This window comes from Helicoverpa zea, chromosome 26, assembly GCF_022581195.2.
Source record: "Helicoverpa zea isolate HzStark_Cry1AcR chromosome 26, ilHelZeax1.1, whole genome shotgun sequence".
NCBI classification, from domain to species: Eukaryota; Metazoa; Arthropoda; class Insecta; order Lepidoptera; family Noctuidae; genus Helicoverpa; species Helicoverpa zea.
The window spans coordinates 9096122-9168210 of NC_061477.1; the positions used below are offsets into that span (position 1 = coordinate 9096122).

At 44.9% G+C, this 72089-nt stretch overlaps 1 protein-coding gene across 2 annotated transcripts; it reads left to right on the top strand.

Moving 5' to 3' along the window:
* The first annotated feature begins 14554 nt into the window (after positions 1 to 14554).
* Positions 14555 to 18655, top strand: LOC124643100 (uncharacterized protein K02A2.6-like). 2 transcript variants are annotated; one of them, XM_047181955.1, is made up of 2 exons: positions 14555 to 15580; positions 15666 to 18655. In XM_047181955.1, the coding sequence occupies exon 2, from the start codon at positions 15756 to 15758 to the stop codon at positions 18348 to 18350; it is 2595 nt and encodes an 864-aa protein (XP_047037911.1). In that variant the 5' UTR covers positions 14555 to 15580; positions 15666 to 15755; the 3' UTR covers positions 18351 to 18655. The 2 variants fall into 2 exon arrangements, with proteins under 2 accessions (XP_047037911.1, XP_047037910.1); XM_047181954.1 differs by having other exon boundaries at positions 14555 to 14895; positions 14998 to 18655.
* The last annotated feature ends 53434 nt before the right edge of the window (positions 18656 to 72089 follow it).

Here is a 72089-nt window from a genome sequence, read left to right on the forward strand (position 1 = left end):
CTACCCCCGTCATGGTTCACTCCGACCGGCCGGAGATGGGGGTCAGTATACTCTCCCTGGAGAACTCAGTATATATAGCCCACCGGGGTCGCTACTCCCCGTCATCAGCCTCAGATATCCTGCGGTGCTTATATCTCATTATTATTGTCGTTATTATCTCAAGAGCCTTTGTCCCAATTATGTTAGAGTCGACTTCCAGTCACGATGCAACTGAGTACCAGTGTTTTACAAGGAGCAACTGCCTATCTGAGCTCCACAACCCAGTTACCCGCTCAACCCAATACCCCTTGGTAAAACTGGTCAGACTTACTGGCATCTGACTACCCATAACGACTGCCAAGAATGTTAAATGACAGCCGGAACCTACAGTTTATACGTAGAAAGTACATACGAACTTAGAAAAGTTGCATTGGCAGGTACTTGCCAGACCTGGAATCAAAGACGTACGCTCATACTTGAGAGATTGGTTCTCTACCCACTAAACCACCACGACTTACACTAAGTCATCACGACTTTGTTATCTCAGTAACATTTAATGTTTTTTAACGTATTAATACGTGTAATATTTTTGCCACACACAACTTAAATGCGGACTAATTAGAATCACTACTTTTATTCCTATGGTCACGTCTTTTGCGGTTCAGTTCTCAGCGTTTTGTTTAGTCTGCTGTGCTTTTGCCGTTGAAGTACAAAAATTAAATATATGGAACGTTTCTAATGGCTATGCGTATTCCGTTGTTCTCAAGTCAACGGGCCCTTAAAATTCAATATCAGACGGTTCAGATCTTTGATTTTGCTGACCCCGTAGTCGCTGGCATAAGGGACTTTATCCGCGTACGAAGTCGCGGGCAGAAGCTAGTATATAATAAAAGGCGACTGTGAAGTGAAGGTGTGCGTTCGCGCAGCGGAATGTTGTTGAATTTAAAGATTTTAATTATGCAGATAATTAGTGTAAGACGTCCTATAATTGTGTATGGTAAATAAAAATTTGTGTATGCAGCCATTGTGGAGAAATTCACCAAAAACAGATTCCGCTGGGCGAACGTTGGCGAACGTTGTCCTGGCGGAACTTTTTTTAATCCATAGACTTTAGAAGAAAAGAGACGTGTCCGAAAATTAGTGTGTATTTGTGTATAATTGATTATGTATGAATGAAATCAGTGCATGCATAAATTTCGGAGAAATTCAAGTTTCCGCTACGCGAACGTTTGGCCATTAGCTAGTTTTCATATAAAGCGCTTACATAGAGAGCTGTAGATTTTTACATACGTTGTTTTGAATTTGTTTATATTTGTTTAAAAAACAGATTTAGAAAAAGTCGTAGGGTTTAAAAGATAAAAATATAAACGTAAAATACACTTATTAGGTCTTAGTTCTTAAAATATGCAGTTTGGGGTCTAGATTTTCACGTTTACACAAACCTTGTAAGTGTCTCCAACATGTTGCCAAGTATCAATGATGTTCCGTTAGTAATTAAAAAGTTATAGGATATTTTACCATGAACAAGTCACTGTTTACAAAGCAGTCGAATATCACGACGTTCTAAAGGAATTGCATGGTAAAATGTATGCCAATAATTAGTTTAATCATTCAACTATTCACTTGCAAAATTTCATGTCATTAAATTCAGTAATTAAAGAAAGACAATTATAATACTGACGGAGCATCGAAACCCTCCATAATCCGACCAAGTTCGGATAGCTACAAAAAAGCGGCCGTGCCATATGTCTAAGCAACGTTCTTAACTTGGTAGGTTAGTATATTTATTAATATGGTACAGTTGCGTACACAAGCGTTAGGAAAAAATAAAACAATTGCATTTCTTGAATGAAAAATATTTTTTTTTAATAATAATGCCACTACCTACGATAAAAATAAATATTAGTATTAGTATAATAAGTATTTTAGTTAAAATACGTAACGTTTATTAACGTTATTTTTAATCACGTAGTTAAGTAATTTATGTAAGTAATAATAATAAAAATATTTTTGTACACCGATATTTAAATAGAGAAGTACTTGTTCATTGAAGATTTATTTTTATCGTAGATAGTGGCATTATTATTAAAAAAATATTTTTCAATCAAGAAATACAATTGTTTTATTTTTTCCTAACGCTTGTGTACGCAACTGTACCATATTAATAAATACTAACCTACCAAGTTAAGAACGTTGCTTAGACATATGGCACGGCCGCTTTTTTGTAGCTATCCGAACTTGGTCGGATTATGTAGGGTTTCGATGCTCCGTCAGTATTATAATTGTCTTTCTTTAATTACTGAATTTAATGACATGAAATTTTGCAAGTGAATAGTTGAATGATTAAACTAATTATTGGCATACATTTTACCATGCAATTCCTTTAGAACGTCGTGATATTCGACTGCTTTGTAAACAGTGACTTGTTCATGGTAAAATATCCTATAACTTTTTAATTACTAACGGAACATCATTGATACTTGGCAACATGTTGGAGACACTTACAAGGTTTGTGTAAACGTGAAAATCTAGACCCCAAACTGCATATTTTAAGAACTAAGACCTAATAAGTGTATTTTACGTTTATATTTTTATCTTTTAAACCCTACGACTTTTTCTAAATCTGTTTTTTAAACAAATATAAACAAATTCAAAACAACGTATGTAAAAATCTACAGCTCTCTATGTAAGCGCTTTATATGAAAACGTTTCGCGTAGCGGAAACTTGAATTTCTCCGAAGTTTATGCATGCACTGATTTCATTCATACATAATCAATTATACACAAATACACACTAATTTTCGGACACATCTCTTTTCTTCTAAAGTCTATGGATTAAAAAAAGTTCCGCCAGGACAACGTTCGCCAACGTTCGCCCAGCGGAATCTGTTTTTGGTGAATTTCTCCACAATGGCTGCATACACAAATTTTTATTTACCATACACAATTATAGGACGTCTTACACTAATTATTTGCATAATTAAAATCTTTAAATTCAACAACATTCCGCTGCGCGAACGCACACGAAGTGAAGAAGCCGCGAGCGAAGGGAGCGCGAATTTTTTTAAACGGTTTCATTTAGCTCATCCTGTTTGTTTTATTCTTTCTTGGGTCAAATTTAAGTATCTTCCTGTTATCAGATTGATCTGAAATTTGGTACACACCTTGAATTCCGATGACAATACAATATAGTAATATCAATAACATTGTAAATCCAAGATGGCCGCCGGTACAAAATGGCGGACCCCCTCAATATGGGTATCAAATGAAAGGGCTAGTCAAGTAGAATACTGTCAGCAACCCCAGCGGGGCCCAACAAGGCCAAAGCCTGCCTGGGCTGGGGGATTGTTCGAAAGAGTTACCGTGGTCTTGGTATATAAAAGGCCTACGACGAAACACAACGGTTTTTTTAGTCAGTAATACTAATAATAATAAGCCCCGCAGGGCATCTGAGGCGGATGACGGGGAGTAGCGACCCCGCGGGGCTATATATCCGAGTGCTCCAGGGAGAGTATACTGTCCCCCATCTCCGGCTTGCCGGAGTGAAGCATGACGGGGGATAGGTCTCCCGCCTCTTGGCTTGCCTTCATCGGCCGGTCAGAGTGGAGTCGCTAGAGCAGGGTTAGCAGCCCACTCGGAGGGTAGGTGCCTCGTGGTAAGTGGCGAGTGGGCCGGTGATGCTGGACCCACAGGGAGCGCGTGATCTGCGTTTAAAGTCCGCCGAGGTATCCTCACCCTTCAGCCGCTCATGTACCTGTTGCCCTCTTGTTGCTATTCAGTGACTGATTCCCGAGGGCCCAGTAAGTGAGTTGGCGAGTCTCCACCTGCCATTTTTACGTGTGCAAACATTGTTATCGGCAGGTGCCATAGTTCCCATAGTGTTCCCATTCCTAGTCCACTAACATCCCATCACAATAGCCCAAGTAGTTTTCCTCCATAGTTAGCAATAGTTTAGCACAGATCCGGGGATTGTCCTTGGGTACATTTCTATAGTGTATACGGGGATAATCGTCGGTTTTGTGTCGCCATTTCATTAAAGTTGTCTCAAAAGGGCTTCAGCGTGTTGGCTTCGGCCCCACGTTCGCCTCCCAAAAATCCGGGACTCTATAGTCCCGAGGTCTGGCAGAGACATACAAAAATAATAATAATAATAAGCCCCGCAGGGCATCTGAGGCGGATGACGGGGAGTAGCGACCCCGCGGGGCTATATATCCGAGTGCTCCAGGGAGAGTATACTGTCCCCCATCTCCGGCTTGCCGGAGTGAAGCATGACGGGGGATAGGTCTCCCGCCTCTTGGCTTGCCTTCATCGGCCGGTCAGAGTGGAGTCGCTAGAGCAGGGTTAACAGCCCACTCGGAGGGTAGGTGCCTCGTGGTAAGTGGCGAGTGGGCCGGTGATGCTGGACCCACAGGGAGCGCGTGATCTGCGTTTAAAGTCCGCCGAGGTATCCTCACCCTTCAGCCGCTCATGTACCTGTTGCCCCCTTGTTGCGATTTAGCGATTGATTCCCGGGGGCCCAGTAAGTGAGTTGGCGAGTCTCCACCTGCCATTTTTACGTGTATTTACTACATTGTTATCGGCAGGTGCCATAGTTCCCGTAGTTTCCCCATTCCTAGTCCACTAGCATCCCATCACAATAGCCCAAGTAGTTTTCATCCATAGTTAGCAATAGTTTAGCACAGAACCGGGGATTGTCCTTGGGTACATTTCTATAGTGTATACAGGGATAATCGTCGGTTTTGTGTCACCATTTCATTAAAGTTGTCTCAAAAGGGCTTCAGCGTGTTGGCTTCGGCCCCACGTTCGCCTCCCAAAAATCCGGGACTCTATAGTCCCGAGGTCTGGTAGAGACATACAAGATAATAATAATAATAAATTCTTTATTGACATAATATGAGGTTACAAAAACATATGAAGCCTCTGAAACCCAAACTAGGAAATAACCTGTATGTCAGGAATCAGCGCCTTCTCCCATTGGTTACACTATAATTTATGTCAAACTAGCTAGGTTATACAGACTGTTTAAATATTATTATTTAATTTATTTTTTTGAAGCATGCAAATCTTAAAAATATGTTACAGTATACTAAAGTAAGTGAGTGTGTGAGTGAGTGAAAAATGAGATGTGTGCATGTGTGAAGTGAGTGTGTGAATGTAAGTGTGAGTATAAGTCTGTTATGTATGTATGTATGCTTTACTGCAGTACTCTTTCTGTTTCCTCATAGTTTAGCGTAAGAAGCCAGTTTTTAACCTTAGATTGACATTTGTGAAGTGAGAATGGGTAAAAATTTAAAGCTTTGTTTAATTTGTTATAAAGGTACACGGAAAGAAAACTCTTTTGACGTCTTGCTAATGCGGTACGACATCTTATTGGATCAATGACATTAGTTATTGTACGTTTGTTATGTAACTTATTTGGGTGATAATGGGTACAGATATGTTGTTTGGTAATGATATGATAAATAAAGAGCTGCCTTACGGTAAGAAATTGACACAGCTCATATAGCGTTCTGGTGGAGAATCTGTATGGTTTAAATGTCATGGTTTTAAGCAAGGATCGTTGAGCTCTCTCTAATTGAATGACGTGGGTTTTACATGCACCACCCCAGACCCCTATGCAGTAACCAATAACAGATTGAACCAGCGCATAATATACAGTGCGTAGAAGTTCAAAGTCAGCCACATGCCTAAGATTTTTAAAGACCCATATAAGTTTTCTGACACGTGACGAAATTATGTCAATATGGGGTTTCCAGGTAACTTTTTCGTCCAAGAGTACTCCAAGGTACTTAACCGTCTGAGTTTTACGAATAATTTGACATGAGCATTGGTGGTTTGCATTGAAATCGCATGTATGAATACGAATCTCTACGTTAGGTTGTTTTATCCGTGAATTGGTAAATTGAACTAATGAAGTTTTAGACACGTTTAGGGTTAGCAAGTTATTTATCAGCCACAAATGAGCCCTGTGAAGTCCCTTTTCTGCAATTTGTCGTACATCGTCCCACGAGTCTCCTTCAAAGACGAAAGCTGTGTCGTCGGCATATGTAAAAATTCTGGCTTTTTCAAGTGACATTTGACAAAGGTCATTTATATAAATAAGAAAGAGACTGGGACCAAGTATACTGCCCTGTGGGACTCCACAGGTAACGGCAGCATCTGTGCTAACATATTTATCTATTTTAACTTTTTGCTGGCGATCCGAGAGAAAATCAGTATAAATTTTAAGCACCATTCCCCTAATACCACACCTTTCCAACTTGTCCACAAGGATAGAGATCGAGACAGTGTCAAACGCTTTTGCGAGGTCAATAAAAACTCCGACGCACTTTTTTTTGCTATCGAGATTTGCACATACGTATTCCATCAAAGAGCTGACGGCTCCGTCCGTACTTTTTCCTGCTCTGAAACCGAACTGAGAGTTTGACAGAATATTATTATGCTCTAGAAAATTTATTAGTTGCGTGTTCAGGACTTTTTCTAGTACTTTAGAGAGTGCTGGAAGCACAGAAATTGGTCTATAGTTTGTCACACTGTCCCTTTCCCCACCCTTGTAGACAGGTGTAATAAGTGCTCTTTTAAATACTTTGGGAAAGACACCTTGCTCAACGCACAGTTTAACAATGATGGTAAAAAGTGGGACTATAATGTGTTTAGACATTTTGAGAAACTTATTTGAAATAGAGTCCCAGCCGACCGCACTATCGTTTTTTAAATTCATGATTAGTGACGCGATTTCACTCTCATCTGGTGGAAGCAAAGCCATCGAATTCATGTTATAATAATTATTGGAGCTATCTTCACTCGTCACAAAAGATTGTGTAAGATTATCCACAAGCAACTTTCCGACCCCTGCAAAATATTTATTGACTTCATCAACTGCATCATGGGGGTTATCCTGAGTGTTCAGCAAATTATCTGCAGAAGTTTTCTGTTTAGTATTACCCGTAATGGCCTTAATAGCCGACCAAGTCTCTTTATTGGTCCTAGCATTTTTTAAGACAGTTTTTTCATGACTTCTTTTTAACCTCCTCAACAACGCGTTACAAAAATTTCTATAACCTTTATAGGCTACTACGAGAATTTGATTATTAGAATCTTTCTTCAGATTTTTGTGTAGTTTGTCCCGATGGCGAATACAGCGTAGTAGACCGGGTGTTATCCATGGTTTTAATATTTTTTTACGCCCAGAAACTACGCTACACGTAGTGTTACATTTTATTGCAGCTGAAAGTTTGTTGATAAAGAGAGTAGCGGCCTGTTCAGCATCAGCCGAAGGGCAGATGAAAGAGAAATCTGTAGATTCAAGTTGCTTGAGAGTTGCCGCAAAATCAGTTTTAACAATTTGATTACTTTTCAGCTGCTTGCATTTATATGATAAACTAAGAAGGACTGCATCGTAAGAGAGTAAGAGTTTGGCACTCCCTCACCACTGCTGACCCATATATAGAATGAGGAATATTCGATTCTCATTAAATACTAAAAACTAGAAAATAAAAAATCGGTAAAAAAACTTTTAAGTTAAACGGTTTTATCTTATGTGCACTGAAAACAAGAAAATAAAAAAAAAACTGTTACTTACCTTAAACCTACGTAGGTGGTCCCGGTCATATTAGACTAAAATAAAAACGTGGGGCCCTCTGAAATCCTACCTGAAAGCATATCTTTATACTTTGGTAGATCGTGATCTCGGCGTTCGCTGGTGAAGCCGCTACGGCTGATTATTGATTGTCAAAATCTCCAGTTACGATTATAGTAAGTCGATGCAATCCACACCTATTATACCTCTAGAAGAAAGTATTACAGCAATAGTAAGGTAATAGGCCCCACGTTTTTATTTTAGTCTAATATGACCGGGACCACCTACGTAGGTTTAAGGTAAGTAACAGTTTTTTTTTATTTTCTAGTTTTCAGTGCACATAAGATAAAACCGTTTAACTTAAAAGTTTTTTTACCGATTTTTTTGAGTATTGGGATATTAAATTAAAAGTAGCTATATGTGAAAAAAAATGTAAGTGTAAAGTAAAGAAACCGCGAGCGAAGCGAGCGCGAAATTTTTTGAGTTTTGGGACATAAAAGTAGTGTATCTAACGCGCGCGGCATTGTATGACAATACATTAATTTAATTGAAATTTCTTGGTCCAGGAGCGTACCGCGGCGCCCCTGAGCTCGCGGCGCCAGGGTTATTCGAACACCCTGCACCATAGGTTAAGGCGGCCCTGATGCTATCCATACATTTGGATACAGTTCTTGTAAGCTGCGATCTTTGATGAAATTCAAAACAAAAATAGGAGTAAAATTCTGATCAAGGATTGGTTGCCTACTGCCTGGGCCCTTAGCTGGATCCAGTAATTTCAGTTCTGTCATTATTGTTTCCTCTTTGAAATGAAGGTCGGAAATAACTATATCATTAGACACTGTATCTGAAGGCGGCTCCCAGTGAGAGAGAGCAGGTGAAACTGGCTCGTAGACAGAAGCAAAAAAATCTGAAAACATATTGCAAATCGATTGAGGATCGTTGGATGTAACTTCATTATGTGGTTCGTATCGAGTGCTTCTCGTAGATAGATGCTCGCAGTGACCTGTAGTTGGCGTGTGACCACCATTCGCATTGTACATCTCCCTCCGCCATTCGCATTGTATCGAATACACACCGCTCCGCGTCAATATTTCTCTACATGTGATTCCTGAAGATTCTCGTGCAACAAGTGGACCTGCTGCTGGGAGACATTGAGGACTTATAGCTCAGTGTTGATTTCACGAGTTTTAACCAGTCCACCGGTGGATGAATCAAGATTAAACTCGCCGGTCGGCAGTCCATACCGCGACCTCGCACCCTGGAACGAGGCATCTTCTCATCTCCCTGATTCTAAGTGAGGTCCCTGGATTCACAAGGTACGTGGGCTTTATTGCTGCAAATAGTTGTAGTGGGTATTGGTGTCTCACGGAATCTCATCAGTAGGGATTTAATTGATATGCGATTTGGGTTCACCGCCATATTGTTTCCCCCGCATTCTATTTTCAATTTTTCGAATCACCACTCCCGCATTTCTTGTTTTCTGTCTTCATTAAACATTTTCAATTTTCGAGTTTTTTATTGTTTTTCTCCTGGTGAGGCTATTTACACGTATCACCAGATGTACCTATTAATTTATTTAAAAACTTAGTTTAAAACTGTAATGAGGTTTAAAGTTGATCCTTAAACAATAGGAAATTATTTTTTTTTTTTTTTTTTCTGCTTTTCCCCGTTCATGAGAACAACGGGACCTTAGTATTCTAATTTTCTCATTCATGCCAGTTCTCGCAGTTATGCCTCTCGCACTTTCAAGCCGCAGACTACGCATTCATTCGTCATCTTTTATTCTTTGCCGGGTGGGATTCCCGCTAATTTACTTACTACTCTTTATTTTGTTCAGGGATTAAAATTTTGGGTTTTGACTTTTATTTCAAATAAAGATTATGACACAATGTTATTTTGTTTTTAGCGGTTTTCTAATTTTACAATTTTTATCCTTATTTTATGTACTTCCAACAGTATTTTATGAAACTTTTTACAATAGCTTCTTAACTTCTATTTTATCTTACATAATTTTTACTCTTATTTCTAACTCATGACAGCAGTTTTTCATTTCACATCCTTATGTTCTTAGTATTACTAGTTATCTTAATTATATGACATTTGCACTTATTTTGTATTTTTATATTGCTTACAATTGGTTTTTCTCTGTACTTTTAGCTTGTGATAAAATAACAATAGTTTGGATACTTACTATCTATTTTTCTTATTTTAACATCTTCTTTCTTACAATCTAGGTACTACTTGGTTACATTAAGCCATTTTACACTTTGCTTATTACCTACCTTATTAACACATTTCATATATAATTTCTACGTGTGATGACATGACAACTTTTAAGGTAGAATTCCGTGGATAGCGGCTACGACAGCCGCGCGCGGCTTACGACAGCCGTCGGCCGCGCGCGACAATAGTCAACCTATGAAAATGTATGGCGCCGCTGCCGAGGTCCGCGACAGTCGCGCGCGGCCGACGAATTTCGTAAGCCGCGCGCGGCCGTATGCATCTCAACATGGTCTAGCGCTTAGTAACATCTATATAATTTTAGTAAAACCAGAATTGAATCGTTTTTTATTTAGTCGGCAAAACTTCCTTTTGTTTTCATTACAATACAAATGCTTTTGAATCAGTATTGGGTAGTATCCTTCATCATTTCTACTTTTTAAAAATAGGGTCGATTGGTAATCTATTTTCATAATACAGCCACAGCAATACGTCATCCTCTTCTTCTTCAAGGATATCAATTAGCACTTCGACTAGAGGGAACGGACGAACAAAATCTACTAATTTCAACACAATGCCGCGCGCGGCTTACGAATTTCGTCGGCCGCGCGCGACTGTCGCGAGCCTCGGCAGCGGCGCCATACATTTTCATAGGTTGACTATTGTCGCGCGCGGCCGACGACTGTCGTAAGCCGCGCGCGGCTGCGTAAGCCGCGACCCACGGAATTCTACCTTTACGTTACTTTTTCAAAATTAGGTAACAACCTCCTGTCGCAGCGACGAGGAGGTCGTTTTTGGGCGCTTTTATGCTTTACTAGGTGGGTGGGTACTTATTTTATTAGTATAATCTAGTTATATGATGGTATCCTTATTTCTTTCTTATTCTAGTTGCAATTTAAATTTTTCGGATATGTATTTTCTTTTAAGTTTTGTTACCTAATTATTCATATTTTTGTAGTGTTTGTGTGTTAATACCTTACGTACTTATGACTTTTCATACGTATCTATAATTGGATGCAACCCTAAGGTTATGGGTCATATATTCTTTTGTAGTTTGCTCACATGTTTTTACTTTTATGTTTACTTGCTCTGTTTATTTGTATTAATAATATATATATATAAACTCATTTTATATATATTTATTCACTTTTCTTTGACTGTTATTATTTTTTGAAGCTTTTTTTTTTTGTCTTTGTTGAGGTATGTGTTAGGTGTTTCTGTGCGTTTTTGATATGTGTGTATATATTCACTATATATTTTCATATCGTGTTTTAGTTGTTTTTTGTTTGTCCGGTTTCCATGTCTCTGTTTTTACCACTATTGCGTTCCAGTGTTTTTTGTACTCCCGGTTTGTGTAATTGTATGTGGTTTGTGTGTGTGATTGTGTTGGTAATGTGTGGTGAGTCAAACGTACATTGTTGTTGCACGAGCCAGGTAGTCCCATTTTTTGCGAACGGGGCAATCAGCACTGAAGGCATTGTGCTCAGTGTTCTGCAGCCTAGAGTGCGAGCAGTTGCAGCACCGCGGTTCGTTGCCTGCCATAAAATCTGCGCATTTCTCGCGCAGATGCGGGCTGCCGCAGTGACTGCACCTGTCCGCACCTTCCGTGCAAAATTTCCGGCCGTGCCCGAATGCCAAGCATTTCGTGCATTGGATGAGCGGAGACTGGTCCTCCACTCTGACCCTTTGCAGGTCCAGATAGAGAGCTCCAGCCTCCGTCATCCTCCGCCATACCACGGGACCAACCTGGATAATGACGTGCGCGGTTTTAGGGTTTCTTGTCCGTTTTTTAAATTTAATCGTTGTTTCCCTGTCTTCTTGAGAGAGATCTCTGAATATCTCCTCATTCTGGATATGAAGCGCCCTGGTTATGTCCTCGTCGTCGCTGGGCAGGAAGACGTCCTTTAGAATGACGAGCGGATTCTTATTTTTCATATTTGATACAATCAAACCTTCACCCTGACTCTCAATTCTTTGTTTCACCTTGTTTAACTCTTCTCTTGTGTCGCACCCTAAGATGACGGTTTGGTTTTTTGCTTTACGTACCTTGTTTATTTTTAGGCCAGTACCCCGGGCATCGACCGCCTTCTTCACTCGCTCGAGTACCTCGTCGGCAGTCTCCTGATTGCCTTCGAGAGTGACCGCCATCGAGTGAAGTGCCGGCCGGTACCCGGTTTTGGCTGCTGCGACGCTCGCGTACGACCTAGGCTCGGATGGCTGCTTATGCTTGGTGTTGTAACATCACTAATTAGTAATACTAATTAGTACGTCACTAATATAATAACTTCCGCTATGATCTGTCATCTGTCTTTTTCCATATCTTTGGTATGGGTCGACTATGTAACTGTGTGAATGTGTGTTGTGAAATAAAACTCAAGTAACCCAAGATCAAGGACTTTCATTTATATTACATGGTGTCAGAAGTCAAGAAGAACTCAAGTCAAAAAAGTCGAAGTCTGGAAGACAGTCGGTCGCGAAAATGGACCAGTCGAGTTCCGAGCCATGCGGCGTGGGCGACCATAATGGCGTCCAAGGCCTTAACAGCAAAATAAAATCACTGCAAATTTCGTCAGATTCCACAAATAATAATGCGGAGGCGTGGAAACGCTGGTGGCAGCAGTTGGAGCTGTATCTGTTGGCCACGGGTTTGGATAAGGCACCCGAAAAGCGTAAGATAGCTATCTTGTTACATCTCATAGGTGAAAAGGGCTTAAATATATTCAATACTTTCAACCTCACCATTGAGAAGACCACGCTTGCCGAAGTCAAGTCCAAATTTCAAAATTTTTTTGAGCCCAGAAGGAACATAACCATGTGCCGTCACATGTTCTTCACCAGAAAGCAACAGAAATCCGAGTCGATCGAAGGATTCCTAGCAGATCTGGAGAACAAAAGCCAAGATTGTGAATTTGGAACACTCAGGGAATCGCTCATCAGGGATATTTTCATTGCAAATCTGCATATGGATTTAGCGCATGTACGTCAGAGACTACTCCAGGAACCTGATCTGACATATCAGAAGATGCGAGAACTGGCAACAACACTGATCGTCGCACAGCAGGATGCTGAAAAAATTGTCAGTAGTTCCAACGTTGAAAAGTCAGAAAATGTCATGCATCTACGTCGGAGGAGCCGTAGTCGAGGGGATCGTCGACAGCGAGCTTCACCAGTCGGTGGTCAGTGGATACGAAACGGGACACTATGAAAAAAAGACTTAGAAAAATTTCACCAAAATCTATCGCCTAATCAAGCCTTCGGGACCCGGTGGGATGTGGGAGTAGAAGGGTGGGGAAACACCATGGTGCACCTCAAGGTCATTCAAGGTCAGTGACCTTGACCTCAAGGTCAATTTTTAATGTAAAATCCCCGATTCTAGTTAGGTCACTGACCTTGTCCTTATGGTCCTTGACCTTGAGGTCAAGGTCAATGACTTGAGGTCAAGGTCCATTTTTATGTATAATCCGCGATTCTAGTAAGGTAACTGACCTTGTCCTCGTGGTCCTTGACCTTGAGGTCAAGGTCAAAATTTTTAAGTAAAATCCGCGATTCTATTAAGGTCACTGACCTTGTCTTCATAGTCCTTGATCTTGAGGTCAAGATCAATGACCTTGAAGTCAAGGTCAAAATTTTTTAAGTAACATCCGCGATTCTAATTATGTCACTGACCTTGTCCTCATAGTCATTGACCTTGAGACAAGGTTGAAATTCCGAAAAGCAAGATCCGTGATTTCCTTGAATAGACAAGGAAGCGTGTGTGTGTGTGTGTGTGTGTGTGTGTCTTCCCCTGTGAAAGCCATACATACGTAAGCGTAGTCGAGTGTTAAAAAAATTGTATATGTCAAAAAAGGGACATGCAATCCAAAGGTTTTCTGTGACGGCTCCGGCGCTGCGGTGCTCCGGCGGTCCCACGCGAGCTTGTCGTCGCAGATGGTTACTACGCTTACCGCCGCAGCTTTGGCTTGCTGGCCGGCTCCGCCGGCCAGCCTCAGCTGCGGCGACAAGCGTAATAACCACCTGCTCCTCAGCTCGCGGGCCGCCTCGCCCCTACGCGCCTACGCGCTTTTGAATTGCTCTCTAGGGTTGGGACAAACTAGACCACGTGGGGTCGGATTTGCAGCGATTCGTTTCTATTTATCCCTTCTAACCTAACCTATCCGAGTCGGGGTGCCCCATGCTCCGAGCTCGCTTCGTTCGCTCTTGTATCCTAAATTTGGGTCAATATTAATGGTTAGTGACCTTGAGGTGACGGTCGTGATTCTGGAGGTCAAGGTCGAATGACCTTGAAAGTCATAGTCAAGCCTACATTGGGAGTTTCTGGAATTCCATTGCATGACACTATCGACTCCCTAACTTGAAGTGCAAAAACACAAACGGTTGGTCGGAGACAAAAATCACCCAGATGCTTTTCGCCATCGTTTTTACGACAAACGGTTGGTCGGAGACAAAAATAACCCAGATGCTTTTCGCCTTATTTTTAGGTGTTCTATACGATAGAATCAAGAAAACAACGATTTGAGCGAAATAAAAAAAAAATGTTTTTTATTTTCTAAGTCCTGGTGCCTTTATAATGGAATCCCTTCGACATCGTTTAGACGACAAACGGTTGGTCGGAGACAAAAATCACCCAGATGCTTTTCGCCTTATTTTTTGGTGTTCTATACGATAGAATCGAGAAAATAAACAAAATACAAAAAAATAATTTTTTGCAAAAATTTTCTAAGTCTTTTTTCCTCAGTGTCCCGTTACGTACACTCCAACCAAATATTGCTTCAAAAATAAAAATATCAGTCATTTAGAGTCGTTTAATTCAAGTCATAGTCATAATAATAATCAAGATTATTTTGTTGGAATTTTGAATAGTCATAGCTCCAGTCAAAGTCATAAGTCTAATTGTCATTTAAAGTCATATAACAGTCACTATAAACATGTCAAGTCAGCAAGCACACATTCACTGCACCACTTGTCTCCACCACCACAATTTACACACATACATAGTCAGTCACAGTCAGGGAATGATTCCGGTGATGACATTGGTGTCATTCCTGAGAGATCTCACCGAGACTCATATTGTCAGTCTGAGAAATTAATTTTCAAGTCATATTTCAATGATGATAATGGTGATAATGTCATGTCTGAGAGGTCTGAAAAGTACCTCGGTGATGAAAGCAGTCACCAGTCTGAGAAATTAATTTTCAAGTCATATTTCAATGATGATAATGGTGATAGTGTCATGTCTGAGAGGTCTGAAAAGTACCTCGGTGATGAAAGCAGTCACCAGTCAGAGAAATCAATTCTCAAGTCATATTGTCATAATTCAAATAAAAGTTGTGATAGTCAAAGTGGGTATCTTAATGATGAGTACAGACACATGTCTGAGGAATCACCTCACACAATCACAACAGTCACATCACCATATCACAGTCAACAAGTCACATCATCATTTAGTCAGGTCAATACAGTCGAGTCAAAACATAAACATAACATTAACAATAGTAAACAGTCTTGGAACATAAATGTTAAAGTAGGTCATTCACAATTTAATTGTATCATTGATTCAGGAGCTGATCTTAACATAATGTCAAAACAAACTTTTGATTCTTTAAAACGTCAACAAAGTCAAATGTCACTTGTCAAATGTCACATAAATGTCACAGGATTTTGTGGCAAGTCAATACCCATTATGGGAAAAGTCAATATTAAATGCAATTTAATATTAAATAATAACACTGTCAGTGAAAATATAGTGTTCATAGTCGCAAATTTAGTATGTCCCAATGTCCTAGGTCTTCCTACTTGTGAAAGGTTAGGAATAATTAAAAGAGTTTTTTCAGTATCTAAACAAAATTTTTGTCAACAAATTCTAACACAATATAATGATGTTTTTCAGGGTCTTGGCTGTCTACCTCCTGTCTGTCACCTGAAACTCAAACCTGATGCAGTACCATGCGTGGATCCTCCCAGGAGAGTACCATTTGCGATGCTTGGAAAGCTACGCGAGGAGTTGGATCGCATGGAGAGCATGCAAGTCATTGAAAAAGTCACTAAGCCTACAGAATGGGTGAATAGCATAGTAATTACGGTCAAAAGTTCAGGTCAGTTACGAATTTGTTTAGATCCTAGAAATTTGAATAAGAATATCATAAGGGAAATTTATCCAATAAAGTCAATTGATGAGATAAGATCTCAATTAGTAGGAGCTGTTTGTTTTTCTCATTTAGATGCATTTTCAGGTTTTTGGATGTTAAGATTAGATGAATATAGTTCTAATTTATGTACCTTTCAAACACCATTTGGCAGATATAAATATTTAAGATTACCTTTTGGCATAAATGCATCATCAGAAATATTTCAAAGAGTTATGATGAATTTGTTTGGTGATTTAGAAGGAGTCTTGATATTCATCGATGACATTCTAGTCTATGGTCCAAGTGAGTCTATACATAATGAGAGATTACATAAAGTAATGCAAAGAGCTCGTCAAGTTAATTTAAAATTTAACAAGTCCAAATGTAAATTTCTAGTTTCTGAAGTCTGTTTTTTAGGTTATGTCTTTAGTAAAGATGGTGCAAGGGTTGACCAAGAAAAAGTAAAAGCAATTGTCAATATGCCTACACCACAAAATGTCAAAGAATTGCAAAGAATATTAGGTATGATCAATTATTTAGGTCCCTTTATTAGCAATTTGTCAGAAAAAACTCAAATTTTAAGAAATCTTTTGAAAAAAGATGCAGTCTGGTCTTGGGATGAAAATCATAATAAATGTCTTAAGAGTTTAATAGATGAAATTACAAAGTCACCGGTTTTAGCTCACTATAACCCCAATATTCCATTAGTCTTGTCAGTAGATTCGTCTAAGTCAGCATTGGGAGCAGTCATTTTACAAAATAATAAACCCATTGCTTATAGTTCAAAAACATTAACCACAACTCAGTCTAGGTATGCTCAAATTGAGAAAGAATTGCTTGCAATTCAATTTGGTTGTGAAAAATTTCATCAGTATGTATATGGTCATAGAGTCACAGTTCATACAGATCATAAACCATTAGTCTACTTATTTGATAAACCATTACATGATGTACCAGCTAGGTTACAGCGAATGATGTTAACTTTACAAAAGTATGACTTGAAAGTCATACATGTCCCAGGTAAACAAATGTTTATATCTGATACCTTGTCTAGAGCTGCCTTAAAAGATTATTATACACCAGAAAATGAGGCAGAAATAACTTGTCATGTCAATTTAATGTATTCAAATTTAGCAGTCACTAAAGATTACAGCACAAAATTGTCACAACATACCAATAAAGATGAAAGTTTGCAATTGTTAAAGAAATATTATTATGAAGGTTGGCCAAAAAGTAAAAGTAAAGTCAGTCAATTAGTCAAACCATATTGGAATATACAAGCTGAAATTCATGTCGTAAAAGATTTGTTGTTCAAAGGTTCAAAATTGATAGTACCACAGTCTATGTATAAGGAAATGTTGGATAAAATTCATGAAGGTCACCAAGGTATAAACAAATGTCTTAAATTAGCGAGAGATTCTTTATATTGGCCAAACATGTCGGTTGATATCAAAAATTTAGTAGAACAATGTCTTATATGTGCAAAATTCAAACCTTGTAACCAAAAAGAACCATTACAAAATTTTGAGATTAATAAGTATCCATGGCAACAAGTTGGTATTGATTTAATGTATATTGATAACCTTTCTTATTTAATTGTTACAGATTATTACTCTAAATACATAGAGATAGCTTTGTTAAATAAAAATAGTACAGCCAAAAATGTAATTACACATTTAAAGTCTATTTTTGCCCGTCATGGTATACCTTTGTCATTAGTGTCTGACGGTGGACCTCCTTTCCAATCTTTAGAATTCAAGAATTTTTTACATGAATGGGACATAGAACATATTATTACTAGCCCATATCATGCACAGTCAAATGGTCAAGCAGAAAGTTCAGTCAAAATTGTAAAAAATATGTTGAAAAAATGTAAAGAAAATTCGTCTGATCCTTATATAGCCTTATTACAATATAGAAATACACCTAAAAATAATTTACCATCCCCAGCACAACTGTTAATGTCTAGGAATTTAAGAGATAATGTTCCAAAGTCATATAAAAAATTAAAACCAAAGGTTGTAAAATTTAAAGATTACAAAGAATGTGTAAACAAGAATAATGTCAATAAGTCAAAATATTATAATAGAAATTCTAAGCCTTTGTCATTGTTGTATCCTAATGATCATGTCTACTTTAAAAGAAAACCAAATTATAATTGGGAACATGCCATTGTCAAGCAAAGGCTGGCAAATAATAGGTCATATGTCATTGAGGATGTCAATGGAGTTAGGTATAGGAGAAATAGAATTCACTTAAGGCATAAGTACTCTCCTATGCTATCCAACTCGTCGTCGTCGTTGTCATCGTCGCAGGGGAGAGAGGATGGTGACAGTCAGAAGGCTGGACCTCAAGAACTCTCATCTCAATCCTCAAGTAGTCAAATTGTCACACGTTCAGGTCGATTTGTAAAGCCTTCTCGTAGGCTAATAGAAGAAATAGATTAAGTATATAATTGTAATCTAAATTAAGTCATAATTAAGTAAAAACCTTTGTCTATCATAACTATGTATAATAAAGTCAATTTTTGTCAAGTCAGTCCATAGTCTTAAGTCTATTGTTTGTCAAGGGTTAATTTAAACTTAACAGGGGGGATGTTGTAACATCACTAATTAGTAATACTAATTAGTACGTCACTAATATAATAACTTCCGCTATGATCTGTCATCTGTCTTTTTCCATATCTTTGGTATGGGTCGACTATGTAACTGTGTGAATGTGTGTTGTGAAATAAAACTCAAGTAACCCAAGATCAAGGACTTTCATTTATATTACAGTCTTGCTTTGCGACTTCAGACAGCGTTGCTTTGGTTGAAGCGACATCATCGGCAATACCGTCGAGTTTCTCGTCGAGGGTAATCTGAGTGCGGCTCACCACCATGACGCCTTGCGTCGTCTGGTTGATGGCCGCCTTAGCCTCGTCGATTTTATCGACGATGTTGTCGATGATGTCGGATCCGCCGTCGTCTCGAAGAGCTGTCTGTTGGTCGAAGCACAGCACCATCTTCTCTTCGAGCTTATTCAGCCGCATTTGCAGCTCTGTCTCGACATCCTCCAGCCTTTCAATGATGCGAACGTCTTTATCTCGCAGTCCGGCTGTACTAGGCGCCCGCGTCCTGGTTGCCGCTGTTTCCAAACTTGTTACCCGCTTGCTCAGCTCAAACAGGACGCGGAGGCCCCTGTCAGACTGTACCTCCAGGAAGGTCTTGATATCTTTCCTCATTTGAGGATATTCTTTGACCTTTGAGGGAATGTCCTCAAAGGTTTTCATGACTTCCTGGAGGAGTGTGTTCGTGCTTTTTGTTGCGTAATCCTCTGTTTGCGTCTGGTATACCGCCATATTATCCAGTGATCTCCGTTTCCGGTCTGGTCTCCGGATGAAGGTTTTGGCGGCATCCTGTGCTGGTACTGACGCAGTGGTAGTTGCAGAGGGGCTGGGGGTAGCTGGTTTTGTGGCGGCGCCGGAGGTCGTCGGTGTGCGGTACATAGTGTTGCGTGTGTAATGTGTATTTGTTGTTATGCGGATTGTGTGTGTATGTATAGTGTATGTGTGCGGTAGGCCTAGCGAGTGAGACGGGGAACGTTGTCAATATGGTTGGTCTGACCCTGTATAGAGGGGTCAGAGTCAATATGTGTATATATGTAAAAATATAAAGTCAGTGTAATGTTAATGAATGTAGATTTCTACTTTATCTACAATTTTTAGGACTTTTCTTAGGTCTTAGCTCGGTTCTAAGGTTTAAAAACAAGATAATAACAACAGTAAAATAAAAATAATAAGAAAATTTTTACGGGGGGGGGGGGTCAAATATATGGGGGGGGGGTTCCTCTTATAGGACTTCTGCCAAAGGCAGGATTTGAGGTCGAAATCGAGCTATCTCCCTTAGTTTCCGAGATATCGGATTTTGTAAGATGGTACGACGATTGACGTTCGAAAAGTGCTGATTTTCAGCCTACTTTGAATAAATGACTTTTGATTTTGATTTTGTTATTTCAGGGTGTGCGGGGGAAGGGGTCCAAACCAGGGGGGATGGACGTTTTGTGGTGTCGAGAAACTGACTGACTGTCCAGAAACTAAAATAGGCTTTAGTAGAAATTTTGAAAAATTTTGGCGAAAAACTAAAATTTAGTGTTTTTTAATAGAAAAACTTTAATTTCGACGTCCAAACCTACCCAAAATCGTGCATAATGCAGTCAGGAAGACAGGACGGAGTGGTAAGTATTTAATAAAATTTTTACAATGAAAAAATCTAGTCAGAATTTTGAGAATTAATTAATTTTGTGTTTTTTACAGGTCGAGAAGGGTGGGGGTGTCAAAAAATCGAGTCACACCGCTTCGATGTCGCGTTTGAGGGTTGGTGCGTGCTTACAAGCCTGTTGTTGCTATTATACGCAAAAAACCGCATCAAAATCGGTCTCCTTTGGAAAAAGTTATCAGGAGTACTTACTGGGTTAGGTTAGGTTAGGTTAGGTTTTTTTTTTTTTTTTTTTTTTTTTTTTAATATTGCACCCGCCATCTTGGGTACTGCCGTGTACCTCTGACGTTATCAGAGACTTTGTATGTCTTTTTATGTTTTTTATTTTCTTTGTTGTGGAGAGAGGCGCTCCGGATTAATCCGAAGCGTTTCTCTCCACGACAATTTTACAAATTTGTTCAGCATACAAAAGGAACTCATTTCTCAATTTTTTGTTTGCGATTAGCTCGTAGGCTCTACTGGCTGCCACGTCTGTTTCGAGTCTTTGAGCGAGGTCGAAGCGTTTTGCTTCGAACATCGGGCACTGGAACAGCAGATGCTGGATGGATTCCTCAACCGCAGGGTCGCAGACGCATGACGGGCTCTCCCGACACTTGAAGCGGTGCAGATATTGGGAGAACCCCCCATGGCCTGTAAAGATGTTTGTTAAGGTTCCCTGCGGTTGTATTTTTCGCACCAGACGATATGCCTCCCTCGCGTCCGGGAAGAACACTCTCGTGACGGAGGCCGTCTCGCCCGTTGTATACCTTCGGTTCCATTCGTCAAGAGAGTATCCACGAAGTTCACTCCTGACGAATGAGACCGGGCACCGGTCATAGTCAGGCTTCCTCCGGCTCGAGAGTGCTGCTTCTTTTGCTAGCTCGTCGGCGCGCTCGTTGCCATCGATGCCGGCGTGGGCCTTGATCCAGAACAAGGTCACAGCTTTGCCACGGGTCAAGGCCACGCTGAGGTTTCGGCGCGCCTCGATTGCGAGGGAGTGCATAGACCCGGGGTTGGTCACGGTCTGCAAGGCCGCCCGTGAGTCACTATAAATGCCGCAGCTCTCCGCTCCGCTGTTCAGGGCTTCGCTAGTGGCCCTGCATATGGCCAGAAGTTCAGCCTGGTAGACTGTGCAGTACGCCGGCAAGCTCAGTTTTCGGCTCCGCAGTTCGGTCTGGTTGTCCCATATGGACAACGCAGCACCGACTTTGCCCTGGAACTTGCTGCCGTCTGTGAAAATTCTGAGCGACTGCACGTTGTGTTGGTCTACCAGGCTTCGGTCATCAAGACACCTGAAGTTCAGGTCCATACGCAAGGCGGGGTGTGGTAGCTCTGCAAATTCAACCACCCGCTCGACCTCCCGGTCTCCTAGCACTAGCCGGGTTGACCCTTTGCGAGCCTCATATAGGCCTGCTGCTTCCTTGACGCGTAGGTCCAAAGGTAGTAACCCGGCGAGTAGTAGGGCCGAGTTTAGGGAGACGGTGCGGTAGGATTTGCAGATCTTCTGTGCGAAGCCCCGCTGGACGGTGTTTAGGAGCTTGCGGACACAAATTTTTTGAGCGGCGGGCGACCATGCGGCCGCAGCATAAAGAATGACGGGCTCCACTGTTGCCGTATAGATTGTGCGGATGACGTCGGGGTGCAGTCCCCAGCTTATTTTTGCAGCTCGTTGGAGTTGCTTCGCGATATTTAGGGCCTTCCTACAGACGTTGGCGACGTGGGTGTTAAAGATCAGCTTATCGTCTATAGTCAGGCCCAAGATCTTTATTTCGCGAGACATGCCAATGTCGACCCCGCCCATGCGCAGAAGTGGGGTGTCATGCTTTAGCTTGTTTGTCAGCAGCATTGCGCAAGTCTTGTGTGGCGCGAACTTGAGTTTGTTTCTGACACCCCACTCCCGAACGAATTCGAGGGCGGCATTAGCATGTCGCTGCACCTCCAGCGCAGAATCCCTGGCAAACAGCAGAACCACGTCATCTGCAAACGCCTGGCACACAACCCCGCGGTCGTGTAGGTTCTTGAGAAGGGGATCTAGGAGGACATTCCACAGTATCGGCCCGCTGATCGAGCCTTGGACGCAACCCTTTTGTGTGTTTCTAAAATGTTCGGCTCCGGCATACCTTAGTCGCACACATCTGTCGCCAAGGTAGCTATCAAGTAGCCGCCTAATGTTAACCGGACACTTTTCCTCCGCCAGTCTGACCTTTATGGCTGGCCACCAGGCGCTGTCGAAGGCGCCCTCTATATCTAGCGAGACGATGGTGACCAACTTTTTGTTTTTTATTTCAACCTTTATTTGGTTCACTAGATTATAGAGGGCGTCCTCGGTGCTCCTCTGGGGCATGAAGCCGTACTGGCGGGTACTCAGCCTCGGTACTAGGTGCCACTGGAGCCTCGTGACAGCCATCTTCTCCAGGACCTTTCCTAACACGGGCAGGAGCCCGATCGGCCTATACGATTTGGCGTTTGTGTAGTTGTCCTTGCCCGGCTTCCTCAGAACCACAACTGTGGCTTCTTTCCACTTCTTGGGGAAGTGTCCCAGACTGAGGCATTTGTTGGCCAGGGCAAGGAACGCCCCGGGGTCCTGGAGAATTGCCTGGCGACAGATGTCCGCGGTGAGACCGTCCGCGCCTGGCGCCTTTTTAGGGTTAAAGGAGGACACTGCTGTTATGAGCTCATGCGGAGTAAAAGGCGGGTCATGTTCTTCATCATGATCCGGGTCGTTTACCCGCATGGCTAAACGTCGGATGTCCTTTTGTTCTTCAGTGTCCTCTTCTTCCAGGTCCTGCGGATAAAAGGTCTCAGCCAGGTGCGATGCGGATTCTGCCGGAGTCAGATATACACCACTTCTAATTAGGGTTGCGTCTTCGTGCCGTGTTGCGGTACGCCCTATCACCCTGTAAATGCCCTCCCACATCCCCTCCCTATCCTGCTTTGTGCAGAACTCCGTCCAGCTCCTCGTTTGGGCTATCATGGCTTCTGTTTCATATTTATCTTTGTGTTGCAGGTACTCTTCGACGACGATCTGCCTTCGGACTGGAGCGGCGCAGCGGACTCTTCTCTTCCTGGTGGTGACCTCCTTCTTCAGGCTTTCGAGCTCCTGGGACCACCACGGCAAGGTAATTTTTTCCGAGTTTTTTCTTTTTCGGTATAGTTTCCTGACATGACTTTTCTATTAGTTCTAAATATTTATTTATGGTTATTTCTAAATTTTGACTATGGTTAGTGTACGGGTAAGGTACATTTAGAAATGATAAACTGATAGAAATGATAAAGTCTTATATTGTCTGTTCACTTACACTCAATTACACAATTAATAATGATAAAAAATGATAAAAATGATCGACCCGCGGCGAAAAGGGCCGGAAAAATGCCCAATAGAACCAACGAAATGCAACTACTACTCGATTAACTGTATTACACGTTTTTATGTATTTCGCTGCGCGTCGATGTCAGCATAAAACTAATACTACTATAATTGTACGGCTTTGCTCGTACATGCTCCCCTAGGAAGAAGAAGGTAAACATACAACGTAGAGCAAACATGATTGATAAAGTGATAACCTAATTGCTAATGTCTCTATGCACAGATCTAGACACACACACTTTGTTTATAGATTAGAAATGCTCGTATAGGAACCTAAAACAGGGGAGGTGGCTTTATCTAACACTCGCGCACTCGCCACCTTCGCCCTTTCACTAACACACTGATACACTACACTATCACCAACACTCGCAACATGCTGCGAGGCTGGCACATTGCTGCTGGTTGCGCCGCCCGGCGCAGGCGCCGCCGGCGCGGGGGCGCGGGCGCAGCGAGCGCGCCTACACGCGTACACTCCGAGGCCTGCTGCTACCACAATGATCACACCGTAGATCACAGTGTAATGATGAATGTCATGGTATGACATGCTTTCTTCGATCACTCCATTTTCTTTCATTGTTTTGATTCTATCCTGAATACTTTCCAGCTCCTGATCGCTTTCCTTGCTTGATTCGTTTAATACATCTTGAGGAATAGTTACATTTATAACGTGGTTTATGGATGCAATGACTGGTGAAAATACTTTTGCGCTGATACTCACATCGCTTGTTCTTTGTTGATGTGCAATCACCTCAAAATTATCAGATTTGATTATGCAGCCAAAGTCTACCGTAATAAGTCCGGAGTGCGTCAATTGATGTGCGTTAACTTGGTTTCCACATACTGTTCGTAGTTTACATTTTCCGCAGCAAAAATAAATATAATTATTGATTGTATTGCTTTCTACCCACAGATTTTTGCAGGGATCGATGCTGACTTCACACAACACTGAGGTCTTTGATTGACAAAAGTCTTTGTCTTTACTCAGTTTGTAGACAGGAGAATGTATAGAACACAGGTGTACATTTGTAAGAAGACACGAATCTAACATAGTTTCTGTGAGAATGATGTAAGCGTCTTTCTTTAAGTTCACTGCTATGATGTCTGAAATGGGTTTTACTGACATCATAGTGTTGTTGGATCTCTCCGCAGGAATGGGTATGAGCTTGAATATTTCGTAAGAATCCCTGCTTATTAAAGGTATTTGAACTTCAAAGATTGCGTAATTTTTTAACATTCTTGCTTTCACTTGTAGAAGTTTAAAAAGTTGTGCTAGGCCGGTATATATGTTGTCTATAGGTAGGATGACGTCATTCGACAAATGACTCGCTATAGTGCTAAGCTGATCCTGCAATTGCTCAGCTGTTATTAAATGTGGATTAAATCGGCCATGATAAATGTCTGTCATTGTGTCTACTAAGGCATTTTGTAAATCTTTCAAATGACGTAATAAATTGTTCGCAACTACAGCACCCATAGACACTTCAGTTGCTCTTAAAATATTTTGCGTTTCATTCTTCAAGGTTTCTACAGCATTTTCGATCTTGGAAAACTGCTGATGTATAATTTTATGTTGTTTATGCATAGTAGTTTCTGTCCTCTTTAGAAGACTAAATTCCGCTTCTATGACAGATGTTTGATTTTGCCAAAATGAGACGATATGCTTTTGATTATTACGTAGAAGAGTGATATCCCTTGCATATTGTTCCGCGAATCGAGCGTCTAATACTCCGAACAAGCCGTTTGCTATGTAACCGACACCGTCGATAAGGCCGCGCCTCCACCTGTTCGCTTGATTGTTAAAATGCTGACCGAGTAAAATATGATTATTGTATTCAAGTTCATGGTACCCGTGACGTAATTGTAATATTATTAGGTCACAGTTTGTTTGGTCTCTTATCGGTCTGCATGATTGTTCCAGTGATTGTATACTTTTATTAAGAGTCGTAATACCTTCCCAATAGGGATCTAAATCGTAGTATATGATTAATTTCCATTCGTCTCTGATGATTTGCATGTTTGATAGCTTGTCAAAGTAAATATGTTGATTATCTCTAAACTTAGTGACGTTCAGTGCACATTGGGAAGTTGTAATGATACTGAAAAATAACATAATTGCAGCAAATACCGACGCTATGTTGAAACGGGTATTTGTTTTCATTGTTCGAGGATTAGTGGTAGAATTTTCCGAGTCCGCAGTATGTTTTGGATTGATTTGCGGTGATTCATTGTTGATTGGAAGTAATGATAATTTTGTGACGGGACGCTTCAATGTTCCGTTCTTGGTTTTGACTGTTACCACGCGAACATGACCGTCAGAACCGGGATGTAGATCAATGACTCTTCCCATTAACCATTTCCCCGGTGGGAGATTGTCGTCATGGATCATGACGATATCATTTTCTTGGAGATTTCGTCTAGCTTGTCTCCATTTGCTTCTTTCTGTTAACTGCACTAAGTACTCGTTTCTCCATCTCTTCCAGAGGTCTTGTACGATTTTCTGTGTCAACTGCCACCGAGTTCTTAAATCGGTCTCGGTTTCATTCAGAGTAACCTTTGATCCGCCTGTTAAGAAATGTGCAGGTGTTAAAAAATCCACGTCGTCAGGATCTTCTGATATAGGACACAATGGTCTCGTATTAAGACACGCTTCTATTTGCGTTAACACCGTGTATAATTCTTCATATGTAAGAATCTGATCTCCAATCACCCTCTTAAAATGATATTTAAAACTTCGGACAGCTGCTTCCCATAAACCTCCTGCGGAAGGCCATGATGGCGCATTAAAACTCCACTCGATCTCCATATCCAACAATTCAGCTTTTATTTCCTTATGTTCCATGATATTGATTAATGATTGATATTCTTGATTTATTACCTTGTTGGCACCTACAAAGTTACGACCGTTATCGCTATACATGTGAGTCGGCGTTCCTCTACGAGCCGCCATTCTTCTCAATGCTGCAATAAATGATGATGTGCTCAAATCACAAACTAGTTCCAAATGTACCGCTTTCGTGACCATACACACGAAGACGGCTACATAACCTTTTGTGGTTTTTATACCTCTTCCTTTACTTGCTTTGACATAGATGTGACCGGTGAAATCTACGCCTGTATGCGTAAATGGACGAGATGGATTACATCGGGCCTCGGGCAAGTGCCCCATGATTTGCTGCTGGCAGTCTGGATTTTGTTTCTTACAGGTTACACAACGACGTAGCAACCTTTTAGTAACAACGTTCCCGCCCAGAATCCAGTACTTCTGTCTAATAAAGCTCAATGTAAGCCGAGAACCGGCGTGTAACATGGTTAGATGCGCATCTTGTATAATTAATTCTGTGAAACGTCCACTGTGCGGCAAAATAATGGGATGCTGCATCTCTTGGCTAATATGTGCCTTTTTTAGTCTCCCTCCTACCCTGAGAATGTCGTTCTCATCCAGGTAAGGATTTAGTTTTAACAATTTGCTTTTTGAACTTAATTTGCCTTCTTGCTTCAGATCATTGATTTCTCTGGCAAACTCCTCTTGTTGTATGTGTTTGATAATTTTATTTTTTGCTTTGCTGATGTCTGATAATGATAAATAATGCTTTTTTGCTTTTCTTTTATAGGTAGTGAACTTCATCACTAATGCTAGAATTCGAAAGATCTTGCTAATAGAATTATGCTTATTCAACAAACTTGTAATAATGCTTGGTTCCTGCTTCGTAGCAACATTAACTTCTTTTTTCTCCTTTACTTCTTCTTCTGTTTTATAGATTGCTTGATTTTCAATTTTCTCTTCAAATGATTTTAGCCATGTAGGTCCTTGCCACCACATATGATAATCTTGTAATTGAGATGCTGTAAGCCCTCTGCTTCCGCAGTCAGCAGGATTTTCGCTTGATTTTACATATCGCCAAGATTGCGTTGGAATGATATCAGTTATCTGTGTTGTTCTATTTGATACGAACGTTTTCCAACGACTTGGATTTCCTTGAAGCCATCCTAACACTGCAGTGGAATCACTCCAGCCGAACACGTGAAGTTCTTGCCCTTCCAAGCATTTTTTGACCTTGGCCATAAGTTTGGCGAGTAATAGTGCTCCACATAACTCTAATCGTGGGAGAGATATATGTTTTTTCAAAGGAACTAATTTTGATTTAGCCGCCACTAATATAATAGACTGTTTGTTATATTTCAGCCTGCAATAAATAACGCATGCGTATGCTTTTGTTGAAGCGTCACAAAAGCCGTGCAACTCGACGCCACATGCTGTTACTGTACCATACCACCTTGGTATTTTAAATTGATTGATAGTTTCCAACTCTTCTTTGATCTTGATCCATTCTTTGCTCAATTTCTCTGAAACTTGCTCATCCCAGTCAAAATTAGTTAACCACACTTCTTGGAATAAAATCTTCATTTTTGTTGTGACAGGAACAATCCATCCTAATGGATCGAATATTTTTGACATATCTGATAATATCTTCCTTTTAGTGATGTTGGTGTTTGATGATTCAATTTTCGATATAAATGTAAAGTTATCGTGTTTCGGGTTCCAGCGAAGACCTAAGGTTTTTGTTGACTCTGTTTGTTGAAAGCTCTTGCTTTCTTGATCATGGTAGTCTGAATCTCGCGATTGTAATAGACGGCTATCATTAGACGCCCATTTTCTTAAGTTAAAGCCTCCTAGCTTTAGTAGATCGATTAAGTCTTGTTGCAACCTTTGTGCGGTTGATAACGAGCTGGCGCCATGGACCAGGTCATCCATGTAGAACGATTCTTCGATGACCTTGGCTGCTTCTGGAAATTTATCCCGTTCATCTTCTGCTAGCTGCCTCAATGTCATCATAGCAAGAAAGGGCGCTGCTTTTGTGCCCTATGTTACGGTTGTTAATTGATATTCTTGGAGTTTTTGAGACGGATTATCTCGCCATATGATTTTTTGTAATGCTTGGTCATCAGAATGTACCCAAATCTGCCTAAACATCTTCTCTATATCCGCCGTAAAGGCGTACTGATACTGTCTCCATTTAATGATAAGAAACTGAAGGTCTTGCTGTAAATTTGGGCCCGTGTACATAAAGTCATTTAAACTTTTATTCGATGATGTTTTTGCCGACGCATTGTAAACAACTCGTAATGCTGTAGTAGAACTATCGTCGCGCATGACGCAATGGTGCGGTAGGAAACATTCCGGTGTCTGATTGCAAGTTGAAGGTTTCATGTGACCTAATTCTAAGTATTCCGTAATGAATGATTTATATGCGTTAAAAATAGAATTATTTTTGTGTAATTTCTTTTCTAAGTTAATGAATTGCGCGATAGCCTTGTTTTTAGACTGTCCCAAATTTTCTTCAAAGTGCGGCTTAAGTGGAAGTCTTACTTCATATCTTCCGTCGCTCAAACGCTTTGTTGTTGCTTTGTAGTATTGCATACACTCTTGTTCTTCTGATGATAATGATTTCTGTTCTGTGACCTCTTCTATTTCCCAAAATTGCTGAAATCTGTCTAAGTCAACCTGTACGACGTTGCAGACAAAGTTGGTTTTCAGACTTCCGCATAATATCCAGCCAAGACGAGTTTCTTGTACTATTGGAAGTGATTCGCTTAGTCTGCACATTCCTGTTAAAAGAATATTGGAATAAACGTCCGCGCCCAGTAACATATCAACGGGACGACTGATATTGTACTCAGGATCTGCTAATTCGATATTCTCCAGGAAAGGGCATTCTAATTTAGGAAATGAATATGATGGTAAATACTTCGTAAGATTTTTCATGATGTAAACATCGATGTTGAAATGATACTGATTGATTCTTGACATGCAGTTTACGCTGACCATGCCTTTGCAATTATTTTCTGTTTGTCCAATACCCGTGATTACGCCGTCACACCTGTAACGCGGTAATCCTAATTGTTGAGCACCGTTTTCGGTGATGAGAGACATTTGTGAGCCCTGGTCAATAAGAGCTCTCATGATTAGAAATGTGCCGTCAGCTTTCTGTACTTTCAGTAGTGCAGTAGAGAGCAAGGTTTCTTGCATCATGCTTTGCTGTGTCACGTGCGTATTGCCTTTGTTAGCAACACGTTCTTGGTTAGAAATCACGTTGCTTTTTTGGGCGGATGTCGAAGGCATTGGATTACCTCCTTGTTTTGATAATTCATTAGAATATGATTCATGCAATAATGTGTTGTGAAATTCATTGCATTCGACGCAACGCTTTTTTGATAAACATGCTTTACCTTTGTGATCGTATAAGCAATTTTTACAATAATTCAAGTTAGTAACACATTGTTTTCTCTTTATTGGTGTCATTTCTGCGAATTGTTTGCAATAAAATAATGCATGTGCGTCATTGCAGACTGGACAGTTTTGTCGAAATACTTGCAATTTCCTGTAGCTTGGAAATTGTGAAATAGCCTTGTTGCTAGAATATGTTTGCTTGAAATGATATGGTTTTGATTCTGAAGATTTATAATTGTTATTTGGAGAAAATTGCTTCTGATCTCTCCTATCTTCTTGTTTTCTTCTGCTTGCTTCCATGCTTGTGAACTTCCCCTCTAAAAAGGCTAGAAATTCATTCAACTCGAGAAGTTCTCGGGGTTGTTTAATTGCTGCGTTGTACTCACTAAATGTATCTGAGTCCAACTTCTGACCCAAAATGTGCACGATCAACGGGTCCCACGATTTCACGTCTACTCCAAGGTTCTGTATGGCATTCATAGTTTCAAGGGCCGTGTCATGAATACGCTTGATATGATTGATTGATGCTTGTTGAGAAACTGGTAGATTCAATAAAATGTTAATATGAGATGTGAATATCATACGCTTGTTATCATAGCGATTGCTCAAAATATTCCAGCTAATGATGTAATTATCAGAACTAATAGGAAGATGCTGTATTAATCGTTCTGCTTCGCCTTTTACTTTTGACTTTAGAAACTGCATCTTCTGTGCTCCAGATAAAGACGGGTTGCTATGAATTGATTCTGTGAAGAGGTCCTTAAAAGATGTCCATTGATGATAGCTACCGCTGAAAGTAGGTATGTCTATTTTCGGCGTAGTATGCTCCCGGTGTGAAATAGACCACATCTTCTTATTGATAGCCTTGATAGCGTCGTTGTATGCGCGTTCATATTTGAGATACATGGAATGATATTCTTGATTACGGTCTCCCAGTTCACTGTCTAACTCCCAATGTTGTGTGTCAATCTTCGACCAGCGAGCTCTTATAGTGCTTAATAAATGATCAAATTCCCATTTTTCCTCTACTGATTCCAAGTTGATACTTGATACTGTATGTTCAAAGGCCTTAAAGTTGCTTATTTGTTTTCTCATCATCTCATCCGTCTTGCTGTTGGATCCCTGAGATCTTGATAGTTGACCTGTAGGCTGTTGTACAGCGCTTGAGCCGGCCAACGGCGTAGCAGGCTTTAGAAGCGGAGTTGATGGTCTCTCCTCTGTAAGCTTATAATTTTGAATGAAAGCTCTAATGTTCTCATATCTCTCTTTGGCACATTCGAACTGCTTAGAAGTGAAATAACTATGCGATTTTGCATATTCGATGTTGCACAATTTGACATGATTTGATTCATACTCTTTCCAGCATGCATCCAAAGTTTCCAACCTTCTGCGGATATAGTCCGCGTTTTTGCGATCGGAGCCATCTTTCTTGAAGTTAGTGTAAGTTTGCTCTATCTGATTGAGTAGTTGCTGTTGGAGGGCGAGTAGGTCTTCCATTGACGACATGATAGAATTGATAAAATAATAAGTGGAACGATCTTACTTGATTGTCCAAGTGGGAGCCGTGTTGCTCACCAAATGAGGATCGTTGTTGATCCCCGCTGATTGCTGCTCCTCTGTACTGCAGTACAAACACCTTCACTGCTAGTCCACAACACCTCAGTCATGAAACACTTTACAGTCTTTGAATGCTACAACTGTAATGCCCACTCGCGAGGTGTCCTTTACGATCGAAGGACCAAAAATGTACGGGTAAGGTACATTTAGAAATGATAAACTGATAGAAATGATAAAGTCTTATATTGTCTGTTCACTTACACTCAATTACACAATTAATAATGATAAAAAATGATAAAAATGATCGACCCGCGGCGAAAAGGGCCGGAAAAATGCCCAATAGAACCAACGAAATGCAACTACTACTCGATTAACTGTATTACACGTTTTTATGTATTTCGCTGCGCGTCGATGTCAGCATAAAACTAATACTACTATAATTGTACGGCTTTGCTCGTACAGTTAGGTTAGGTTAGGTTAGGTTTCCACCATGAAGTATCTGGGATTGGTGCTCGACAGCCGATGGGAATTCGGCCCCCACTTCCGGCGGCTGGTGCCCAAGCTGATGGGTGCAGCGGGCGCGCTGTCAACGTTGCTTCCTAACATGGGGGGCCCGAGCGCCGCCTGTAGGCGGTTGTACGTGGGAATCGTGCGGTCCATGGCCCTATATGGGGCCCCTGTGTGGGCGATGGACCTGGCGGCCAGCACTCTAACCATTCTGCGCAGACCGCAGAGGGCGATGGCCGTCAGAGTCGTCCGCGGGTATCGCACGATTTCCTACGAGGCGGCTTGCGTCCTGGCCGGATCCCCGCCCTGGGACCTAGAGGCTAAAGTACTCGCGTCGCTGTATCGGTGGCGCGAGGAAGAGCGGGCACGGGACTCGAGGCCGGTGCAGCGGCAGATAGCGCAGCGCCGAGCAGAGCTCCGTCAGGTCTTGGTGGCGGAATGGCGGCAGAGGCTTCTGCGCCCTACCGCCGGCCTCGCCACCGTCGAGGCGATCCGGCCAGTGCTCGACGACTGGCTCGGGAGAAGGCACGGCTCCCTGTCGTTCAGGGTGACGCAGGTGCTGTCGGGGCACGGCTGCTTCGGCAAGTACCTGTGTCGCATAGGCAGGGAGCCGGACGCTCGGTGCCACCACTGCGTCCATGGCGGGGAGGACACGGCGCAACACACGTTCGTTCAGTGTGTTGCTTGGGAGGAGCAGCGCCGTGTCCTCACAAATGAAGTAGGAGGCGATCTGTCGCTGCCGGCCGTGGTACGGAAGATGGTCGGCAGCGCAGAGTCGTGGGACGCAGTGGTGTCCTTCTGCGAGGACGTGATGTCGCAGAAGGAAGCTGCGGAACGGGAGAGGGAGATTTCAACTGCCGATCCCGCCCGCAGCAGGCGCTCCGGGCGCCGGAGGAGGGCAGACAACGCCCTCTTCCGCCCCCCATGAACGGGTCCAGGGGCGAAGGACTTGGGGAAGTCCCCGCCCCCTATTCAACGGACCCGAGGCGGAGGCGCGCGCGGGTGTCGACGCGCGCCTCTGAGGCGTTGCACGGGGGAGTTTAACACCTCACTCCCCCGTGCCCGAGGCGAGGCCCGCAAGGCGGGCCAGCACCAGTGCGGGGCTGCGGAAGAATTTGGATTCCCGCGGCCCCGCGCCCACGTGTAAGGAGGACACAGGGGGGTTTTAGCCGGTAAGAGTCCGGCACACCCCTCCGCCTCTCCCCAGGCGGAGGAAGTCCATGAGGATTTCCCCCCGAGAAAAAAAAAAAAAAAGGTTAGGTTAGGTTAGGTTAGGTTTTTTTTTTTTTTTTTTTTTTTTTTAATTGAACTTTGTTTTCAGTTAATTTAGATGTGTTTTTCGCATTGTGGTTGGTGACGGCAGCTCGCGCGATTTGATACGTTTGCTGCCGTGACCTAAGATGTCGCAATTTGTTTTGTGATTTGTATTCAAAAAAGGAGTAATATAGGATATTTGATATAAATAGGATATAAATAGATAAAGAAAATAAATATACAAATAATTAAATATAACATATTATTTATGTTCCATTGTAGGCTTTTAGACCCGAATATATGTGACGCACGAACTCCGTATAGCTTGCCAGCGCTTCCTCTTTCTTAAGTAGTTCTGGCAAGCTATACGGGTCAATGTCATAGTACGCGCACAGCGACTCATGGCGCATTCGCCCCGCAGCGAACCTCGGACAATCTGTCAGCAGGTGCGTCACTGTCTGGGGTGTACTGGTGTTGCAAGGACAGCAGTCGTCCGGAGTGATGTGGAATCGACGTAGGTACGTTTTATGGAAACCGTGGTTGGTGAGTATTTGTGTTGTGTGGAAGTGAATGTCTGTGTGATTTCGGAATTGTTTGATGTCGGTAAGATTTGGAAAAATATTTTTGGTGTACTGTCCTTGTTCACTGGATGAATAACGTGCCTGCCAAAGGTCCAGGCTATGCATGCGGAGCTTATGTTTTACATACGAGATTGGGAACGAGCTGTAGTCAGGTGTTTTGTGAAGCTGAGTCGCCAGTTTTGCCGCGGCGTCGGCAGCTTCGTTGCCGACATTGCCCCTTGACCCATTTTAATGTGATCTGTTTTGTGTCGCGATGCATGTGTATAATTTTGTGTATCTGTGTGACGAGTGGATGTGTGTTACTTCTGTCTGCTATTGCTAGTAGTGAAGATTGAGAGTCTGTATAGATGACAGTGTTTTGATATTTGCGAGCTGCCCATTTGCAGGCCTCCAGGATGGCAAAGAGCTCAGCCTGGAAGACCGTGCAAGAGTCGTGTAGTTTAAGTTTTTTAGTTATGGTCGGTTGTTCTGAGCCACCTGGGTCAAAGCACACAAAAGCAGCTCCCACAGCGCCACTGTCTAGCTTGCTGCCGTCGGTATATATTTGGTGCGTTTCGTCCGTTTCATCGTGGTCTAGATGGGATTTAGTGATTCTCAAAGCTGGGTGCAGTAGTTCGCGTACAGGTGTGGGTCGCTCCAGCAGAATATCTTCTGGTAGAAAGGGAGTGGTATTGGTAAGGCGAGTTTGCTCGATTTGATGTACTTCGAGGACTCTGAGGTCAAGTGGAATGAGCTGCGCCAGCGCCAGTGCAGCATTAGTGGACACTGTCCTGAAGGCGCAGATGGCCTTTAGCGCGAAGCCTCGTTGCAGGCTGGCCAGATCCTTGCGTGCGCTCTTCTGCCTTGCCACTTGACCCCATATTCCCGCAGCGTAGGTGATGATCGGCTCAATGACATGCAGGTATATGGTGCTTGTGTTTTCGGGGTGTGTGCCCCAGGTTGGCCTCGCGTAGATGCACAGTTTGTTGTAAATGCGCGAGGCCTTACCTAGCACGTATTTTAGGTGTCTTTTGAATAAGAGCTTTTCATCAATGATGATGCCCAGCAATTTAATTTCAGGCACGAATGCCAAGTCCGTGCCGTCCATGTGGAGCTGCACAGACTTGGCCTTCGGCGTGAAAGCTATGACTTGTGTCTTCGCTGGGCCAAAATTGAGTTTAACTTTAGTACCCCAGTTACTGATTTCGGACAGGACGGTATTTGTCATGGTCTGCAGTTCTTCATTAGTGTCCGCGGTGACTATGAGGAGGACATCATCCGCAAAGGCCTGCATGTGGCATCCCGCTGGCAGCTGCATGTCTAGGAGGTCATCCAAGATCATGTTCCACAAAACAGGGCCACACGCAGACCCCTGTATGCACCCCTTAGTGAGTATCTTGCGCGCTCGCACTCCGGCGTGATCCAACGTGACCACTCGGTCCCTGACGTAGTCCTTGATGAGCCCGTAGATGTTGTTGGGCACATCAAGGTTGGCCAGACGTTGAAAGAGTGCGGGCCACCAAGCGTTGTCAAACGCCGCCCTGATGTCTAAAGAGACCGCGATAACCAGTTTTTTCTGTTCTTTTGCGTGACGGATGAAATTCAACGCGGTGTGAACGGCTAAAGTCGTGTTCTTCTGTTGCCGAAAGCCAAACTGGTTGTTATTTAATTTGTTCTCCGACTCCGCTTTATGGACAACTCTTTTGATGAACAGTTTCTCCAGTAGTTTCCCGAAAACCGGCAGCAGGCCTATGGGTCGAAAAGATTTGAGGTCTGTATGGTCGTCTTTGCCCGGTTTGGGAATGATTTTTACATAGGCCTCCTTCCACGCTCCGGGAAAGTACCGGAGAGAAAGACACCTATTAAGAATATCCGTCATGAGACGGGGGTATATTTTTGTGAAGTGTAAGCAAATGTCAGATGTTAGGTTGTCCAATCCGGGAGCTTTTCTCGGGTTTATGGAGTTTAGTTGCTCAAGCACCTCTTCCTCCGTGAAGGGGAGGTCATCCGGGCTGTTCATGGAATAGTTGTTGAAGTGTGTGCGCAGCTGTCTTTGCTCTGGGGTTTGGTCCAGTGAATCATCGGGGTAGAAGTGCTTGAGCAAGGCGTTTGCAGTCTCTTCTGCATCAGCCGTATACCTATCTCCTATTTTTAGTGTGGTGGGAGGTCTTCTCGGTGCCGTTTCCTTAAGGAGGCGATTGGTGAGGGACCAGACGTTCTCTCTGGTTTGTAACTCGCAGAACTTACGGAAGCTTTCGGTGGATGCGCGTTTCATTTCATCACTATACTGCTTCTTTTTGATGACCTGTTCCTCAAGCAGGGCATCAAGGGGCTGGCCAGATAGTTTTGCCGAGTGAATTTGCCGGTGAAGGCTTATGACTTCTCCCTTGAGCCGCTGCAGCGTATCGCTCCACCATGGAGGCTTCTGCTTGGCTTTTCCACTTCTGATGGGCATCGTTTCCTTGCAGCAATCTTGTATCAACAATGTTATACGACTGATGAGAGCCTCGAGTTGTTCCTTGTTTAGAGTGCTGACGTCGCTGTCGAGTATGTCGGAAAGTGCCACCTCTTGCAGCACGGCATCCCTGAATGCTGCCCAGTCCGCTTTTTCGGTGTTAAACATGAAAGTTGAGACGTTGCCTGTACCAGATGATGTTGGTTTCTCTGTGTTTATGTGAAACTCTATGGCATTATGCTGTGACGTGGTGCAGCATTCAAGGTTGACCCTCCACTCTCCGACCATATCGAAGGCTTGGCCGGACGCTAATGTCACGTCTATGATAGACGATCGATCGCGCCCGTGCGTCACCGTCTCGAATGTCGGAGTGTCGCCAGTGTTGCAGATGTACATGTCATTAGTGTGTGCTAATTCCATTAAGTCGTTGCCTCTTGGATTTGATCTCGTGCTTCCCCATGCTGGGTGCCAGCCGTTGAAGTCACCTCCAAGTATGCACTTGTAGCGCGATGTAGCTTTGAGAAAGTAGTCGATGGCTGCTAGCGTGGACGATGTATCGTCGCTTGGTTCCACATAAGCGGATCCCAAGTACAATTTCTGATGACCGGTCTTGACTTGAATGACACATAGATTGGCAGTCGATAGACTGGACTCTCCCAAAACCACAGCGCGCCCCTGCTTCACAAGAATGCACGCTTTGACGTTAGACCCCCTCGAGTACTGGAAGATGTCTATTCCGGAAATCGGCTTCACCTCTTTGCCAGAACCTATATATGGCTCGGACAACAAGGCGATGTCGTATTGGCCATTATAAAAATATGTAAAAAATTCGTGAAGACTATTTTTAGATCGATCAATGTTACACTGTAAAATTTTAATACGTTTATTGTCCATAATCAGTACGGTTAATAATTTTGTTTTTGACTGTTTTCACTCGAGGGCAGTTGTTGGAGGTGGCCATGTGTCCGACGTCATGGGTAGTTTTAAATTTGGTGTTATGCTGCAAGCAGTTGTAGCACTTGGGTGCGCCTTTCTTCTCGCGCAGAGGGCAGCTGCTGGTGTTGTGCCCCTCTTCCGAGCAGTAAGAGCAGGGTGCCTGTGTCGCGGTACATTTTGCTTTAATGTGACCGAACTGCAGGCATTTCCTGCATTGGAGGAATGTGGAGAAGTCTTCTGCGTGTACCCGTTGGTAATCCACGCAGACGCGCCCCATGTCTATTATTTTGCGCCATATGGCGGGCTTGGCGATAAGGACGGCGTTGTACAATTTAGGGTTGCGGTTATTTCGCTTGAATGCGAGCCTGAGGTCATCACTGTCAACAGCGAGGGCAGTCAGCTCTTCATTTTGGCCGCGGATGACGTCGACCAGCTCTTCCGATGGCGTGTCCAATGATATTCCCTTGAGAATAATCATTGGTCTCAGTAGCTTGGCCGGTTCAGCAGTGAGTTGTGAGGACTTTTCTAGCTTTTTGAGGGTTTCGTCGCGCTGTTGTTCAGTCTCGAACTCCACTCGTAACTTATTATTGGACACGGCCTGTATTCTAGACGGTGCGTACGAAGTGGTGCGGAAACTGACTGCGTTCTTGAACGACTGCACTACGTCCTGACGTGTTTGGGACGTGCTGTCGCCCTGCGGCGCAACGATGAGAGCAGGTTTGTTAGGTGGAGGTGGTTTAGAGACTGGACGAGGAGCCGGGGCGCTAGCCGCCTGCGCGTAACTTCTGGGCAACGGTGCGGGAGTGAGTGGTGTCGCGATCGTGGCGAGGTGCTTGCTAAGCTCCTCGCGCACGCATGTAGCTATTTCCTGTCGCAGGTTTCCGTCTTGGGTCGCGCAGATTTCCTGCGGGGCGGAAAAGGTGGGTATTTTAGCGGCCACGCACCGAATCTCATTTGCCGCAGAACTTATGAGTCGCTTGTTGGCTGTCGTGACGCTTTTCCCTTCGGCAATAGCAGCCGCAATGCACTCCGCGAGTTTGTTTAACGTGCTTATGCACGACTCGGTGCTAGTGGCATCTGCTGCCGTTGCCGGGAGAGACAAGACTTCGCCGCTAGACGGCGCCATCGCGGTGTCCACAAGAGTTTTCACCGGTTCACGCGCTGTGGAACTCTGGGCGGGACCGAATACAAGGGATTTTATAGACGAGAAAATGTTTGAACGGTAGAACAGAAATTATTGAGAATAATATAAAGTAAGAAAAATTAAACGCTATTTTCAAGGTTGAGAAGGTTCCTAGTCGAGTAAAATGACGCCGGTGAGGGCAAAATTTATAGCTTCGGTACCAGGACACTCCAGGGATTATATTTCCGTAATAAAAAAATTTTAAGAAATGGGACCGAAAGTGCTCCCCTTTTCCTATACACAGCTTAAATCTGCCTAAAGGGCGGGTGGGTGGGCAATTTTTTGACGTTTGGTAAGAGCTATCCGCACGTGAGTGGTGTCGTTAGAAGCGCCTCGGCGAGGTCAAAAAACAGGTTTTTTAGTACTAAATTAACAACAAATTATGCAGAATTACAATTTCTATGGCGAAACTGGTGGATTCTAGGCGCACAAAGCGGTCTAGACACCAGCCCCGACAGGTAAGCAAAGTTGGATCGCTAATAAGTGAAGCTAATTAGCGCTAAACAATGGTAAAACTATTTAATCAAAAATAACGTTTATATAGGGTATGTAAGGATATAAAAGTGTATTTATTTCGCACCTAGACAGTATATAACGTGTCTAGGGGTTGGACAGAGCCAAGGTAAGATGATTAGAAGCGAAAACAACGCAGAAATACGAGGTTTTTTCCAAACGTGTCTTCAGATGTATGGCGGTTTTGTTCAGTACAGGTAAACTTCCGGTGAGTATGAAAATCGATGATAAGGCAATTTCTCACGTTTGGTAAGAGCTATCCGCACGTGAGTGGTGTCGTTAGAAGCGCCTCGGCGAGAGCTATCTAACGGTGTGCATATGAAAGGTAAGTGTAGTAGAATTTTTTAAAGTTATGGTCAAAAAACAGGTTTTTTAGTACTAAATTAACAACAAATTATGCAGAATTACAATTTCTATGGCGAAACTGGTGGATTCTAGGCGCACAAAGCGGTCTAGACACCAGCCCCGACAGGTAAGCAAAGTTGGATCGCTAATAAGTGAAGCTAATTAGCGCTAAACAATGGTAAAACTATTTAATCAAAAATAACGTTTATATAGGGTATGTAAGGATATAAAAGTGTATTTATTTCGCACCTAGACAGTATATAACGTGTCTAGGGGTTGGACAGAGCCAAGGTAAGATGATTAGAAGCGAAAACAACGCAGAAATACGAGGTTTTTTCCAAACGTGTCTTGGTTAGGTTAGGTTAGGTTTTTTTTTTTTTTTTTTTTTTTTTTAAATTGCACCCGCCATCATGGGTACCACTAAAGTTCCTCTGACGGAATCAGAGACTTTGTTTGTCTTTTTTGATTTTTTATTTTCTTTGCTGTGGACAAAGACGCTCCGGATTAATCCGAAGCGTTTCTGTCCACGACAGTTTTGCAAATTTGTTCAGCAAACGTAAGAAAATCGCCTCTTAATTTTTTATTTGCGACGAGCTCGTAGGCTCTACTGGCTGCCACATCTGTCTCGAGTCTTTGGGCGAGGTCAAATCGTTTTCTCTCGAATATAGGGCACTGAAATAGAATGTGCTGAACGGATTCCTCAACCGCAGGGTCGCAGACGCATGACGGGCTCTCCCGACACTTGAAGCGGTGCAGGTATTGGGAGAACCCCCCATGGCCTGTAAAGATGTTAGTTAAGATTCCCTGCGGTTGTATTTTTCGCACCAGACGATATGCCTCCCTCGCGTCCGGGAAGAACACTCTCGTGACGGAGGCCGTCTCGCCCGTTTTGTATCTCCGGTTCCATTCGTCAAGAGAGTCTCCACGAAGTTCACTCCTGACGAATGAGACCGGGCACCGGTCATAGTCAGGCTTCCTCCGGCTCGAGAGTGCTGCTTCCTTTGCTAGCTCGTCGGCGCGCTCGTTGCCATCGATGCCAGCATGGGCCTTGATCCAGAACAAGGTCACAGCTTTGCCACGGGTCAAGGCCACGCTGAGGTTTCGGCGCGCCTCGATTGCGAGAGAGTGCATGGACCCGGGGTTGGTCACAGTCTGCAAGGCCGCCCGTGAGTCACTATAAATGCCGCAGCTCTCCGCTCCGCTGTTCAGGGCTTCGCTAGTGGCCCTGCATATGGCCAGAAGTTCAGCCTGGTAGACTGTGCAGTACGCTGGCAAGCTCAGTTTTCGGCTTCGCAGTTCGGTCTGGTTGTCCCATATGGACAACGCAGCACCGACTTTGCCCTGGAACTTGCTGCCGTCTGTGAAAATTCTGAGCGACTGCACGTTGTGTTGGTCCACCAGGCTTCGGTCATCAAGACACCTGAAGTTCAGGTCCATACGCAAGGCGGGGTGTGGTAGCTCTGCAAATCCAACCACCCGCTCGACCTCCCGGTCTCCTAGCACTAGCCGGGTTGACCCTTTGCGAGCCTCATATAGGCCGGCTGCTTCCTTGATGCGTAGGTCCAGAGGTAGTAACCCGGCGAGTAGTAGGGCCGAGTTTAGGGAGACGGTGCGGTAGGATTTGCAGATCTTCTGTGCGAAGCCCCGCTGGACGGTGTTTAGGAGCTTGCGGACACAAATTTTTTGAGCGGCGGGCGACCATGCGGCCGCAGCATAAAGAATGACGGGCTCCACTGTTGCCGTATAGATTGTGCGGATGACGTCGGGGTGCAGTCCCCAGCTTATTTTTGCAGCTCGTTGGAGTTGCTTCGCGATATTTAGGGCCTTCCTACAGACGTTGGCGACGTGGGTGTTAAAGGTCAGCTTATCGTCTATAGTCAGGCCCAAGATCTTTATTTCGCGAGACATGCCAATGTCGACCCCGCCCATGCGCAGAAGTGGGGTGTCGTGCTTAAGCTTGTTTGTCAGCAGCATTGCGCAGGTCTTGTGTGGCGCAAACTTGAGTTTGTTCCTGACACCCCACTCCTGAACAAACTCGAGGGCGGCATTGGCATGTCGCTGCACCTCCAGCGCAGTATCCCCGGCAAACAGCAGAACCACGTCATCGGCGAACGCCTGGCACACAACCCCGCGGTCATGTAAATTCTTGAGGAGGGGATCTAGGAGGACGTTCCAGAGTATCGGCCCGCTGATCGAGCCTTGGACGCAACCCTTTTGCGTGTTTCTACAATGTTCGACTCCGGCATACCTTAGTCGCACACATCTGTCGCCAAGGTAGCTGTCGAGTAGCCGCCTAATGTTGACCGGACACTTTTCCTCCGCCAGTCTGACCTTTATGGCTGGCCACCAGGCGCTGTCGAAGGCGCCCTCTATATCCAGCGAGACAATGGTGACCAACTTTTTGTTCTTGATTTCAACCTTTATTTGGTTCACCAGATTATAGAGGGCGTCCTCGGTGCTCCTCTGGGGCATGAAGCCGTACTGGCGGGTACTCAGCCTCGGCACTAGGTGCCACTGGAGCCTCGAGACAACCATCTTCTCCAGGACCTTTCCTAACACGGGCAGGAGCCCGATCGGCCTATATGACTTGGCGTTTGTGTAGTTGTCCTTGCCCGGCTTCCTCAGTACCACAACTGTGGCTTCCTTCCACTTCTTGGGGAAGTGGCCCAGACTGAGGCATTTGTTGGCCAGGGCAAGGAACGCCTCGGGGTCCTGGAGAATTGCCTGGCGACAGATGTCCGCGGTGAGACCGTCCGCGCCTGGCGCCTTTTTAGGGTTAAAAGAGGACACTGCTGTTATGAGCTCATGCGGAGTAAAAGGCGGGTCATGTTCTTCATCATTAACCCGGTCGTTTACCCGCATGGCCAAACGCCGGATGTCCTTTTGTTCTTCAGTGTCCTCTTCTCCCAGGTCGTGCGGATAAAATGTCTCAGCCAGGTGCGATGCGGATTCTGCCGGAGTCAAATATACACCGCTTTTAATTAGGGTTGCGTCCTCGTGCCGTGTTGCGGTACGCCCTATCACCCTGTAAATGCCCTCCCACATCCCCTCCCTGTCCTGCTTGGTGCAGAACTCCGTCCAGCTCCTCGTTTGGGCTATCATGGCTTTAATTTCATAGTTTGTTTTGTGTTGCAGGTACTCTTCGACGACGGACTGCCTTCGGATTGGAGCGGCGCAGCGGACTCTTCTCTTCCTGGTGGCGACCTCCTTCTTCAGGCTTTCGAGCTCCTGGGACCACCACGGCAAGGTAATTTTTTCCGAGTTTTTCTTCTTCGGTATAGTTTCTTGACATGAATTTTGTATTACTTCTAAATATTTGTTTGTGGGTGATTGCGTAGTATGGTACTACCTGCTCCGTTGGTCGTCGTGTGTTAAGGGTGTGAAGGAAAAGTCCCAAGTCCAGTAGGGTAGCACGTGTAATTGCGTAAGCACAGACAATAGTTCACACACGGAAGATGGACAGTTAACAGATTATAGGATACACCACACAGAATAGAAGGAGTAGAAATAAGTACAGGATTGGAAATATTAAACTAGATAGCGAGTACGTGCGATAGCAAAAGTTTTGCGAGCGGTAAAGCAAGCGACATGGGCTTCGCGGCCGATGACGAAATCTCGACTGGCGCGGAGTGTTGGACGGCGCGGCGCCGCAGGCGCATACGCCGTGGCAAGTTCCTAAAACCTGTTTGACAGGCGACCGCGCGACTGAGCCGTTTGTTTCCAATGCACGATATTGTAATTAGTAAATAAAATAGATTTAAGGAGATAGGCAGAATAGTAGGTGTTGTATATAATTCTTGTAAATAGTATTTAAATATAATTTTAGTGTAGTGTAGTGTAGTGTATATAAGTAATATATATTGTAAATATATATTTTATGTGAAAAGGACTTTTATGTGTGTGTGTGATGAATGTGTGAGTGTGAGTGGCTACATCACTCCCCCCCGGAGACCGTCACTACGGGCGATAGAAATCGGGAAAACGAACCGTACGGCCCGAGCGCGTTCTTCCGAGCCCATCCTGGGGAAGGTCGCTTTGGCCTACAGGGATAGGACTGGGACCGGGGATAGGATTATTGGAAGGGGTAGGAGTTGGGGTGGGGTTGGAAGACAAGTCAGTCTGCATATAGGCCGGCTTTAGGCGGTCTATGGATACAGTGACGCTATTACCCTTTACCAGTATTTTAAAAGTCTTGTCATTACGCTCAAGTACAGGGTAAGGACCAGTGTAAGGGGGCTGCAAGGAACCACGCAAGGTATCATCCCTTAGAAAGACATGGGTCGAAGAAGCTAGATCCTTGTAAACAAAGATTTTGGCCCTGTTGTGACGCGCAGCAGGTGCCGGTTGCAATTCAGATGCGAATTTGCGCAAACGTGTCGTAAAATCTGAAATGTCAGTCGAACCGGTTTCCGTGGGCTGGAAAAAATCTCCTGGCAAACGCAACGGCTCGCCGTACACCAACTCGGCGGATGACGTCTGAAGGTCGTCTTTTAACGCGCTCCTTATACCTAAGAGAACTAAAGGTAAAGTGTCCACCCAATTTTTATCCGCATGGCACATTATAGCCGCCTTCAACTGACGGTGGAACCGTTCCACCAGCCCGTTGCAAGCTGGGTGATACGCGGTTGTTCTGCGATGTTTGAATCCGACAACTTTTCCAAGGTACTGGAAAAGGGAAGATTCAAACTGTCGCCCGCGATCGGTGACAATATCAGTTGGACATCCAAATCTGGATATCCACGATATCAATGCCTTACCCACTGTTTCGGCTGTCATGTCCACCATTGGCGTGACTTCTGGCCAGCGTGTGAAGCGGTCCACCGCAGTAAAACAGTAGCGGTACCCCTGTGACACAGGTAGGGGGCCTATAATGTCCACATGGACAAAAGCGAATCTGGCGCGAGGAAGACCGAACGTGCCCAGTGGAGACGACACGTGACGGTTAACCTTGGCGCGTTGACAAGCCAAGCATTGACGAGACCACTGTCGACAGTCTTTGCGTACGCCGGGCCAGACGTAACGCTCTGCAACTAACTTAGTACTAGCGTTTGCGCCAGGGTGGCTAAGGCTATGCAGGCTGTCGAAAATTTGTCTCCTCAATGACTTGGGAACAAAAGGTCTCGGAGAAGGAGTGCTGACGTCACAATAGAGCTCTGTTCGGCAGTTGGGGACCCTTAACTTCTCCAGGCGGAGTGAAGATTCTCCTCTCAGAAGCCGAGACAGCTCCTCGTCAGCAGTTTGAGACGAAGCCAGAACATCTAGATCTACAGGCAGCTGCAGTTCTTCGACACGTGACAAAGGGTCAGCGACGACATTGTCTTTGCCCGCTATGTGTCTAATGTCGGTTGTGAACTGCGCGATGTAGTCTAGGTGTCGGTATTGCCGAGGTGAGCAATTTGCTTTCCTCTCAGCAAAAGCATGCGTGAGCGGCTTGTGATCGGTATATACCACGAAGTGCCTAGCCTCAACCATATGACGAAAGTATCTTATACTTTCGTATACGGCTAACAGCTCGCGGTCGTACGTTGAGTACTTTTGCTGAGAGGGACTCAGCCTCCGCGAGAAGAATGCTAGAGGTTGCCAAGCATTGTCCTTCAGCTGCTGCAAAACTGCACCCATTGCGTGGTCAGACGCGTCCGTTACCAGAGCGAGTTCAGCCTCGCTGTCTGGGTGTGCGAGTAATGCAGCATTAGCTAGACTTACCTTGCACTTGTTGAATGCCAGTAATGCGTCGCCGGTCAGGTCTATTGGCTGTGATGCTTTGACGCTACCTGAAAGTAAGGCATTCAACGGAGCTTGGATTGAGGCAGAATGGGGTAGAAACCGCCTGTAAAAGTTTAGCATCCCCAAAAATCTTCTGAGTTGCCTAACCGTTTTAGGCAAAGGGAAGTCATTGATGGCCTCAACCTTAGATTCCAGAGGTTTGGTGCCGGATGCCGATATACGGTAACCTAGAAATGTTATTTCGGGAACACCGAAGACACACTTAGAAGTGTTAACAAGTACACCGTACTCCTTCATACGGGTGAAAAGTTGATGAAGGTGTGTTTCGTGCTCGGCCTCGTCTTTGGAGAAAATTAGGAAATCGTCAAGATATGCGTAACAAAAGTCGAGGCCTCGCGTCATCTCGTCAACAAATCTCTGGAATGTTTGGCCTGCATTCCTCAGGCCGAACGTCATAAAGGGGAATTCGTATAAGCCAAACGGTGTGGTAATAGCCGTCTTCTGTATGTCCTCCTCAAAAACAGGGATCTGATTATACGCCTTCGTTAAATCGATGGTGGAAAAGATAGTACAACCAGAAATAGAGTGGGAGAAATCATGAATGTGCCTAATAGGATAACGGTCTGGAATAGTGCGTGTGTTAAGCATGCGATAGTCGCCGCAAGGTCGCCAGCCGTTATCTTTTTTAGGCGCAAGGTGAAGGGGAGAAGCCCAGGGGCTCTCGGAAGGACGCGCCGTGCCATTGTTAAGCATGAGCTCAAATTCCCGCTTAGCAATTCTAAGTTTGTCCGGTGCCAGTCTACGAGGGGTACATGAGATAGGTGGTCCGGGTGTGGTCCTAATGTGGTGTACTGTGCTGTGCATTGGAACGACTGGTGTGCCTGAAGGGCGTGTGATCTCCGGAAACTTACTCAGTATGGCGTGGAAACGCGTGTCGCCTGCAGAAACCTTAACAGAATATATATTCGAATTAGCAACAGAAGCACGAGCTGACAAAGTTGTAGTATTATCTATTAGGCGTTGATTGCGACAATCTACAATTAAATTATAAAAGCTAAGAAAATCAACGCCTATTATTGGCTTAGTTACGTTTGCTACTATAAAACGCCAAGCAAAATTACGTCTCAGTCCTAAGTTTAGCGTAAGGTCTATAAAGCCGTAAGTCTCGATGACGCTTCCGTTAGCCGCGCTGAGTTCGTAATCTGTCTTGGCTCGACGCTCCCGAAGTGCAGAACGAGGGTAGACGCAAAGGTCACTGCCAGTATCTACCAGGAACTGCGTATTCGAGCTGCGGTCAGTGACGAACAGGCGACCCGTCGATGAAGGGCAATCGTTTGTCGCCACTAGCGACTGCCCGTCGCGTTTCCCGCCTTGTGGTAGTCGCAGGGTTTGTCGCATTTGTGCGCCTGAGGCCCAAACTTCGCGTGGTACCAGCACACTGGGTACTTCTGGTAGCTGGACCTCGATCGGCTTCGATGTCGCGGCGATGAGCGGCGTCGTTCCTGTGCTCTAGAAGGACGCCCCGCAGAACAGCATGACGCGCGCGTATGTTCATCCAGCTTCAGCGTAAGTTGCTGCACCATTTTCTTCAGCTCCGCGATCTCCTCGGAAGCACTGTTTCTCTGAGCGCTGGTAGAAGTTGCAGTGGCGACAGTGCAGGGTGCAGTGAGCTCCTGAATGCGGTCAGCCAGATCCGCAAGCTGCTCCAGAGAGTGAGTAGGCTGCGAAGCCAAGACGGTCTGGATGTTGTGTGGCAGACGGTTGCTCCAGATCGACCTAATAAAATCCTCAGGCACTGCAGGGCCGGCCAAATCTTGCAGGTGTCGCAGGAACTGTGAAGGTTTCCTGTCGCCGAGCTCCTCATGGGTCAGCAACTGTCTAACCTTCTTCTCGTGAGATGCTGAAAGTCGCTTGACCAACTCGGATTTCAGTTTCTCGTAACGATGCTTAGGCGGCGGGTGGACGATAATATCTTTCACGGCCTTCGCATACTGCAGATCCAAGTTGTTGGTGACGTGCGTGAATTTTTCAAAGTCGTCCGTCACGTCATGCATGGAAAATTGGCCTTCTATCAGTGCGAACCAAAGCTCGGGGTCCTCGGCTGAGAATGCAGGAACCTTGATTTTTGATTTTACCGCATCCGATTTTCCGCGGTCAGTGGAAACGCGCATCGGTTTTGGTTTTTGCCGCGTGGCCACGTTCGCGCTAGCACGCGAGTTAACGGTATTACCGGAATCACTGCTATCACTCATTGTCACTTATTGTTTTTAAGAGTACCTGTAGTGTCCTTATCGGGGTCACCAGTTGTGGGTGATTGGGTGGTTTAGTACTACCTGCTCCGTTGGTCGTCGTGTGTTAAGGGTGTGAAGGAAAAGTCCAGTAGGGTAGCACGTGTAATTGCGTAAGCACAGACAATAGTTCACACACGGAAGATGGACAGTTAACAGATTATAGGATACACCACACAGAATAGAAGGAGTAGAAATAAGTACAGGATTGGAAATATTAAACTAGATAGCGAGTACGTGCGATAGCAAAAGTTTTGCGAGCGGTAAAGCAAGCGACATGGGCTTCGCGGCCGATGACGAAATCTCGACTGGCGCGGAGTGTTGGACGGCGCGGCGCCGCAGGCGCATACGCCGTGGCAAGTTCCTAAAACCTGTTTGACAGGCGACCGCGCGACTGAGCCGTTTGTTTCCAATGCACGATATTGTAATTAGTAAATAAAATAGATTTAAGGAGATAGGCAGAATAGTAGGTGTTGTATATAATTCTTGTAAATAGTATTTAAATATAATTTTAGTGTAGTGTAGTGTAGTGTATATAAGTAATATATATTGTAAATATATATTTTATGTGAAAAGGACTTTTATGTGTGTGTGTGATGAATGTGTGAGTGTGAGTGGCTACATGTTTATGATTATTTCTAAATTTTGACTATTTTCAATTTCTTCGAATTTGACTTATTTATGTTTTCTTCTATTTTAAACTGGGCCAGTTTCTCACGAAACTGGACCCAGTTTGCTTTTTTGGTGTTGAACATCCTAGTAGTAGATTTTACTGCTATGCCTAAAGATTTTTGCAAATTCATCCTAAATTTTATGCCGTTATGGTCCGAGCTCGTCAGTCCCTCGTCTACCTCCCAGCCTTCGACCAGGCAGAGAAGATCCGCCGAGCATGCCGTCACATCGACGTGACTGCAGTATCTCCTGCCCCCTCGGATGGTGTCAAAAGTGGGCAGGGTGCCGCTGTTGAGTACCTGCAACTCCAGCTCGTCCAATGTGGAGCATAGCTCCTCCCCCCTGCTGTCCTCCGTAAGGCTCCCCCACCATGGGCTCTTTGCGTTAAAGTCGCCTCCGATGAGAAGGTGGCGACTTCCCAGCTTCCGCCTGACCGCTCTGAGGTGCTCCAGGTACGAGTCCATGGGCTTGTCCGGTTCGAAGTACACCGATACTGCTGCGATTTCCCAGGCTTGGGTCCGGATCCTCACCACGACGATGTTATGGGTGGTGAGTTCTGGGCACTGTATGACGTCGAGGTCGTGGTCGAGCACTACAATGGCAGCTTTTACAGTGCCCTCTCCCTCCTCCGAAGCCTGGTAGATCCGCGCCCCCCGGTAGCTCCGCATTCTCCGGACAGAGCCCACGTAAGGCTCTTGGATGAGAGCGAAGGACGCCTTCGACCGTGAAGCGGCCTCAAGCAGCTCGGCGGTCGCCAGCTGCTTTCTCTGAAGGTTGGCCTGCAGAACTTTGTATGACCTGGTGTCCACTGCGGCGCCCTCAGCAGTACCCGATTTTTGACCTGGCCAATGCGTCCCATCTGCGTCTCACCGGGCAGTCCGGGCTGAACGCATTATGCGTCGTTCCCTCCAGCCCGGCTCTAGTGCAGTTACAACAGGATGGGGGCGCATTGGCTTTCGATTCTGGGCAAGAATTGCGTAAGTGAGGGCCACCGCAGTGGCTGCAGGCTTCTTCTTTTTCAGTGCAAAGGCGTCTGCCGTGCCCATATCCTAAGCATAGGGAGCATTGAACCAGGGGAGATTGGTCTTCCACCCTGATCCGCTGCATGTCTATATACACGGCAGACGCCCCCGTCAGTCTGCTCCAGAGGGTGGGGGAGACTCTCGCTACAATGTGGCACATCAGCTGGTTCCGAGCCCTTTTTCTATATTTTATTATGACGCGGTCATCCTCAGCCGCAAGGTCGGCGAAGAGCTTGGTGTTCTGCGTCCTCAGGGCTTTCGTGACGTCCTCGTCGGTGTTGTAGCTGAGGACGTCCCTGAGGATAATGAGCGGGTCTAGGTTTGCTGCGTCCTGGACGGTCAGGTGTTGACCGGCCGACCTAAGCTTTTCCCGGACCCTGCTCCGCTCCTCCTCGTCCCTGCAGCTGATGACGACCTTGCTGTCCTTTGCCTTCCTGACCCTGTCAATGCGGTAACCACCTTCTTTGGCGTTAATAGCAGTGCGGATTTTATCCAGCACCTGCTCGCCAGTTTCTTGTTTATCGTTGGAGGCGACCACAACCGAGTGTAGTGTTGGTCGCGGCGATGCTGCGAGCGGCTTTGGTGCCGCTAACACTCCCGCGTATGTGGTCGCGTCCAACGCTGTCGTGTGTTTGGACAGACTTTGTTGGAGTTCCTCCATTTTTTCGGCGCTCTCCTTCACGAGCCTACTGTGGTCCGCCAGTGAGGAGAGCAGCTGGGAGTACTCTTGACTGCAACGTTCCGGTGGCACCGCATCGACAGTGGCTGGCTGCTCCTTTTTTGAGGATATAAGGCCCCTCCCCTTGTCCGCTTCCCCATCCCTCACCATGCGATAGAGGGTGTCAATAGCCAGCGTGACATCCTCCTTGATGTCGGTCCGGAGGTTCCGGCTTTGGCCAAGAGCAATCTTGGCCTTAGTCACCAAGTTTCTGGCTTCTTGCACCCTGCTGACGGAGGCCGGGGGTTTTGGGGCCTCCGCCGCCCCAGCGGGCTTCTCTGGAGCTGGTGACACGCTCTTTAGTGTTGTGATCTTTTTAGGTTTCACTGGGGCGGCAGGTGCCGAGCTGGGCAAGGGGGTTTGGCTGGACTCCAACACCTCGATGCTCCTCCTGACGTTTGTGTTTGTCGGCTGAGCCGGGCTCACATTTGAAGAACTGCCAGGAGAAGCATCTTGGGCTGGAAGAGCAGTCTTCCTGTTAACGGGCGTTCGGATTCCAAACATTATTCGAGTTTTGTTTGCTGGCGAAGGACAAAAAGACAATTTTTTGAGATGGATGGCGGCGTCCGAGCAGCTAGCTGTGTGGGCACCTTAGCAGGGCTACTCTTCTTGCTAGGAAGAAGGGTCCAAAGGGCCCTGGTTAGCCTGTGGATACTTCACGAAGCTAATTGCCGTCGCGTGCTCGTCCTTGTGCAATGCACCGTCCAGTGTATAGGGCTGGAAGGTGCTGTCAACAGTTTCAAGTAAAATCAGAACGGATCAAAAGATCTAATAATGTTTTGTGATGATTGTATAGATTTTAAAATAGTTTAGTGAAACAGTCAAATATAATAGTAAAAAATAAAATAATTAAATAAATAGGCGTAGATAAAAAGTACGAATTAAAATTTCGGTCACAGTTGACTAGAGTAGATAAGGGCAGCCAAAAAAAAAGCTGTGGGTTCAAATTTTTAGAATAAAATCTAAGTGCAGCGGTCAATAGACACGTTACACTGCGTGAGAAAAGATAACTTATGTTGGGGACTGCGCCCCAGTCAACTGATTAGTCAAAAATGTTTTGATAACTTTTCTTGGATAAAGCAGTACTTCAACCTACGCTAAAAACCGCTTAATTTGAGTAAAAGAGCCCAGGTTAAAGCCAAATTTTATGTAATCCAAGTCAGGAGACTACTGGGATGCAAAATCCGTCAAAAAATAATTTTCGAAAATTTGGTCCAAAAGTCATACCCTTTCCTATAGTAAATTTTTCATGCTCTTGATTGCGACTAAAGGGCGGGTGGGTGGGGCATTTTTTGACGTTTGGTGCGGCGTAGAGGGACGTGCGATACGTCAAAAGACGCGTCTCGGCGAGCCCTAGCCAGCTGTCCAGAAACTAGAATAGGCTTTCCTAGAAATTTTGAAAATTTTGGTCGAAAAACTGTAAAATTTAGTGTTTTTTAATAGAAAATATTTAATTTCGACGTCCAAACCTACCCAAAATCGTGCAAAATGCAGTCAGGAAGACAGGTCGGAGTGGTAAGTATTTAATAAAATTTTTACAATGAAAAAATCTAGTCAGAATTTTGATAAATAATTAATTTTGTGTTTTTTACAGGTCGAGAAGGGTGGGGGTGTCAAAAAATCGGGTCACACCGCTTCGATGTCGCGTTTGAAGGGTTATCGCGTGCTTACAAGCCTGTTGTAGCTATTATACGCAAAAAACCGCATCAAAATCGGTCTCCTTTTGAAAAAGTTATCGGTTAGGTTAGGTTAGGTTAGGTTAGGTTTTTTTTTTTTTTTTTTTTTTTTTTTTTTTTTTTTTTTTTTTTTTTTTTTTTTTTTTTTTGTGGCAGGAGTGGGAAATCCTCATGGACACCCCGAGGGGTAGTGCCGGACTCTTACCGGCTAAAACCCACTCCTGCCGTCCCTTGTTCCCCTGACGTGGTCAGAGACCTGTTTAGACTTGTTTGTTTTGTTATAACTTGATTAATTTTTTGATGATACGTGGAATCTTAGATCGTTTTAAAATATATATTTGTATATAATAAATATTCGTATATATTTAAATGGTTGTATATATTTTATATTTTTCAAAGTAGTTCATGTGTTTTCTATATCATATAATCTCAGTAATTATACCTAATAAGATCTGTTTTGTATATAATACATTGTCATTTTTGTGTATAGTTTTATATGGTACAGTATTATCATCTAAATATATAAAACTCAAAGGTGACTGACTGACTGACTGACTGACATAGTGATCTATCAACGCACAGCTGAAACCACTGGACGGATCGGGCTGAAATTTGGCATGCAGGTAGATGTTATGACGTAGGCATCCGCTAAGAAAGGATTTTGATCAATTCTACCCCCAAGGGGATAAAATAGGGGATGAAAGTTTGTATGAAACTTTGTCAGTTTTAAACCGATCGGACTGAGACTTTGCATGCATAAAGCTACTATGGCGTAGGCAACCCTTAAGAAAGGATTTTGATAAATTCCATCCCTAAGGGGATAAAATAGGGGATGAAATTTTGTATACATCTTCTTAGATTTTATGAAGAAGTCCTGATGACGAATCAGAATTTTATGATGACGTTCGCTTAAATACGATTTTGATTAATTCAACCCCCATTCAACCCCCACGGGTGATAAAATAAGGGATGATGAACGCTGTGCATTTTCGTCTCATTTCTGAATCGCGGTGTTAAGATTCTCCGCCAGTTAATTACCTTCGAACTGAACTGTAGGTAATCTGTTTGTTTGGGTGCTAAACTATTGCTAACTATGGAGGAAAACTACTTGGGCTATTGTGATGGGATGTTAGTGGATGACAATGTATTTGGTACATGTAAAAACGGCAGGTGGAGACTCGCCACCTCACTTACTGGGCCCCCGGGAACCAGTCACTGAATAGCAACAAGAGGGCAACAGGGACATGAGCGGCTGAAGGGTGAGGATCCCTCGGCGGACTTTAAACGCAGATTACGCGCTCCCTGTACTTACCCTCCGAGCAGGGCTACTAATCCTGCTCTAGCACTCCACTCCACTCTGGACGGCCAAGCCAAGCCAGAGGCGTGAGACCTACCCCCGTCATGGTTCACTCTGACCGGCCGGAGATGGGGGACAGTATACTCTCCCTGGAGAACTCAGTATATATAGCCCCGCGGGGTCGCTACTCCCCGTCATCAGCCTTAGATGTCCTGCGGTGCCTATATCTCATTATTATTGTCGTTATTATCTCAAGAGCCTTTGTCCCAATTATGTTAGGGTCGACTTCCAGTCACGATGCAACTGAGTACCAGTGTTTTACAAGGAGCGACTGCTTATCTGACCTCCACAACCCGGTTACCCGCTCAACCCAACACCCCTTGGTAAGACTTACTGGCTTCTGACTACCCATAACGACTGCCAAGAATGTTCAATGACAGCCGGAACCTACAGTTTAACATCCCCTCCAAATAACGGTCATTGGTATCCAAAAAATACGTAGAAAGTACATACGAACTTAAAAAAGTTGCATTGGCAGGTACTTGCCAGACCTGGAATCAAAGACCCACGCTCATACTTGAGAGATTGGTTCTCTACCCACTAAACCACCACGACTTCCACTAAGTCACCACGACTTTGTCATCTATTTAATGGTTTTTTACGTAATAATACGTGTAATATTTTTGCCACACACAACTTAAATGCCGACTAATTAGAATTACTACTTTTATCCCTATGGTCACGTCTATTGCGGTTCAGTTCTCAGCATTTTGTTTAGTCTGCTGTGCTTTTGCCGTTAAAGTACAAAAATTAAATATATGGAACGTTTCTAATGGTTATGCGTATTCCGGTGTTTTCAAGTCAACGAGCCCTTAAAATTCAATATCAGAGATCTTTGATTTTGTTGACCCCGTAGTCGCTGGCATAAGGGACAGGATCCGCGTACGAAGTCGCGGGCAGAAGCTAGTTATTTGTATATATTTAATTATAAATATTTGTATATAATTGTATAAATTAAATTATAGGTATTTGTGTATAATTGTAAAAATTTAATATTTGTGTATAATTGTAAAAATTGAATTATAAATATTTGTGTATAGTTGTAAAAATTTAAATTATAAATATTTGTGTATCTAAATATATAAAACTCAAAGGTGACTGACTGACTGACTGACTGACATAGTGATCTATCAACGCACAGCTGAAACCACTGGACGGATCGGGCTGAAATTTGGCATGCAGGTAGATGTTATGACGCAGGCATCCGCTAAGAAAGGATTTTGATCAATTCTACCCCTAAGGGGATAAAATAGGGGATGAAAGTTTGTATGAAACTTTGTCAATTTTAAACCGATCGGACTGAGACTTTGCATGCATAAAGCTACTATGGCGTAGGCAATCCTTAAGAAAGGATTTTGATAAATTCCATCCCTAAGGGGATAAAATAGGGGATGAAAGTTTATATACATCTTCTTAGATTTTATGAAGAAGTCCTGATGACGAATCAGAATTTTATGATGACGTTCGCTTAAATACGATTTTGATTAATTCAACCCCCATTCAACCCCCACGGGTGATAAAATAAGGGATGATGAAGGATGTAAAATGTATTAGTTTCAACCTATCAGTACGTAATGGAACGAACAAAATAATGTTTAGTTCTAAATGTTGAGAAGTTCTGCCTACCGCTATTAGATGGCGCTGTGCATTTTCGTCTCATTTCTGAATCGCGGTGTTAAGATTCTCCGCCAGTTAATTACCTTCGAACTGAACTGTAGGTAATCTGTTTGTTTGGTTGCTGCGGATTGCCTTCCTCACTGACATATTAAACATAAATATTTCTAGCGTATTATATTTGACGGTTCTTTTCTTGGCATTTTGTTTTTAACCGACTTCCCAAAAAGGAGGAGGTTATGGTTAGTCGTTTTGGTCATAGACTGCGTTGTATTTGGCATTTGTTTTGTTTTCGTTTGGTGTAAGTTTAGATTTTGTTGGTTAGACTTATTTTAAAATGGCTAAAGAAAATCTAAACGTTAATGGAGAAGTTGAAGAATGTATTCAAATCAAAAAAACGTTTCAAATCAAATCAAAACGTTTATTCGCGTTCGTGACGCACACACAAAAACGAATACATATAAAAGCTCACAAAAATAAAAAAAAACAGGAATGAAAACGAAAAAAAAAAAAAAAAAAAAAAGAGAATGGGAAAAGGAAAATATGCGTCACGATCACGCGAAATGGCCCTCGCTCAGCATATGCAGCGACCCTATGCGAGACAGAGTTGCGGCGCTGGTTTTCAGCGATGGCCAACACTAACATGTGACGTCAATCGGTGTGTAACCTTAACTAAGTATATACATACTAAGTGTGTAATATATATTTATAAAATATAATATACTGCTATAAAAACATACTAAATATAAATAGAAAAAACTATAAAATGTACTGTCGTCCCTATTGTTGGTGACGGTGCATGTTTGTTTCGTGCTCTCTCTTATTTAATGTACGGAACACAAGACAGAGCAATGGAGGTGCGTACTTAATACCTAACGATATCCCGTTCGAATTTAAACGATTACAGTTTCCCCTAAAAGTCTGCTTTGCCATGACAATAAATAAGTCTCTCTGCGGGTATTGACTTGAGAGAACATTGCTTCTCTCATGGACAGTTTTATGTTGCTTGCTCACGAGTAAGTTCACCCAATAACTTAATAATTTTAGCGCCTAATGACAGATTAGTAAAGAATATTGTGTACAAAGAAGTTTTGTAGGCCCTAATTTTTTACACACGCTAAACAAAAGTAAAGCCGCAAAAACCATACCTAATTAATAATAATACTAGCTTCTGCCCGCGACTTCGTACGCGGATCCTGTCCCTTATGCCAGCGACTACGGGGTCAACAAAATCAAAGATCTCTGATATTGAATTTTAAGGGCTCGTTGACTTGAAAACACCGGAATACGCATAACCATTAGAAACGTTCCATATATTTAATTTTTGTACTTTAACGGCAAAAGCACAGCAGACTAAACAAAATGCTGAGAACTGAACCGCAATAGACGTGACCATAGGGATAAAAGTAGTAATTCTAATTAGTCGGCATTTAAGTTGTGTGTGGCAAAAATATTACACGTATTATTACGTAAAAAACCATTAAATAGATGACAAAGTCGTGGTGACTTAGTGGAAGTCGTGGTGGTTTAGTGGGTAGAGAACCAATCTCTCAAGTATGAGCGTGGGTCTTTGATTCCAGGTCTGGCAAGTACCTGCCAATGCAACTTTTTTAAGTTCGTATGTACTTTCTACGTATTTTTTGGATACCAATGACCGTTATTTGGAGGGGATGTTAAACTGTAGGTTCCGGCTGTCATTGAACATTCTTGGCAGTCGTTATGGGTAGTCAGAAGCCAGTAAGTCTTACCAAGGGGTGTTGGGTTGAGCGGGTAACCGGGTTGTGGAGGTCAGATAAGCAGTCGCTCCTTGTAAAACACTGGTACTCAGTTGCATCGTGACTGGAAGTCGACCCTAACATAATTGGGACAAAGGCTCTTGAGATAATAACGACAATAATAATGAGATATAGGCACCGCAGGACATCTAAGGCTGATGACGGGGAGTAGCGACCCCGCGGGGCTATATATACTGAGTTCTCCAGGGAGAGTATACTGTCCCCCATCTCCGGCCGGTCAGAGTGAACCATGACGGGGGTAGGTCTCACGCCTCTGGCTTGGCTTGGCCGTCCAGAGTGGAGTGGAGTGCTAGAGCAGGATTAGTAGCCCTGCTCGGAGGGTAAGTACAGGGAGCGCGTAATCTGCGTTTAAAGTCCGCCGAGGGATCCAAAGACACAATATTCTTTACTAATAGACCGTTTCTATAAACTTCAAACTTAAATGGGAATATTAATCCTGCTGCTATTAGTTCACACAATCCGCCATAAGTAGCATTTTTCATCATATCAGCAAAATATTCGTCAGGTGTTACATAGTTATCACCATTCCTGTCGTGGGTCATAATTGAAAACTTGCTCCAGTCATTAACCACATATTTGACAATTTCTGTACGCACCTCCATTGCTCTGTCTTGTGTTCCGTACATTAAATAAGAGAGAGCACGAAACAAACATGCACCGTCACCAACAATAGGGACGACAGTACATTCTTCAACTTCTCCATTAACGTTTAGATTTTCTTTAGCCATTTTAAAAAAAGTCTAACCAACAAAACCTAAACTTAAACCAAACGAAAACAAATCAAATGCCAAATACAACGCAGTCTATGACCAAAACGACTAACCAAAACAAAATGCCAAGAAAAGAACCGTCAAATATAATCCGCTAGAAATATTTATGTTTATTATGTCAGTGAGGAAGGCAATCCGCAGCAACCAAACAAACAGATTACCTACAGTTCAGTTCGAAGGTAATTAACTGGCGGAGAATCTTAACACCGCGATTCAGAAATGAGACGAAAATGCACAGCGCCATCTAATAGCGGTAGGCAGAACTTCTCAACATTTAGAACTAAACATTATTTTGTTCGTTCCATTACGTACTGATAGGTTCAAACTAATACATTTTACATCCTTCATCATCCCTTATTTTATCACCCGTGGGGGTTGAATGGGGGTTGAATTAATCAAAATCGTATTTAAGCGAACGTCATCATAAAATTCTGATTCGTCATCAGGACTTCTTCATAAAATCTAAGAAGATGTATACAAACTTTTATCCCCTATTTTATCCCCTTAGGGATGGAATTTATCAAAATCCTTTTTTTAAGGGTTGCCTACGCCATAGTAGCTTTATGCATGCAAAGTCTCAGTCCGATCGGTTTAAAATTGACAAAGTTTCATACAAACTTTCATCCCCTATTTTATCCCCTTGGGGGTAGAATTGATCAAAATCCTTTCTTAGCGGATGCCTACGTCATAACATCTACCTGCATGCCAAATTTCAGCCCGATCCGTCCAGTGGTTTCAGCTGTGCGTTGATAGATCACTATGTCAGTCAGTCAGTCAGTCAGTCACCTTTGAGTTTTATATATTTAGATTTGTATAAAACTAAAAGTCTAAAGTTAACATACTCTGATAATGTAAACACTGACATCTTAGATTGTATGGTAGATTCTGATTATGCAGGAGATAATGTGGATAGAAAATCTACAACTGGTTTTGTTATTAGATTATATGGAAACTTAATTTTTTGGAAAACTCGTAAACAAAATACAGTAACTAAATGTTCTACTTTTGCAGAGTATACTGCTATGTCAGAGGCAGTGTCAGAAGTGCTTTTTATTAGAAATATGCTAAGTGAATCATTTGATGTAAAGCTAGGTCCAACAAAATTGTATGTAGATAATTCAGGTGCAATTGCAATTGCTAAATATGGTAACTTTACAAAAAACTCAAAGCACATTGAAGTGCAGTATCATTACATAAATGAGAATTATGAAAACAAAATAATTGATATTGTAAAAATTGATTCTAAATTTAATTTGGCAGATATGTTAACTAAAAGTTTGAATAAGACAGCTTTCTTAAGAAATAGATTGGAGTTGAGATTAATTTAGTTGTTGTATGTTAAGATTTAGTTTTGTTAAGATTCTAGTTTTGTTAAATGATATAAGATAATAAATTTAAGGAGGCGTGTTGTATTAAGTAAATTTATTATCTGTGGTTTATAAGACTTAATACTGTTTTTGATTGTCTGTGGTTCTCTTGTCCTTGCCCCGTGTGAAAAATGGTGTGCTCCAAATGTGCTCTTTTGATATTAATAAACTAAAAATACAATATTAAATCTTTCAATTCGATCCATCTACCTCAACAATAATAAAAGACAAATATAGATAATAAGATTCAAATGTAAAACAGATTAATATAATCAAGCAGTACCTAGAATAAGAACATAAAATATTGTAACGAAACTGATAATACATATAGTCTAATAGTTTTTATTTGAAATATAATAAAACCCCAAAAAATGTCTTTCCTGAATAAAACTATAAAGTAAATAGGTTATTAGCGGGAATCCCACCCGGCATAGAATAAAAGATGACGAATGAATGCGTAAAGTATGCGGCTTGAAAGTGCGAGAGGCATAGATGCGAGAACTGGAATGCATGAGAATCTAGAATAACAAGATCCTGCTGTTCTTATGAGCGGGGAAAAGCAGATAAAAAAAAAAAAAAAAAACCTAACCTAACCTAACCTAACCTAACCTAACCCTGAACTAAGCATTCTCGTTAAGCAGGGGCGCGCTGTGGTTTTGGGGGAGTCCAGTTTATCGACTGCTAATCTATGCGTCATATCAGTCAAGACCGATCATCAAAAGATGTACCTGGGATCTGCTTATGTGGAACCAAATGACGACACATCGTCCACGCTAGAGGCCATCGACTACTTCCTCAAGGCCACATCGCGTTACAAGTGCATACTTGGAGGTGACTTCAACGGCTGGCACCCAACATGGGGAAGCACCAGATCAAACCCGAGAGGCAACGACCTAATGGAATTAGCCCTAACAAACGATATGTACGTCTGCAACATTGGTGACTCTCCGACATTCGAGACGGTGACGCACGGGCGCGATCGATCGTCTATCATAGACGTGACATTAGCGTCCGGCCAAGCCTTCGACATGGTTGGGGAGTGGAGGGTCAACCTTGAGTGCTGCGCCACGTCACAGCATAATGCCATAGAGTTTAACATAAACACAAGAAAACCAATACCATCCGGTACAGGCAACACATCAACTTTTATGTTCAACACCGAGAAAGCGGACTGGGCAGCATTCAGGGATGCCGTGCTGCAAGAAGTAGCACTCTCCGACATACTCGACAGCGATATAAGCAGCCTAAACAAACAAGAACTCGAGGATCTCATCAGTCGCATAACATCTTTGATACGAGACTGCTGCAAGGAAACCATGCCCATCAGAAGTGGAAAAGCCAAGCAGAAGCCTCCTTGGTGGAGCGATACACTGCAGCGGCTCAAGGGGGAAGTTATAAGCCTTCACCGGCAAATCCACTCGGCAAAACTATCTGGCCAACCCCTTGATGCCCTACTTGAGGAGCAGGTCACAAAAAAGAAACAATATAGCGAAGAAATGAAACGTGCATCTACCGAAAATTTCCGTAAGTTTTGCGAGCTGCAAACCAAAGAGAACGTCTGGTCCCTCACCAATCGCCTCCTCAAGGAAGCAGCACCAAAAAGACCTCCCACCACACTAAAAATAGGAGACAGATATACTACTGATGCAGAAGAGACTGCAAGCGCCTTGCTCAAGCACTTCTACCCCGATGACTCTCCGGACCAAACGCCGGAGCAGAGACAGTTGCGCACCCACTTCAACAATTATTCCATGAACACCCCGGATGATCTCCCCTTCACGGAGGAAGAGGTGCTTGAGCAACTTAGCTCCATAAGCCCGAAAAAAGCTCCCGGATTAGACAATCTAACATCAGATATTTGCCATAAGTTCACAAAGATATACCCCCGTCTCATGACAGATATTTTAAATAGATGTCTCTCACTCCAGTACTTTCCTGGAGCGTGGAAGGAGGCCTACGTAAAGATCATTCCCAAACCGGGCAAAGACGACCACATGGATCTTAAATCCTTTCGCCCCATAGGACTGCTTCCAGTCTTCGGGAAGCTACTGGAGAAATTATTTATCAAAAGGGTCGTCCATAAAGCGGAGTCGGAGAATAAACTCAACAACAACCAGTTTGGCTTTCGGCAACAGAGAAACACGACGCTAGCCGATCACACCGCTCTGGACTTCATCCACCTCGCAAAAGAGAGTAAAAAACTTGTAATCGCGGTCTCTTTGGATATCAAGGCGGCGTTTGACAACGCTTGGTGGCCCGCACTCTTCCAACGTCTCGCCAATCTTGGTGTGCCCAATAACATCTACGGGCTCATCAAGGATTACGTCAGGGATCGAGTAGTCACTTTAGATCACGCCGGAGTGCGCGCGCGTAAAACACTCACAAAGGGGTGCATACAGGGGTCTGCGTGTGGCCCCGTTCTGTGGAACATGATCTTGGATGAACTCCTAGACATGCAGCTGCCAGCGGGATGCCACATGCAGGCCTTTGCGGATGATGTTCTCCTCGTAGTCACCGCTGACAATACTGAAGAACTCCAGGTGGTGTCAAACACCGTCCTGACAAAAATTAGAAACTGGGGAACAAATGTTAAACTTAGTTTTGGACCAGCTAAAACACAAATTATTGCTTTCACGCCGAAGGCCAAGTCTGTGCAGCTCCACATGGAAGGCGCAGACTTGGCATTCGTGCCTGAAATTAAATTGCTCGGCATCGTGATAGACGAAAAGCTCAAATTCAAGCGACACCTCAAATACGTGCTGGGTAAGGCCTACCGTATCTACAACAAACTGTGCATTTACGCAAGACCAACCTGGGGCACACACCCTGAAAATTCGCGAACCATCTACTTACATGTTATAGAGCCGATCATCACCTACGCTGCAGGAATATGGGGCCAAGTGGCAATGCAAAAGAGTGCACGAAAAGATCTTGCCAGCCTGCAACGCGGCTTCGCACTAAAGGCCATTTGCGCCTTCAGGACAGTGTCCACTAATGCTGCCCTGGCGCTTGCGCAACTCATTCCACTTGACCTCAGAATCCTCGAGGTGCATCAAATCGAGCAAACGCGCCTTACCAACACCACTCCCTTTTTGCCGGAGGACGTTATGCTAGAGCGGCCCACACCTGCCCGCGAACTACTGCACCCAGCGTTGAGAGTGGGAAAACCTGATTTAGACCACGAAAGAACGGACGATACTCAAGAAATATTTACAGACGGAAGCAAACAAGACAGCGGCGCTGTAGGGGCTGCCTTTGTGTGCCTTGACCCAGGTGGGTCACAACAACTGATCATTACTAAAAAATTCAAACTACACGACTCTTGCACGGTCTTCCAGGCTGAGCTCTTCGCCATCCTGGAGGCCTGCAAGTGGGCGACTCAAAAATATCAAAACACTGTTATCTACACCGATTCACAAGCATCATTACAAGCCATAGCAGACAGAAGCAACACACACCCTCTCGTCACACAAATACATAAAATCATACATACACACCGCGACACAAAAAACATCACACTTAAATGGGTCAAGGCACATAGGGGCAATGTCGGCAACGAGGCTGCCGACGCCGCGGCAAAACTGGCGACCCTTCTTCACAAGACGCCGGACTACAGGTCGTTCCCAATGTCCTTCGTGAAGCATAAGCTCCGCATGCGTAGCCTGGACCTTTGGCAGGCGCGCTACACGTCCAGCGAACAGGGACAGTACACTAAAATCATTTTCCCTACACTAAATGATATCAAACACTTCCGAAAACACACAGACATTCACTTCCACACAACACAAATACTCACCAACCACGGCTTCCACAAAACATACTTACACAGATTCCACATCACACCAGACGACTGCTGTCCCTGCAACACAAATACACCCCAGACTGTGACGCACCTGCTGACAGATTGTCCGAGGTTTGCTAGGGAGCGAATGCGACACGAGGCATTATGCGTCTACCATGATATCGTCCCGTATAGTTTGCCAGAACTACTTAAGAAAGAGGAAGCGCTGGCAAGTTATACGAAACTCGCGAGCCAAAGAAGACGGATCACAATCCATACAAAATTGCCCCACGTCCTATAACAATGTGACGTATCTCAAAAAAAGATAAAAATGTTTAAAAAAATATGGCATACTCTCTAATTCATTTTTTTTACTCCTTCATACGAAAAAAATGCTTTAAAAATTGTTCAGGCGCTGTTATGAAAACATCGTTCATAGAACTATGAATGGACTATTTTATTAAATTATTTTTTTGTTTGATAGGGTATACCTCACAGGTGGTCCCATAATCATCAGGTCAGGATCTGATGATGGAAACCCTGAGAAATTCAGGGCAACTTTTGAAAGTTGTAGGCATGCGCAGGATAAAAACTTGACTATAAGATGTATGTTTTATAACACTATGCAACAGTGAAGATTCGGAGCTAACCTGATGATGGAGACGAAAGAAGATCGAGGGAACTCGACAACTGAATATGTAAACTACCTCGTGTTTGGGCTTGTATTATTTGTATTGAATAGACCTTTGCAACAGTGAAGGTTTGGAGCTGATCCGATGATGAAGACCAGAGAAGGTCGGGGGGACTCGACAACAAAATATGTAAACTACCTCAGAAGTCGGTGTCTAATGGATGTACTTAAGTTTATATACCCACCGACTTCTAGGCCGATGCTCCTAAGAATAGTTTTTTTTGGGAGTCTGTTTTATTTTATTGTAAAAAGTTTTTTTTTTTATTTTTGGCTTTTCAGTGACAAGCACAGTTGTCACTATCCGCATAAGTGGAAAGTTCTTATCAATACGAATAATATAAGCCCAAACACGTGGTAGTTCACATATTCAGCTGTCGAGTTCCCTCGCCCTTCTCTGGTCTCCATCATCAGATCAGCTCCAATCCTTCGCTGTTGCAAAGGTCTATTCAATACAAATAATACAAGCCCAAACACGAGGTAGTTTACATATTCAGTTGTCGAGTTCCCTCGACCTTCTTTCGTTTCCATCATCAGGTCAGCTCCAAATCTTCACTGTTGCATATTGTTATAAGACATACACCTTATAGTCAAGTTTTTATTCTGCGCATGCCTACAACTTTCAAAAGTTGCCCTGAATTTCTCAGGGTTTCCATCATCAGATCCTGACCTAATGATTATGGGACCACCTGTGAGGTATACTCTATCAAACAAAAAAACAATTTAATAAAATAGTCCATTAATAGTTCTATGAACGACGTTTTCATAACAGCGCCTGAACAATTTTTAAAGCATTTTTTTCGTATGAAGGTGTAAAAAAAATGAATTAGAGAGCATGCCATATTTTTTTAAACATTTTTATCTTTTTTTTGAGATACGTCACATTGTTATAGGACGTGGGGCAATTTTGATCCATCTTCTTTACTCGAAACTCAAAGCCTACAATGGCACATAAAATAATATCTATTACTTATCTATTCATTTTTCATATATTATCATATATTTCATTATTCATATATATTCTCAATATTTATTATTCTTTCTACCCAAGCGATATCAAAACTTAAAAAGCGACATCCCGAGTTTCGGCAGCAAGCGTATCAAATCGCGCAAACTGCCGCAACATATCATAAAAGCGAAATAACAGCTATCTTAAACCAAAAACAAAGTTCAATAAAAAAAAAAAAACCCTGAACTAACCTAACCTAACCTAACCCTGAACTAGCCTAACCTAACCCTGAACTAACCTTTTTTTTTTTTTTTTTTTTTCTCGGGGGGAAATCCTCATGGACTTCCTCCGCCTGGGGAGAGGCGGAGGGGTGTGCCGGACTCTTACCGGCTAAAACCCCCCTGTGTCCTCCTTACACGTGGGCGCGGGGCCGCGGGAATCCAAATTCTTCCGCAGCCCCGCACTGGTGCTGGCCCGCCTTGCGGGCCTCGCCTCGGGCACGGGGGAGTGAGGTGTTAAACTCCCCCGTGCAACGCCTCAGAGGCGCGCGTCGACACCCGCGCGCGCCTCCGCCTCGGGTCCGTTGAATAGGGGGCGGGGACTTCCCCAAGTCCTTCGCCCCTGGACCCGTTCATGGGGGGCGGAAGAGGGCGTTGTCTGCCCTCCTCCGGCGCCCGGAGCGCCTGCTGCGGGCGGGATCGGCAGTTGAAATCTCCCTCTCCCGTTCCGCAGCTTCCTTCTGCGACATCACGTCCTCGCAGAAGGACACCACTGCGTCCCACGACTCTGCGCTGCCGACCATCTTCCGTACCACGGCCGGCAGCGACAGATCGCCTCCTACTTCATTTGTGAGGACACGGCGCTGCTCCTCCCAAGCAACACACTGAACGAACGTGTGTTGCGCCGTGTCCTCCCCGCCATGGACGCAGTGGTGGCACCGAGCGTCCGGCTCCCTGCCTATGCGACACAGGTACTTGCCGAAGCAGCCGTGCCCCGACAGCACCTGCGTCACCCTGAACGACAGGGAGCCGTGCCTTCTCCCGAGCCAGTCGTCGAGCACTGGCCGGATCGCCTCGACGGTGGCGAGGCCGGCGGTAGGGCGCAGAAGCCTCTGCCGCCATTCCGCCACCAAGACCTGACGGAGCTCTGCTCGGCGCTGCGCTATCTGCCGCTGCACCGGCCTCGAGTCCCGTGCCCGCTCTTCCTCGCGCCACCGATACAGCGACGCGAGTACTTTAGCCTCTAGGTCCCAGGGCGGGGATCCGGCCAGGACGCAAGCCGCCTCGTAGGAAATCGTGCGATACCCGCGGACGACTCTGACGGCCATCGCCCTCTGCGGTCTGCGCAGAATGGCTAGAGTGCTGGCCGCCAGGTCCATCGCCCACACAGGGGCCCCATATAGGGCCATGGACCGCACGATTCCCACGTACAACCGCCTACAGGCGGCGCTCGGGCCCCCCATGTTAGGAAGCAACGTTGACAGCGCGCCCGCTGCACCCATCAGCTTGGGCACCAGCCGCCGGAAGTGGGGGCCGAATTCCCATCGGCTGTCGAGCACCAATCCCAGATACTTCATGGTGGACTCGACAGCTATCCGGGCTCCACCGACCACGATGTGTGATCCCGACGGCGGCGCGCGTCGGGGGCCATGAAACACCATGGCCTCCGACTTGTTGAGGGCCACCTCCAGGCCCAGGCGCCGGATGCGGTTCACCACCTGTGACACCGCAGCCGTGGCTATCAACGCTGCTTCCCTGTGCGAGCTCCCCCGGGCAGTGACAAGCGTGTCGTCCGCATAACACGTCAAGTCGGCGCCCGACGGGAGTTCGCCTCTCAGCACCCAATCGTAACCGATGTTCCACAGGAGCGGCCCCAGCACCGATCCCTGTGGAACACCGCACGTCATGAGGTGCCGACCGGCACCGTCATGTCCCCGATATGTGACGCATCTACCTTCTAGGTAGGCCCCTACTGTGCGACGGAGGTAGGGAGGCACGCGGTGATATCTCAGTGCCTCCCGAATACAGCTCCAGGGCAGGGTGTTGAACGCGTTGGAGATGTCTAAAGACACCGCCAACACCACCCCACCCTGGGACACCGTCTCCTCCGCCAGGGCTCTCACGCGCATTATGGCGTCTACGGTGGAGCGCCCGCGACGAAAACCAAACTGGTTGTCGTCCAGGTCCGGCCCCTCTCTGCACAAGTGGCTGACGAGGCGATCTGCGATGACACGCTCAAAGAGTTTGCCCGCCTCGTCGAGCAGCACTATGGGCCGGTACGCGGACGGCGAGTCCGCGGGGCGCCCCTCCTTCCTGAGCAGGACCAGCCTCCCCTCCTTCCACACACTGGGAAACTGACCCTGCTCGAGACATGCCGTGAAGAGCCCTCTCAGCTGGGGCTCTAGCTCCTTCAGAGCCAGGACGAGAGCTCGGCCAGGAACTCCGTCGGGTCCGGGCGCCGTGTTCTTAGCCCGGAGCCGCGACACGGCCGCTCTCGTCTCTGCTTGCGTCACCTCGGGGAAACCCTGAACTAACCTAACCTAACCCTGAACTAATCTTTTTTTTTTTTGGGAGGGGGAAATCCTCATGGACTTCCTCCGCCTGGGGAAAGGCGGAGGGGTATGCCGGACTCCTACCGGCTAAAACCCCCTTGTGTCCTCCTTGCACGTGTGCGCGGGGCCGCGGGAATCCAGATTCTTCCGCAGCCCCACACTAGTGCTGGCCCTCGCACGGGCCTCGTCTCTTGCACGGGGTAGTGAGGTGTTCGCCTACCCCGTGCATCATCTCAGGGGCACGCGCCGACACACGCGCGTGCCACCGCCTTGGTTCCACTGAGTAGGGGCGGGAACTTCCCCAAGTCCCTCGCCCTTGAACCCATTCATGGGGGGCGGAAGAGGGCGTTGTCCGCCCTTCTCCTGCGCCCGGTGCGCCTTCTGCGACCGGGGAAGGGAGTCAAAATCTCCCTCTCCCGTTCCGCAGATTCCTTCTGCGACATCACGTCCTCGCAAAAGGAAACCACCGCGTCCCACGACTCTGCACTGCCGACCATCCTCCGCACCACAGCCGGCAGCAACAGATCGTCTCCGATTTCGTTTGTGAGGACACGGCGCTGCTCCTCCCAAGCTACACACTCAGCGAGCGTGTGTTGCGCCGTGTCCTCCCCGCAATGGACGCTGTGGTGACACCGAGCGTCCGGCTCCCTGTCTAAGCGACACAGAAACTTGCCGAAGCACCCATGCCCCGACAGTACCTGCGTCACCCTGAATGACAGGGAGCCGTGCCCTCTCCCGAGCCAGTCGTCGAGTACTGGCCGGATCGCCTCGACGGTAGCAAGGCGGTAGGTAGGGCGCATCAGCCTTTGCCGCCATTCCGCCACTAGGACTTGACGGAGCTCCTCTCGGCGCAGCTCGATCTCCCGCTGCACCGGCATCGAGCCCCGTACCCGCTCTTCCTCGCGCCATCGGTATAATGACGCGAGTACTTTCGCCTCTAGGTCCCAGGGCGGGGATCCGGCCAGGACACAAGCCGCCTCGTAGGAAATCGTGCGGTACCCTCGGATGACTCTGACGGCCATCGCCCTCTGCGGTTTGCGCAGGATGGCGAGCGTGCCGGCCGTCATGTCCATCGCCCACACGGGGGCCCCATATAGGGCCATGGACCGCACGATTCCCACGTACAACCGCCTACAGGCGGCGCTCGGTCCCCCCAAGTTGGGAAGCAACGATGATAGCGCGCCCGCAGCGCCCATCAGCTTGGGCGTCAGCCGCCGGAAGTGAGGCCCGAATTCCCATCGGCTGTCGAGCACCAAGCCCAGGTACTTCATGGTGGGGCCGACAGCGATCCGGGCCCCGCTGACCACGATGTGTGATCCCGGTGGCGGCACACGTCGGGGACCATGGAAACCCTGAACTAACCTAACCTAACCCTGAACTAACCTAACCTAACCCTGAACTAACCTAACCTAACCCTGAATGTGCACGGATGTCTGCTTTCATTACGGAGACCTCCACTTCCGAGCTGACTGCCCCTGCAGGCAAGCAGCCGAACCTCCCAAATGCCGCAACTGCATTCGGGCGAAAATGCCCAAGGTCGACCATAACGCCTTCGACAGCGAGTGCCCCGTCCGAGTGAAGTGGGATGCACTATCCCGTCTGGCAGTTGCCTACTGCTAAGGTTGAGCCTACCGCACCTGGAATCAGCCAGCGAGCAAATCGACCCCGACCTGAACCAGAGTACTCGGTCATCCATACAAACCTCCAGAGGAAAATCTAGCCACACAAGAACTGCTCATTGAGGCTTGCGATAGGAAAATTGCTCTGGCGTTGCTCCAGGAGCCGTATGTGGGCGGGATCCGGAAGATGCGAGACTACCACGGAGTGAGAATCTTCCAGAGCGCCGACCAAGGAGAAGGAACTGTTAAGTCGGCAATAGCCGTCTTCAATCACGACCTAGACGTACCAGTGTCCAGAACTTATCACCAACAACATCACGGTGGTAAGGATCCGTACTCGCGCCTGGGAGATTGCGGTAGTCTCCTTCTACTTTGAACGGGACCAGCCCATAGAGACATACTTGGAGCAACTAAGGCGGATCCGGGAGGAAATCTAAATATAATAGTCGGGGGCAGCAGGGGGGAAGAAGTTGCTGGCAGCTTCGAGGACATGGGCTTGCTACCTGCAAGCTTTGTTAATCTCACAGCCTGCTTTGAGGGACTCCTCGGTCTAATTGAGGACTGGAGAGTCGAGAGCGGCATCACGAGCTCGGACCACAACGGAATTGTTTTTAAAATTAAATTAGAAAAGTCCAAAGGAATTAACATCAACAGGCAACCAAGAATTTTCAACACTAAAAAAGGCAATTGGAGTCAATTTCATGAGAAATTGGCTCAATTGAAAGAAGTGCATCAAATAAATAGCGAAGAAATTAACAAAATTAATAACATTACATCTTTAGACCAATCCATTCAGAATTATATTAACAACATCATAAAAACAAGTCAGGATACAATACCTAAAGTTAAAAATAATAGTTTAGTTAACATACCGTGGTGGTCGACCGAGCTCGTCGAGATGAAGAAAGAGATCAACACTAGAAGACGCCGCATACGATGTGCTGCAAGATCCGGAGACAAAAGGTCGTTGATGAGTACCTGCAAGCAAAAGAAAAATATGAGCTCGAAGCCAAGAAAGCACAGGTGCATAGTTGGAACGGGTTCTGCGAGAAACAGGATACGGAGGTTGTATGGGAGGGGATCTATAGGGTTATCGGTCGCACCGCAAAAAGATGTGAGGATGTGCCCCTGGTCAAGGACGGATTACCAATGAGCCCAGAAAACTCCGCTGTCGATCGTGCAAACGTGTGGTCGCATGATGAACACCATGACCCACCGTTCACGCTACAGGAACTTAAAAAGGCGGTGGATAGTTTCAACCTGAAAAAAGCTCCCGGGGCAGATGGTCTCACTGCCGTGGAGGCCAACTTCCACGATCCGGGGATCTTCCTCGCCCTGGCCAAAAAATGTCTGGAGTGGGGAGACTTCCCCGGAGCCTGGAAGGAGACCACAGTGGTGATCCTCCGAAAACCAGGGAAGGACACCTACACCGCCCCAAAGTCTTACCGGCCCATCGGCCTATTACCTGTCCTGGGCAAAATCCTGGAAAAGTTGATGGTAGCTCGACTTAAATGGCACCTAATCCCAGGCTTAGTACTCGCCAGTTTGGCTTCATGCCACAAAAAAGCACCGAGGACTCCCTCTACACCATGATACAACACATCAAGGAGAAATTAAATGATAAAAAAGTGATCACTGTTGTCTCTCTTGATATAGAGGGAGCCTTCGTTAGCGCATGGTGGCCGGCCATCAGGGCCAGACTGGCTGAGGAAAAGTGCCCGGTGAACATAAGAAGGATGATAGACAGCTACCTCAATGACAGGTGTGTCCGGGTCAGGTATGCCGTAGCGGAGTGCCGCAGGGACACGAACAAGGGGTGTGTGCAGGGGTCCATCGGAGGCCCAATCCTTTGGAACCTGGTGCTGGATCCGATGCTAAAAGGTCTTGAACAGCGAGGCGACTACGTTTCGCTGACGACGTCGTCCTCATTTTCAGAGGGGATACAGCACTCGAAATCCAGAGACGTGCCAATGCTGCCCTCGAGTATGTTCGGGAGTAGGGCATCAGAAATAAGCTGACGTTTGCGCCACACAAGACATGCGCCATGGTCGTAGCCAGGAAGCTAAAGTACGATATCACCCTCCTGAGCATGGGCGGGGTCGCCATTGGCATGTCAGAGGAAATTAAGATACTGGGTGTCACTGTGGATCACAAGCTCACATTCAAGAACCATGTCGCAAACGTTTGTAAGAAGGCCATTAACATCTACAAACAACTGGCCAGAGCGGCAAAAGTGAGCTGGGGTCTACACCCCGAGGTGATCCGCAGCATTTACACGGCTGCGGTGGAACCTTAATTCAGTCCAGCGAGGGTTCGCTCAGAAGCTGTGTGGAGCCTACCGCACCGTCTCACTGCATTCGGCTCTTGTGTTGGCGGGGTTGCTCCCGCTCGACCTCAGAATACAGGAAGCAGCCGCGCTCTATGAAATGAAAAAGAGAGTGACCTCGCTGGCCGATCGTGAGGTGGAACGGGTGGTAGCGTTCGCAGACACGCCACTCTCGGCGAAACATACGGCCATGGGGTTCGTGAGTTTGGTAGACCAGTCACATGTGGAAACCCACAACAGCCAGGACATACGTTTCTTCACAGACGGCAGTAAGATCGAGGGCAAGGTCGGAGCAGACCTCGATACTCAGTCTGCCGTCTTGCTGTACTGACTACCAGGCTGAACTCCTGGCCATATGCTTAGCCACCAGGCAAATACTGCGACACCGGGAGGGCACTTTCAGCATATACAGTGACTCGAAGGCAGCTCTGCAAACAGTCACTAACCAGAATGCCCTCCACGCCCTGGCCGGGGAAAGCAAGGGCGAACCTCAACGTGGCTTTATCCAAGTTGCGTCCTTGCTCTGGATAAAGGCACACGCTGGACTGGAAGGCAATCAGCGCGCCGATCACCTGGCCAAGGAAGCAGCCTTAAAGAGACCAAGCCGGACTATGACCTCTAGCCGGTTTCATTCGTCGAGCGGCAGATCCGATTGGAGTCGCTGGGCGAATGGAAACGGAGATACGGAAACGGAGCGACAGCGGGGGTCACAAAGATCTTTTTGCCCGACGCTGCGGACGCGTACAGGATCGTCCAAAAAATTATACCAGGGGGGGTAATTATGCAAGTACTGAAAGGGCACGGGTTCTCCGAATACTTGCACCGCTTTAAGAGTAAGGAGAACCCATCGTCCATCTGCGACCAAAGCGCGATCGAGTCCGTGCCCCATATCATCCTGGAATGCCCTATCTTCGCGCGAGAAAGGTGGATACTGGAACAGGAGCTACAGATAGAGCTGAGCCTGCAAGAAATCAGCCACATAATGCTCAAAAGAAAAGCACGAGAAAAATTACTGGAGTATGCCGAGGCAATAGCAAACAAAACCATACGTAGAAATAAGGAAGCCTGACCCATGCTTCCACCTTATTAGAAGTAATATGGCCTGGCAAGCATGGGGTATACAAAACGATTGTCAATTTATTACATATACACGATATAACACAAAAAAATGGGGATTTACAAATAAGCGTAACCACAGATAACTATAATAGTTACTACGTACTATGCCTGTTTTAACAAATAAAATTGATTTGATTTGACTCTAAGTGCCCTAATAAAACATTCTCTTTCATTTTTGCAATTTGTCGGCGTGATTGGTATGTACCATAAAGTAAACCGTTAAAAAACGCAGCGGCACCTTTGCGCATTCGAAAAGTTTGTCGGACTCATCGTAAGGAAGGCACTCACAAAGTCTTATGTATCAAAAAAAAATTGTTCGCCGGCCTTTGGACTAGCAAGGGATGGCTCTCTTTCAATTAAAAAATATCGATAAAATGTATTTCATCGGAGTACCTAATAAATACTAAATAAAAATCGTATAAGAATATTTAATAAAATAAGTCTATTTCAAAAAAGAACTCCGTACAAGACAATTATTGATTCTTAATTTAGTATAAGTTTTTCGAATTAATGTTTAAGGGGCCTGATTCAAAACAGTCGGGGGTGAAGTGCCTTGAGCAAACAACGCTGTATTTTGTTGGAAACCAATTTTCCCTATTGATAGTATCTATCCACTTCTCTTTTATTTCTGGAATCTTCGGAAATGTAAAATGATTCTTTTTTCGATTACATTAAAAGTAATTTGTGGAGGTACCGGGAACAGCCGTCTGTAACGTCGTTATGGACAGTTAATTAACTCATTGGCCAAAATAAAACATATTTTTTAATTAATGTTAATGTACTATTATCGATATCCACTTCATCCTTAAAGGTAACAGCTCAAATTTCTTCGATAATTATACAAAGGGCAACAAAGAGATGGACGTATTAGAATTTCTTAATGAAAGAAAGGGACTTTCCCAAAAGACATCAACGAGCGTGAGCGCGGTTCGCCAACCACCAATTTAAATAGACCCCTGTTGTATTTCGTAATATAATTAAATCAAAGCCAAATTTTGTTATTGATAC

What these genes read in the sequence shown, in the direction of transcription:
- LOC124643100 (XM_047181954.1), top strand. Translation starts at nt 15,009, where the DNA reads ATGTCTGAGAGGTCTGAAAAGTACCTCGGTGATGAAAGCAGTCACCAG.